Source organism: Saimiri boliviensis, chromosome 16 (genome assembly GCF_048565385.1).
Source record: "Saimiri boliviensis isolate mSaiBol1 chromosome 16, mSaiBol1.pri, whole genome shotgun sequence".
Lineage (NCBI taxonomy): Eukaryota > Metazoa > Chordata > Mammalia > Primates > Cebidae > Saimiri > Saimiri boliviensis.
Genome location: NC_133464.1, coordinates 81,926,942 through 81,997,224, shown reverse-complemented (window position 1 = coordinate 81,997,224; position 70,283 = coordinate 81,926,942). Strand labels below are relative to the sequence as shown.

General features: G+C 45.0%; 2 protein-coding genes across 2 annotated transcripts; one reads left to right on the top strand and one right to left on the bottom strand.

Annotated features, from left to right (window-relative positions):
• Positions 1-28,083: 28,083 nt before the first annotated feature.
• Positions 28,084-29,884, top strand: LOC120365597 (small ribosomal subunit protein eS10-like). The gene is made up of 2 exons (XM_039473129.2): positions 28,084-28,314; positions 29,328-29,884. Exons 1-2 carry the CDS (start codon positions 28,084-28,086, stop codon positions 29,844-29,846), a joined length of 750 nt encoding a protein of 249 aa, XP_039329063.2. The 3' UTR covers positions 29,847-29,884.
• Positions 29,885-31,320: 1,436 nt separating this feature from the next.
• On the bottom strand, positions 31,321-38,875 carry GPR12 (G protein-coupled receptor 12). Its single transcript, XM_003919729.3, has 2 exons — positions 38,458-38,875; positions 31,321-37,723 (listed from the first exon to the last, which is right to left on the bottom strand). Exon 2 carries the CDS (start codon positions 37,706-37,708, stop codon positions 36,704-36,706), a length of 1,005 nt encoding a protein of 334 aa, XP_003919778.1. The 5' UTR covers positions 37,709-37,723; positions 38,458-38,875; the 3' UTR covers positions 31,321-36,703.
• Between the last annotated feature and the right edge of the window lie 31,408 nt (positions 38,876-70,283).

Below are 70,283 nucleotides of genomic sequence, written 5' to 3'. Positions count from 1 at the left end.
TCTCAGCTCACTGCATCACTGCAATCTCCACTTCCCAGGTTCAAGCAATTCTCCTGCCTCGGCCTACTGAGTAGCTGGTTTTACAGGCATCCACCACCATGCCTGGCTGATTTTTGTATTTGCAGTACAAGTGAGGTGTCACCATATTGGCCAGGCTGGTCTCGAACTCCAACCTCAGGTGATCCGCCCAGGTCCGCCTCCCAAAGTGCTGGGAGTACAGGCATGAGCCACCGCATCTGGCCCATGTTTTTCATCTTTTTGACATTTAGCACGGGTGGCTCTAGTAACTCTGCATGCCCTAAGTAACCCTCTCTCACTGAAAGCTGCCTCCTGAGCCCCCACTTTCCCATGGCCCCCAGAGTGCAGCATGAAATGAAGAAGCGAGCATTTGACCCTGGGCTTAGTGGTCAGTGACAGACATTCCCGCTGACACGTTGGGTCAACCCAGTGTGGGCCAGTCCCTGTGACCTTGTTTGGGCACCCAAGAAGCAGGAGAGACCCCCCGACCCAAAGCTGAGCCCGGACGTGGAGACTGGGGATGCCACACACACACCAAGAGGGTCCAGGAGGTTTGTGACTCACCTACTGAGGCTTTCTGGGGACAGCAGGGCAGGCACCCAGCAGGTCCCACATGCTTTGAGAGAGCAGAGAAAGGAGACTGGCATCGGGTGTTAGCGGTGTTTAGGGAGCTGGGCAGAGTGAGTGAGGCTCCTGCAGGTAGGGGCTCACACGCCTTCAGTCTCCCCCAGAGACCAAAGGGGAGAGCTCTGGGCTTCCTGACCAGCTATAGAGCAGAGGGGTGAGGCTTAAAAGCAGTCCCAACTCAACTCTCAACAACTCGAGCATGACCCTTTGTTTCAGGGCTCTGCCCACTACTCTCTTCTCAGGAAAAGGCTCTGACAGATGGGATCTGCCCTCCCAGCACCTGAGCTTAGAGTTTTTTCTTTCCCACCGTGGCTGCCTGTGAATTGAGTTGGCATTGCCAAGTTGCTGTGAGGTACTGCTGAGGGTGTGCAGTGGGTCTCAGCTTCCCTTCATGAGATTCCAGGAACTGCTGCAGTGAGTACGGGAGAATAGTGACTTAGAGGTGTTGAGAGAACCTTCTTCTCCGGAAATGAGCTTCATCATGGTTGCTGTGGAAACCGTGAGAGATGTCTCAGCCAAGACATCCCTAAGGCAGGGGGCTTTCAGAAAAGCACCTGGAGAGGCATTACTGAAATTTCCATGAGAGCCCCGGAAGGTTTGATTAGAACATAGCCTTGGGTCTGTTTTAGCAAGCCGAAAAGCCTGTATTGCCTGGGGATTCCCATGCCTCTTTCTTACAATCTGTGAGCCAAAACAGCCCAATGTGGATCTTTCCAAGTTAGATGGTGGCCTCCTTTTCTTACACAGACACTCATGTGTCTGGATTATCCACCGGGATAAATGTAATCACAGGGGCACCGACAGATCTCACATGTCTCATTGCGCAACCCTGAATATTTCTGGGCACCCCTTATGGTGGGCCAGGTGACCACTTGTCCTTTGCAGAGGACGAGGAGGACTACCATTGACCCTCCTGGTGGATCAAATCTTCCTCTGCCCACACCTCGGGCTTGTCAGTGATGCGCTGCAGAGGGAAGAGAGACCACCTATTAGGTCCCCGCTAGTAGGTGGATCCACGTGGCTCCAGGTCACATACTCACCCAGGACCACACGTGGCCAAGGTGGACTTAGACAAAGCCAGCACCCTCTAGAATCTTGGCCTAGAGATGGTCTCTGACCCTTGTCCAGCACCTTCTTCTTCTTGGTGCATTTTTTTTTATGAGGGGCCTTGAACTCGCTCCTGAAATGTGTCTTCTGCCATTGCCTCATGAGTATCAGATCACGATGATGATCTGTGGATGTCTGGTTGCAAGTCGTAGATGAAGATTGAGTGCACTCACCAACGGAAATCATGGGTACAATAGATCCTTAAGAAAGTAGAGACTCCACCTGCTGGACAATTGGAGCCTCAGCTCTGGCCCAGCCAGGACACCTGGTTAAACACACTTAACAGTCCAGGGCTCTAGATAAAAAAAGGAACAGGAAACAGGCCACAGCAGGAGTCAGCAGATGAGCCAATTAATATCAGAGTTTCACACCTTTAGACTGCTATTCTAATCACTATGGTAACCACTAGATGAATATGAAAAACGTGCAATTTCTAAGCTAATAGAGATAGAAATGTAATAATAAAAATAATCTAAAATGTACTAATTCATTAACTATAAATGAAATGCTCTCATTAATACAAAGTTTGCCAGACTACATACTTTTTATGACAGCAACTAAAATACAAGCAAGACAGAAAGGTTGAGAAGAAGGAATTGAAAAAGACGCAGCATACGAACCCTAACCAGATGACAGCTCACATTGCTCTATTAATATTAGACATCTTTTTCTTTAGGATAAAAAGCATAATCAGAATTATCCTAGATAAAGAGAGACAATTCATAATGAGAAAAGGTTTAATTTTCCAGAAAGATACAATCATTCTTAGTTTATGTACACAGAATAATATAGCTTCAAAGTATATAAAGCAAAATGTTGTGGAATAAAAAAGAAAAAAATGAATTCACAAGCATTGTGAGACATTTTAATGTTTGTTCTCAGACGTTGATAAAATAAATGGGAAAAATTTAAGAATATGGAAGAATACAGAATGAGTCATATTCTGTAATCAGCAAACTTGAACTAATGAACATGGTGGAAGACCTCATTTAAGAGCTGCAGAACACATATCTTTTTAAGGACACCGTGACATGCTGACCATATGTTGAGCTATTAAACGAGTCTCAAAAATTTTCCAAGGATAAAAATTAGATTTTTTTTTTTGCACTTCAATGCAATTAAGCTAAAAATCAATAATAAAAAGATAACCAGAAAATTATTTTGTGTTTGGAAATTAAGCAGTACCTTTCTAAAGAACCTATGGGACAAAGAAGAAATCGTACTGGAAATTAGAAAATATTTTAAAATACATTATTATTAAATACTATGTATCAAAACTTGCGGGGTGTGGTTAAAGCCATGCGTGGCAGAAAATTATAGCCTTAAAGTTTATATTAGAAAAGAAGGAAGGCTAAAAATCTATGTACTCAGATTCTAACATAAGTTTGCAGGGGAAAGAACAGGAAAATAAAGCAAGGAAAGTAGAAGTAATGATACACAAGGATAGAAGCCAAAACTAACGACTTAGAACAATTAACATGCATAGGAGGACAAGGGAGCCAGAGACTGGTTCTTTCAGGAGGTGAATGAAACTCAGCTCCCTGGCAAGTCTGTTACAGGAAGAAAGGAACTAAGAAACTAAAATCATAATCAGTGGTCAGGCACTCTGAAGCAAATTTTTGCTAACGATCTCACCATCATTAAAAAGATGAGTAAATTATGCCAATAGCTTTGAAAATTTAGGGGAAGTGACAAAGTCCTAGATTCGTAGCAAGGGTTCTGCAATGTCGATTGTGATTGAGACCTGTGTTGCTCACCCCATGCTATCCTCTGGAACTCGGTCTTGGAAATGACAGACTGGCATGCATGAGCTCGGGAGGCATAGAGGGAGGAGGGGCATCATCCCTGCCCTCTGTGACGTTATGGCTGCATCCAGTGCTCCCTGGATGGGGCTCAGGGGTACCTGGGAGCATGCTCTGTCCTCACGCGCCTCTCACATCAATGTCTAAACTCAGTTTACAGAACAAGGGAAACTGCCTAGGAGGAGGCTTGTGTTCCTCAGGGCAAGGGCTTTTGCCCACCTTCAAGCGGTTTGGTGTCACCTGCCTCCAGATTGTGTTAACACACAGCCTCAGCACAGTCCCCTTCCAGGTGGCCTCAGACATTTCCGGAATTGGTCGTCAGAGCGTGGGCCCCCGCGCAATGCCAGCTTGCAGAGTGCAGAACTGGAAGCCACCAGGACACCGACTTTTTCCAAAGGGCGGCACAGGCCTAGGCAGCCATCTCTTGCTGCTCAGCAAAAAGCAAACATTCAAAGCAGTCCCTTCCGGCTCAGCGTGGCGACCGTGAGTACGTGTTTGTGCCCTGGCTGATTCCACCAGACTCCTGCTCTCACGGACGACCAGGGCGCATTGGTGGCTGTGGGAGGAGGCGCTCTGCAGAGCTGCTGGCCCCCAAGCTCCACATTCTGCCTCAAGTCACACTCTTTGTAATGGATGTTTTCAGAAAAACAGCAGACCATGCCTTAATAGCCTTAATGAGCCTTTTAACCGAGTCTGCTCTTAACAGTAGAAATTAGTGCTTAACAATGGGACTCTCACTCAATCGGGCTGCTGTGGTCTGGCAGTCAGGAAGGATGGGTGGTCCTTGCTGCCAGTCATTCACCTGAGGACGGGACTATTTTAGACTATGCTTCATTTCCCTTAAAAACAATATTTAATTCACTGTGGTCATAGTTGGTCTGCTTCTACAGCCCTCTACTTTTTATTTTCATCTCTATAGTGAGTAAGGGATATTGATTCTTTCCCAAATGCTCACTCTAGTATGGAACTTTCTCACCCCTGCCCCCCAGTTCATGTAAAACAATAATATGGGAACACCTGCTATGTGCAAGTCATAGCAAAGTACCTGATTTTTTTTATCTCCCTGTCCAGTGGCGCCTCCGCCATCAGTGGAGGCTGGTGGGTTCAGAGTGGTACATGATATAGATCTTTGCAGTAAGGGCTACACTGCAATCCAGCCTCTGTCACCTCCCCACTGTGGGGCCTTGGGCAAATCATCAAAGGCTCTCAGCTCCCCTTTGCTCGGCTGCAATGGATGGCTGTAACTGCTTTAGTGAGTTACAATCTCGGTTGAGCTCTAAACAAGAGGGTCTTGCTTTCCTTATTTCCCCTCTAACTGTGCTTTATGAACCTACATTTTCTGCTGCTTAGAGAAATGACAGCTTGGCCAGATTCCATATGACTTCACCAATGTTCTTTTTTTTTTTTTTTTTTTTTTTTTTGAGACGGAGTCTCACTCTGTCGCCCAGGCTGGAGTGCAGTGGCACGATCTTGGTTCACTGCAACCTCCCCACTCTGGGTTCAAGTGATTCTTCTGCCTCAGCCCCTCGAGTAGCTGGGATTACAGGCGCTGTGATTCTCTTTGAGTTAATTAGCTGCTGGGCCCAGCTAATTTCTCAATTTTTAGTAGAGACAGTGTTTCACCGTCTTGGCCAGACTGGTCTTGAACTCTCGACCTCATGATCCACCCGCCTTGGCCTCCCAAAGTGCTGGGATTACAGTCGTGAAGCACCATGCCTGGCCCACCAACTTTCTTTTTTTAAATTCCTAATAGAATTTTGAAAAGAGTATTTTTAGGTTTTCAGAAAAATTGCACAGAAAGTACAAAGAATTCCTGTATACACTCTGCACCCACACACAGTTTCTTCCCTATGATTAACATCTTGCAAGTGTGATACGTTTGTAACAATTGAGGAGCCAATATTGACAAATTATTATTAACTAGAGTTAAGAATTTTCCTAGGTTTCACTCTTGGGGTTGTACATTTTATGGGTTGTGGCAAACACACAATGACAAGTATCCACCATTATAGTATACAGAATAGTCTCACTGCCGTAAACATCCCCGTTCTCCACCTATTCATTCCTCCTTCCCACCAACCCCTGGTAACCACTGAAGTTTTACTTTCTACTGTCTCTTTAGTTTTGCCTTTTCCAGAATGTGTTATAGTTGAATCATTCAGGTTGGCTTCTTTCACTTAGCAATATGCTTTTCAGGTTCCTCCTGAAAAGAGGAAGCCACCATGTCTTTGGGTGGCTGGATTGCTCATGTCCTTTTATTGATGAATAATATTTCATTGTCTGGTTGTACCACCATTTGCTTATCACTCACCTACTGAAAAAAGATCTTGGTGGCTTCCAGTTTGGTGTAATTTTTTTTTTTTTTTTTTTTTTTTTTTTTTTTATAAAGACGTTGTTTCACCATGTTGGTCAGGCTGGTCTTGAACTCCTGACCTCAGTGATCCGCCCGCCTTGGCCTCCAAAGTGCTTGGATTACAGGCATGAGCCACCACGCCCAGGCTTCGTGTAATTATTAACAAAGCTGCTATATATGTTTGTGTGCAGGTTTCTGTGCAGACATGTTTTCAACTGAATTGGTAAATATCTAGGAGCACAACTGCCCGATCGCATGTTAAGATTGTGTTTAACATTTCGAGGAACTTTCATGCTGTCCTCTGCAGTGGTTTTCCCATTTGCATCCTCACCAGCTGTGAATGGTAATTCCTGTTGCTCCATATCCTCACCAGCATTTGGTGATGTCAGTGTTCTGCATTAAGATCATTCGAATACATGTGTAGTGGTATCTTGTTTTAATTTGCAGTTCTCTTATGGTGTGATGTCGAACAACTTTTCATATGCTTATTTGCCATCTGTGTGTCTTCATTGGAGAGATGTCTATTCATGTCCTTTGCCCATTTTTAAATTGAGTTGTTTCCTATTGTTAAGTTTCGATAGTTCCTCGTGTATTTTGGATGTATGTGGCTTGTCTTCTCAGTCACATACAGGGTCTCTTGCAGAACAGAAGTTTTTAATTTTTTTGTTGTTGTTGAGATAGAGTCTCACTCTGTCATCCAGCCTAGAGTGTGGTGGTGTGATCTCAACTCATTGCAACCTTTGCCTCTGCCTCCTGGGTTCAAGCAATTCTCCTGCCTCAGCCTCCCAAGTAGGTGGGACTATAGGCACTGCCACAACACCTGACTAATTTGTGTATTTTTAGTAGAGATGGTGCTCTCACCATGTTGGCCAGGCTGGTCTTGAACCCCTGACCTCAAGTGATCCACCTGCCTCAGCTTCCCAAAGTGCTGGGATTACAGGTATGAGCTGCTAAGCCCAGTCAGTAGTTTTTAATTTTAATGAAGTCCAACTTACCAATTTTTCTCTTTCATGGATTATGCTTTTGGTGGTGTATCTAAAAACTTACCACCAAGTCTAAGATTACCTAGATTTTCTGCTGTGTTATCCTGCATATATTTTGTGTTTTACATTTAGGTCTGTTATTCTCTTTTGAGTTAATTTTTGTGAGGTTCTGTGTTTAGATTCATTCTTTTGCATATGGGTGTCCAGTTGTTCCAGGGCCATTTGTTGAAAAGACTGTCTTTGCTCCATGGAACCGCCGTTGCTCCTTTGTCAAATGTCAGTTGACTCCGTTTGTGTGGACCTATTTCTGGGCTGCGTCGAATGCCCATTTCCTGACATGCATGGAAATGACCATTTGGATTCCACTTTGCTCTTTTTTTTTTTGAGACAGAATCTTGTTCTGTCGCCAGGCACCAGGCTGAAGTGTAGTGGCACAATCTCAGCTCACTGCAATCTCCACCTCCTGGGTTCAACCAATTCTCCTGCCTCAGCCTCCCAAGTAGCTGGGACTACAGGCGTGCCACCATGCCCAGCTAATTTTTGTATTTTTCAGTAGAGACGGGGTTTCACCATGTTGGCCAGGATGGTCTCAATCTCTTGACCTCATGATCCACCCGCCTTGGCCTCCCAAAGTGCTGGGATTACAGGCATGAGCCACCGTGCCCGGGCTCCACTTTGCTCTTTAAAACAGTCTCACTTTAGTAGATATTTAACCCTGCTCTTGTTTGTTTATTGGTTTTGAAGTCCCTCCCTTTTCCCCACACCATAGAGGCTACACTTGTGTAGTGATTTTGAGTATGGTGGGAGAAGGTGATCTGCTTTTTTGTTTTAAACCTTTTAACAAAGCCCAGTGAACATGCAGAAAATTGCAGAAATTGCAATTAAATGTTTTTCTCAAACATCACATTTGTGTAACTAGCACTTACATGAAGGAATGGCACAGTACCAAGGCCCCACAAACCCCTTCCAGCCACTGCCTCCTGCCCTCAGGGGAGCCACGATCCTAATTTCCAACAGCTGAGACTAGTTCTACCTGGGTTTGCAGTTTTTGTAAATACAATTATACGGTATGTATTCTTGTGTCTAGTTTTTCTCACTTAACATTATGCTTGTTGCTTATTTTTACAGCTGTGGAGCAGGGTGTCCAATCTTTTGGCTTCCCTGGGCCACATTGGAAGAAGAATTGTCTTGAGCCACACATAAAATACACTAACAATAGCTGATGAGCTAAAAAAAAATAGGAAAAAAAAAATCTCATAAGAAAAGAAAGTTGACGAATTTGTGTTGGGCCATGTTCAAAGCCATCCTGGGCTGCACGTGGCCTGGACAAGCTTGCTATAGCGTATTGTAGGAGTCAAAAAACTTTATAAAGGGTCAAATCATGAATATTTTAGGTTTTGCAAGCCACATGTGATCTTTGTCACATTTTCACCCTCCTCCTCCTCCTCCTCCTCTTGTTCTTTTTTGTGAGGTTCAGAGATTAGTTGCAACACTTTGAAAATACAAAAATGATTCTTAGCTGTCAAGCTGTACAAAAACAGGCAATGAGCTATAGCTTGCTCATCCCTGGAGTATTCCATTCTGTGAATATGATTTATTTATCCACTGTACTCTTGGTGTGAATTTGGGGAGCTTCCCCCTTGGGGCTACTGTGAGTCGAGTTGCTATAAACATTCTGTGGCATGTCTTTTGTGTGTATTAGCTGTATTACTTGGGATGGGATTGCTGGGTCACAGAATCTGCGTATTCCACCTTTAGTAGGTATTCCAAGCAGTTTCCCAAAACCGTAACCCTGTTGCACATGAACGTTCTGGTTGCTTCACACTCGCACCAGGATTTTCCATCCTTTTCAGTGGACCTGTTTTGGTGGGTGTATGGTGCTACTTTACCATGGCTTTCATTTCCGTTTCACTTTAATTTCCATTTTACTAGGTTGAACACTTTTAAAATATGCTTATTGTCCATTTGGATATCTATCCTTTATGCAAAGGCTTTTAGCCATTTTTTAATAACTTGCCTTTTTCTTATAATTCCAGACATTTTTTTTGTTTCCTCGAGAGCCTGAGGCCAGTAGGCATTCCTGGTGTCAATCTCTCTCTGTTAGGCAGAGTAGTTTGTCACAAGCAACAGAAACCTGTCTGGTTCATCCTGTATTGGTTCAGGGTGAGGGGGGAGATTTAGAATAAGGAATCAACTCATGAAATTATGGAGGCTGAGAAGTGCCAAGGTGTGTGGCTGGCAAGCTGGAGACCCAAGAGAGCCAAGGGTACCGTTCTAGTGTGAATGCCAACAGGTTTGAGATCCAGGAGAGCTGATGTTTCAATTCAAGTCCAAAGGCAGGAAAGAAACACGTGTTTTTCAAGGCCATCAGGCGGGAGGAAGTCCCTGCTTACTGATGGTGGGAGGGTTGGCCTTTTTGTTCTCTTCAGTCTTCAGTTGATTAGATGAGACCTGCCCAGAGACCCACCCACCCACACTGGGGAAAAAAAAAATCTGCTTTACTCTGTCTACTGGTTTAAGTGTCAACCTCACCAAAAAAAAAAAAAAATACTCTCACAGAAACAGCTAGAATAATGTTTGACCAGAGGTCTGGATATTCTGTGGCACAGACACATAAAAACCATCACAGAGCCCAATTCTGGGGCTTCAGGAAATAGAAGCAGGCAGATAAAGAGCCAGAGAGGCAGGCTCGGGGTTTGTGTAGCAGGAAAATGCCCATCATTGCTCTGCGGAACTCTATGCCTGAGCACAAGACGCTGCAGCAGCCCCAGGGTGTCTTGAGCCCTCCTGGTCCACCTGCTGCACCGGAAACTGAGTGAGGCTGTCCTGGCCCCTGCAACGTGTGCCAGATCCGGTTCAACAGGATCCCTGCTTCTCAGCACCATAGCAGGAGAGTGATTTTCTAGCATCCTTGGTTTTATACTGAGAGGTGGAAATTCATCCAAATAGTGAAGAGACATTCAGGAATTGATTGTCAAAAGGGGCAACATTGTCTGTTGCACATGACTTTCACCCCTTCTCCCACTCACATGGTGTTTTGGAGTCTGGCTACATCTTTGCCCTGAATTCCAGCCTACCTGTTTGGGGCTGTACCTTAGTGTATGTCCACACTTGATAACTGTGGATGAGTATGGAGCCAAGTCCAGTTCAAGTTTAGCTGTGATTCACACGTTTCAAAATTGGGGTGGGTGTGGTTTGATGTAGGAGGGCTGCTGTGTTTTGCAACTCTCAGGATTGTTCAGCCTTGGGAAGGAGGTCCCTCAGGGGGTTAGCCTCTGATTTTTCACTTGCCTCACTCTGCCCATTCTCAGCAACACTTCACATGGTTGTCTATTCTGTAAAGCACGCTTGTCATACTTATCCTTGACTCAAGGGAGAAGGATCTGGGTTTTCCGACAGTTCCCGGTGTGACGATTTCATGGCTAAGATGGGTGCTGTAGCTCCATATTACATGTATATTTCAGCTGGGTAGAATAAAGAAGAGGAAACAGGGCATGTTTCCAAGTAAACTACATTTCTAAGTAGCTCTGAAAACTATCTCTGCTTTTATTCCATTGGCCACCCTAAGTGCAAGGGATGTGAAAAAGTACTGTTTTTATTTTGAGTGCTCATGTACTCAGCTAAAATGTGAGGTTTAATACTAATGAAAAGGGAGAACTCATTAGGGGAATGAAAGCTTGTCATAGGATCTGGAGCAATTTTAATGGTCTTATAAAAACAAAGGTGTGGAGGACGTCAGGAGGCCCATTTCCTCTATGTTCACAAGGCTGACCCACAGTGCCCGGGAGACCAAGCAAAGTCACAGTGGTGGATGGGGAGGTTTGGTGATTATTCATCATTTTGGACACTTTGTGCAACGGATCACCTTGAAAGGCTGGTGCCTAAGAATTGAATGTCAAGAAAAGAAATATGGTTTAGAAAAGATGTGGCCTAAGGCTGATTTCAATTCCTTTATTTTCTAATCCCGCATTACCTCCAAAGAATGTTCTTTTCTATGGCCACTGTCTTACCAAAATGAAAATGGTTCTGAGAAGCTTTCCCAACTACCACTTTCTGTCTTACCTTTTTTTTTTTTTTTTTTTTTCCTGAGACAGAATGTCATTCTATTTCCCAGGCTGGAGTGCAGTGGCAAGATCTCAACTCACTGCAGCCTTCACCTCCTGGGCTCAGGTGATTCTCGTGCCTCAGCCTCCCAAGTAGCTGGGATTACAGACATGTGCCACCACACCCAGCTAGTTTTTTGTACTTTTAGTAGAGACAGGTTTTTGCTATGTTGACTCGGCTGGTCTCGAGCTCCTGACCTCAACTGATCCGCCTGCCTTACTCTTCTAAAGTGCCGGGACTACAGGCATCAGCCACCAGGCCCGGCTCTGCCTTGCTGTTGAATGAACAGTTCCTCACTACTCCCTCCCTTGGCTGTGTTATTACTGAACACCAGCGATATGACGCCCAGTCATGCTGTACTGAGCATGAACGCCTCCAGGGCAGAGCCACAGGATTCACAGCACATTTGCAGAATTGCATCCAAGGGGTTTATCATATCTAGCATGTTTGTGTGGCTGTGGGGTGGCCCATGGAGTATCTTTATACACACATTGATTTCTTTTCTTTTACTGAGAGACTAAATAAACAAGCAGATGATGGACAGACCATGTATAAAAATAGAACTCTGACCCACAACATGCAGAAACAAGCCTGGGAAACCAACCCATGATCCCCAGTAACCAAACCAGGAAGCCACCTGTCTACAAGTCAGACTTGTAGGAAGTCAGACCTCTGTCTCTAGCAAACAGCCCAGAAAGCCAAACAGTAAGTCCTGTAACCATGGGTCTCAAGTGGCCAGGATTTGATTAATGACTGGCAGCTTCCCTAATTTTTGTCCCTGCTTCCAACTTAGGACCCACCAGGGGAAGCCAACTATCGGCCCCCTTGACAAATCTCATAGGATGCCCCTTCTATTTATCTGCCTCCAGCTTCCACATCAACAGCCTCCAATCAGGACACACCCGAAGCCTTCCCTTTTTCACACTGTGAAGCTCTCCCACTCCTCTGCCCACCGTGGAGTCTTGGCTAATAAAAAATGATGGTGGCCGACCCCCTGCTGGAGCAAGCTATGCATAAACGGCCTTTGCCTGCCCTCCTTTGTGGATCTTCATTCATTTCCACATTTCTCGGTACTACAGGCTTTTGCGTATTCTACATCTTTCTGTAAAAGCTGCCTTTTTACACTCCGATGACTGCATTACAGCCCATCGGATGGAAAGAACATAATGCATTCAGCCCTAATTCTATTTGTGGGGATGCGGTTTATTGTCCCCTCGCCCCTTTTAAATAACCACAAACCATTCTGGAATAAGTATCATTGTACAACTCCACACACATATAGATCTGTCCACGGGACAGAGAGGGGGACTTGCTGGGTGGTGGAAGTGATCGTATTTATTCAAAGACATTCCCTGAATGCCTACCGGTCATGTTAGACTTCCAGCAAATGGACTTTAGATGAAAGTTTGCATGCAGGATGTTGCAGAAGAGCGCTTTGAGCCACAGTACCTGTGAGGAGAACGGCACAGAGCAGAGAGTTATCCTTTCCAAATCACCCTGAATTAAGGCAAGAGGCTGGGCCCTGGTCCCCACCCTTTCCCACCGACCAGTCATTAGATGTGGGCTACTCAGGGAGCAAGGCTAGCCCCCGGGGACTCAGCCGTCAGCAGCTAGAGGATGCTAGTTCAGTCTTCAGTGGGACGATCTGGGCAATATGGGGCACAACAGCCAGACATCAGACTGGGCACTCAGGACATTCTGCTCCCTGTCCTTGCAAAACTCACAGCCTTCTGGGAGATGGACATGTCACCAATCAAGGACAACCAAGTGTCATCTGGGCTGTGATGGGGGAATCCAGGGGCTGGAAGGGGCAAGACTCCAAACACGTATTAGGATACCGTGTGGTAAATGTCTTCCTTCACATGAGGGCAAAACTCGGGCTGCCTACAACATACCAGTCTATTCCCAGTGACCATTTGAGAAGGAAGTAATGGACTTCAACAGCAACACCAGGTTCTGCCCTGGAAGGGCTGACATCAGTTTGCCCCTAAATTGCTGTGTGACTGTTTCCCCTGTACCCAGAATAGTGTCGGGCACTTGGTGCTCAAAAGATACTTGATGAATAACTCTTAGGAGGTAGGTACATTTATCAGTCCCACTTTGCAGCAGCAAGTTTTTGGAGGGATATACATGGTGCAGAGTCTGAAAGGTTCGTTCAACATCACCTCACAGGCGTTAGCTGCAGCCACAGCCTGGATACAGGATGCAGGTTTCAAAGCAGTTCGATGGAAGGAGGCTGTGGTCAACGTGCCAAAAGTGGCAGTGATTTTGGCAACACGTGGACTCAAACATGCCCATTGGATTTAGCAACAGCAAAACCATCAGGGACCTCAGCAAGAGCTGTCGGAGCGCCATGGCGGCTTCTGTGGATTTGCTAACCACTACATCATAGAAAACCAAAATCGTGCTTAAAGCCCCATCCTGCTCCAATTCGAGCAATTTCAGTAATTGCTTGCTTCTTTAGAACATGAAAGCATATTCAATTCACAAACTTGCAGCGAGACTCTGGAAAAGACACACTACGTTCCCAGCTGCTATGGGGCCCCTTCACCCCTATGCCTCTCTCCAACCCCAAGCTCCTGCCTCCAGCTCACCAGGCGGCTCCATTTTTTTCTTCCCCTACTGCCAGCCTCCCCACTCCTCCAATCCTGTCCCTAAAAGATACTCTTCTGGGCTAGGAGTGGGGGAGAAGGAGGACTTGAGTGAGCCAAATTAAATTCTTTTTGTGGCTAGGGCAGGACGTGAGAAGAGGAACTGCATGAAGAAACGTTGTGTCCTGCACATGCGCAGCACAGATCGCATCTTCGGTGTGGAGTGTGGGATGGCGCCTGAAGAGCGCACTGCCAAGGTCAGCACCATGCCTTTCCCAAAATTCAGCACAGCCTCTTCCATTTCCTCCTGGGGTCTGATCCTGGGAGTAGCCACGATTGCTCTGCCTATGGAAGCTCTGGCTGTGAAAACAGTCTGGTTTTCACTAATGCTCTGATTCCATCCTTCCTTCTGTACCAGGAGTTTCAGAAGTAACTCATGTTTCGGTGCAACATGCCACCGTCTGTCTCGAGTAAGCTGTTACTGACAGTACGTGCTAAGGCTTGAATTATTCAAACCCGAGTAAAACAGGTTCAAGGTTATCTCCAGAGTGTCATACTCACTTGCTTTCTTGAGTGAAATTGAAATGGGAGAAGTTACATCCTCCCTGTCGGTAACTGAGCTCAGGACTGTGTTTCACTTGGGAATACCACCCACTGTGGATGTGAGCTGGGAGCTCAGGACTGTGTTTCACTTGGGAATACCATCCACTGTGGTGTGAGCTGGGGTTTGAAGTTTCTTTGACCTCAAAATGGGCCTCCTGTGGTACTCTCCCCATAGAAAACACTGCCTGTCAACCAGCCACCACAATGAAACTTTGGCTTTGTCAGAAAAGAATGTTTTTAAATGGCAAGTATAGACTTAGACCAGTCTAAGGCCCTGTACACTCTGTGTCTTACATGATGAGAAGCTGTCTCACATGCATCCTGTCACAAGGAGAACCTCAATGAGTGGCATTAGTAGACTGTTAGCGCAGCTCAGCTTTGAAATTTTATGAGGGCCTGACTGTGTGCAAAATTACACATACACTTTGGCCCACAAAATTTTGAAATCCACATTAACAACTGAATTTCAGTCAAAGAAGATGATTAGAAAATAAAACTGCCTATCCTCTCTGATGAAGAGACCAGTTTTATGATAATAGGCCCTTCCCCACATCCGCCAACTCATTTCCTCCTGACACTGTATGCTCCTCGCTGGCCATTTCCAACCCAGGAAAGAGGTTCCTAGGCTGGGTTTTGGTGGCTCCCCAAGCTCCAGGCAAGCAGCTTCCTATTCTTCCTAGAAGAACCCACTGGCCTTCAACATCTCAGAGGCTGGAGACCCTGGAAACCCACCCAGTGGCCATCAGGAGACCTGCTGGGCCCATGCTGTGCTGGTGGTTACAGGGGACGGGGTGGGAAGTGCAGAGCCCAGGGCAACCATGGAATGTGACAGAAGTGTGGTCAGGAGGCTTGTGTGGACTCAAGCTGAGGGAAATTCTTTTCTGTCTTCATAGCAGATGATACCTTCTATCAAACCAGATGGTTGGGACTCAGAGTCATTTTCTCAGCAACTGCTATAACACAGTTCCCTGATGAGACCTTTTGGAGAGTGAATGTTTCCATAAACTCCTTAAGATTAGGAACGGAGGCTGGGTCCAGGGCCTTTGGGTCAGCTGCTGCCTGCCAGAGACAGCTGATGGTGTTGAGATAAACAAAGAAAAAAGTGTATTTCAGAAAGATGTGTGACTGTTGATTGACTCACCTGGAGAGAAGGGCACGGGAAGCCCCCTTTGCTGGGACAGGGGTGGGCAGAGATGAGGTTTAGAGAAGCGGCTGCCCAAGGAGGATTTGGGAGTGAGGCGACTCATTGATTTGGGAGTGAGGTGAACCCTGAACTCTTCCCTTGACCTCACAAATGTTGGATAAGCCAAAGTGTGCCACAATATGATTGGAGTGACTAAGATTTCTGTCAGGTTTGCAAGAGCACAGCTGATAATCTGGGTTACACTGATGCTTTAAAACACCTCAATTTTAAATCACTACATCACCTTTAAAATGCCAATTGTACCTTGGGTTAAAGTTAGGGTACCTTGGGGACTATGTATCTCTGTGACTGCAGCATAAGTATGGGAGGCAAGCATATCTGGGCTCAAGTTCTAGTTCTACTGTCTTTAGTCCATGATGTGGTATGGCTGTGTCCCCACCCAAATCTCATCTTGAATTCCCATATGTTATGGGAGGGTCCTAGTGGGAGGTAATTGAATCATGGGAGCAGGTCTCTCCTATGCTGCTTTCTTGATAGTAAATAAGTCTCATCAGAGCCAATGGTTCTGTAAGGGTGAGTTTCCCTGCACAAGCTCTCTGTCTGCTGCCATCCATGTAAGACATGACTTGCTCCTCCTTGCCTTCCACCATGATTGTGAGGCCTCCCTTAGCTATGTGGAACTGTGAGTCCACTAAACCTTTTCCTGTACAAGTTACCCAGGCTTGGGCATGTCTTTATTAGCAGTGTGAAAATGAACTAATAGAGTAAATTGGTACCAGTAGAGTGGGGCACTGCTGAAAAGATACCAGAAAATGTGGAAGTGACTTTGGAAATGGGTAACAGGCAGAGGTTGGAACAGTTTGGAGGGCTCAGAAGAAGACAGGAAAATGTGGGACAGTTTGGATCTCCCTAGAGACTTACTGAATGGCTTTGACCAAAAGCTAATAATGATATGGACAATGAAATCCAGGCTGAGGTGATCTTAGATGGAGATGAGGAACTTGTTGGGAACTGGAGTAAAGGTGATTCTTGCTATGTTTTAGCAAAGAGACTGGCAGCATTTCGACCCTGCCCTAGATATTTGGGGAACTTTGAACTTGAGGGATATTATTTAAAGTATCTGGTGGAAGAAATTTCTAAGCAGCAAAGCATTCAAGAGATGACTTGGGGGCTGTTAAAGGCATTCAGTTTTAAAAGGAAAACAGAGCATAAAAGTTCAGAAAATTTGCAGTCTGAGGATGCCATAAAAAAGAAAAACCCATTTTCTAAAGAGAAATTCAAGCCTGCTGCAGAAATTTGCATAAGTAACAAGGAGCCAAATGTTAATCACTAAGACAATGGGAAAATGTCTCCAGGGCATGTTAGAGAACTTTAAGGCAGCCCCTCCTGTCACAGGTTGGGAGGCCTAGAAGAAAAAAATGGTTTTGTGGGGGTGGGCCAGGGTCTCTGTGCTGTATGCAGTCTAGGAACTTGGTGTCCTGCATCCCAGCCTCTCCAGCCGTGACTTAACAGGGCCAATGCAGAGCTCAGGCCATCGCTTCAGAGGGTGCAAGCCCCATGCCTTAGCAGTTTCCTTGGTGTTGAGCCTGTGAGCACAAAGAAGTCAAGAATTGGGATTTGGGACCTCTATGTTGGTTTCAGAGGATATATGGAAATACCCAGATACCCAGGCAGAAGTTTGCTGCAGGAGCGTAGCCCTCATGGAGAGCCTCTGCTAGGGCAGTGCAGAAGGAAATGAGATCAGAGCCCCTACAAAGGGTCCCTAGTGGCGCACTGCCTAGTGGAGCTGTGAGAAGAGGGCCACAGTCCTCCAGACCCCAGAGTGGTAGATCCACTGACAGCTTGCACCCTGTACCTGGAAAAGCCACAGACACTCAATGCCAGCCCATGAAAGCAGCTGAGAGGCAGGCTGTACCCTTCATAGCCACAGGGTCAGAGATGCCCAAGACCATGGGAACCTACTTGCATCAGCGTGACCTGGATGTGAGACCTGGAGTTAAAGGAGATCATTTTAGAGCTTTAAGATTTGACTGCCTTGCTGGATTTCGGACTTGAATGGGGCCTGTAGCCCCTTTGTTTTGGCCAATTTCTCCCATTTGGAATGGCTTTGTTTGCCTAATGCCTGTATCTTCATTGTATCTAGAAAGTAACTAACTTGTTTCTGATTTTACAGACTCATAAGTGGAAGGGACTTGCCTTGTCTCAGATGAGACTTTGGTCTGTGAACTTTTGAGTTAATGCTGAAATGAGTTAAGACTTTTAGCAACTGTTGGGAAGGCATGATTAGTTTTGAAATGTGAGGACAGGAGATTTGGGAGGGCCGGGGGCAGAATGATATGGTTTGGCTCTGTGTCCCCACCAAATCCCATCTTGAATTCCCACATGTTGTGAAAGAGACCCAGTGGGAGGTAATTGAACCATGGGGGCAGGTCTTTCCTGTGCTGTTCTTATGACAGTGAATAAGTCTTATGCGATCTGATGGTTTTATAAACAGGAGTTTCCCTGCACAAGCTCTCTTCTCTTGTCTGCCTCCATGTGAGATGTGCTTTTCACCTCCCGCCATGATTGTGAGGCCTCCTGGTCATGTGGAACTGAGTCCAATAAACCTCTTGCTTTTAAAATTGCCCAGTCTCAGGTATGTCTTTATCAGCAGCATGAAAACAGACTAATAGAGTCCACAGATTATTTTTACTGAACACAGACTATTTGTTAGGCATAGTGATAGGTGCTCAGGTATAAAATGATGAGTAGAATACTAGCTGTGGGGACCTTAATAAGTTAAATAATCTCTTTAAGAGTCCTGTCTGCAAATTGCAGATGATCCCTGAATCAGAATATTGTCATCAGTGTTAAATGAGATAATATGTTAAAGCATTTTCATTGTACCCAGCTGGAAAAGTCCTGTTTTCATATTACCTATTCTTCTTATTCAACACTTGATTAATTTTGAGAAAAAATGCTTTCTTTAAAGTTCTCTATAACTTTAAGACAGTTATTAGATCACTAATTGGCTTCCATTTCTTCAGGAAAAATAATCCTGTATTTTTTCTTCTTTCTTCATTGATTGTATTTCCTATAACTTTAATCATTTTTTTTAGATGGAATTTTGCTCTTGTTGCCCAGGCTGGAATGGTAAGATTGTGGGTCACTTCAACCTCTGCCTCCCAGGTTCAAGCAATTCTCCTGCTTCAGCCTCCCGAGTAGCTGGGATTACAGGTGCCCACCACCATACCTGGATAATTTATTTTTGTATTTTTAGTAGAGATGGGGTTTCACCATCTTGGCCAGGCTGGTCTCAAACTCCTGGCCTCAGGTTATCCACCCATCTTGGCCTTCCAAAGTGCTGGGATTATGGCGTGAGCTACCATGCCTGGGCAACTTTAATCACTTTTTAAACTGAAGTAATTCAAGTTTGTCTGTAACCATTTTCCAATACAGTGCTCCCAAATGGACTCGGAGAAATCTCACGGGCATGGAAGTGGGAGAGAAGGTAGTTCTCAGCTCTCCTTCCCAAGTCTGCTTGGAGTATTTCTACCTCAGTCTCTCTTCTCCCTATAGGGTCAGACTGAGCCCCCAAAAGCCACCACGGGGGTATGACCTGCAAGTGAAACCACTCACCCAACATAATCATCAAAATCGTTCTGCCTTTTGCCTTATCTGTGCCATGGACAACAGAGTGGAAAGGAATCAAGTCTACAGAGGACATTTACATGTGTGGTAGGTGTGGTTGTAAAGACTTGAGTAGGGGGCAATTTGAAATTCTGATGCAATTAGTCCTTTTCTGGGATTTTTTTACAGCAAAATCATAGGCATGGGCAAACATATGTGGGGATATTACTCGAAGCATGTTTCCAGTAGCAAAATTGGAAATGGTCTGGATAGTCGATAAAAAGATAATTGGTGAAATAAGCAATGGTATTCTCATTTTATGTCATTCTATGGAATCATTCAAATGACGTGGTAGAAGACTGTGTCATGCTAACAGAAATGTGTTCACTGTACATTAAGGGGAAGAAACAGCAAGTCTTAAAAGTTACGTGATACAACAGAACTCTGGTGAAGCACTTAGCACTTTGCCTGGCTCTGGAAGCGTTAGCTATCCTCATTTTTAAAAGCATAATCTCGGGTTTGAGAGAAGCAGTTGTAAATAATGAAAGACAAGAATGTATTCTTTTCTTACAATTTCATGTGGTTATCAGTAAGCAGAAGAATCGTGGATGTGTGTGTTCTTCTTTGTGCTTTTTGAATTTTGTGACTTTTCTTTCATAAACTAGCACTTTTGGCGGAACAGACGCATCTTGCTGAAAGCTGCTAACTTGCCCAAAGTCTTCAGCAAAGCCCTGCACCGGGAAGCGGGAGAAACACCAACCCTGCTCGGTGCCTCTGAGCTATGATTTTAGATATTTCCCTTCAGCTCTCTAGGCTTTGTTTATTCTTTGGAGAACAATAGTGGACTTTTTAGGTTAGGGGATACTTGCTTATGCAGACATATGGGAGAATTTTTATTCGCAATAGTAAAAATAGTTAAATAGTTCCACGTCATGAGCCCCTAGTAGACGCCACTGTATACCCACGATATCCTCAGCAGCATCTGATGGATGAGGAGACATAGGTTTAGAGACATGAAAGGACTTACCCAGGGTGACAGAGATAGAAAATGACAGCCCCAGGACTTGGACAGGCCTATCCAAGCCCAGGGCCAGTCACCTAGCTTAGCATAGGACACCTGACCCCAGGGGAATTTTCTTGTAATCAGGCTCAAGCATGTGACTTCTATGCAAGATGGGCTAAAAAGAAAAGTGTGTGACAGTGTAGGATAGGAGGTTGGGGTTATGGCTTTCGAGAGCCTGAGCAAGTTAGGCACCAAGTGGATCTAGTGTCCCCAGTCAAACCAGGTCTCAGTATCCACATGTGGGATGGAGGAGGCAGCTGAGGGCTGGTCCTGCGTGAGCTTTCTGTCCCAGAGCGAGAGGTCCTCATTGCTGGCCTGCGGTGAGGATGTGTTCTCATGAAAGCCACTTGACCCTGAGGGCTGGGAAGCTGAGGGCACTGTGTCGGTGTCTGGTGAGGGCGTGGCATACACCTGGGCTCTCTCCATGGGCTCTGTGAGTTGCTGCCAACCCTAGGGACAGGCTCATGCAGATGTGTTCTAGGTAAAGCTGACCCATGCCCCCGAAAGCCTCATCCCAGAAAATTTTCTAAATCCAACCAGTATCACCCCACCTTGCTTAATTCTAGACCGTAGTACACAATGGGAGCCGCTGCCCCTGCTGTGGGGTCCGTTTAGAGGAAAATCCTCATGCCTGTGTCCAGCTGGACAGGAGCATGGGAGCCCCATCTAGCTCTCAGTTCTGGCAGCCTTCCTTGGGATGACAAGCTTACGACAACCCAATGCTGCCACCCTAAGCTTGTGCGAGAGTTTTCAAAACAGAGAGAAATGGGTCTCTGTGCTGTTTCTTTTCCCTCTGGCACTCCTCCAGTGGGAGACAGTTGATGTCTTTTTGAGGTGGGGCTGAGTGGGCCCTCCCTGCTTCTCAGCAGCCCCAGCGGCCACCCTAGAGGTGCTGGGAAGACGACACCCCAGGCCCTGCTCAGAAAGGGCCACTTGCCAGTAGGTCCTGACCAACAGGAGAGAGAGCCTTTGCCCAGACCACACCTGGGTGACTCCCCTAAATTCACAGAGAGAAAAGGACACACTGTCGCTTAGCCATTACTGAGCCCAGACTCAGGAGAGGGGATCCTAGCCCTGCTCCTTCCCTAATCCTTCGCAGTCTCTCCTTGTCTGCAGGAAGGAGGTATGGCCTGGCCTCTCTCAATCTGACTCTAAAACTCACAGGTCAAGGAAAAACTCTGTGATATGTGGTGGGGCAGTGTGCTGGCAGCTGGTGGCATCCCCGCCTTGGGCCCGCTTAGAACACGATGCTGGCCTTCTTCAATTTGGCATCTGTCCCACCCAGGAGAGCCAGCGGGGTCACAAGGGAGCTCTTGGCTCAGACTGCTCTATACAGCACAGACCCAGGGAGGGGAGGAGTAGCAAATTCTCACCTACAGGAGAGGTGCCATTGCTGGGTTTGGTCTTTCTCCACCCTCACCCTTTCTGGGCCATGCTCCAGTTAAAATCACATGTCCCTAGCACAGGCTGCGATAGCCTGGCAGGGAGATGAGGAAGGGGACCTCCCTCCCAGAGTCCATGGGCAGGCCACAGGTTCACCTGCTGGATCAAACTTCACCAGCTATCTCCAGCCCAGAAGAAAAGAGTGCGATACAAATCTGCCATAGAAATATTCTGAAAAAAAAAGTAAGTCCTCAACGCAAAATCAGAATTCATTATTTTGGGTACATGTAAATATGTATTATGTGGCTTAACCTATGGCTCAACCCACATAGTCTTGGCACTTTTATGCATTATAAAATGGTTTATGCAAAAATCAGTGTAATCAGGATCTTGCAGAAATGTGTTACGTTTTATTACGTCTATAAGGTTTTGTTTTTCTCAGACCTAAACTTCCTGAGTCACCTTCTGCGTTTGAGACCTAGGTAATCCCCTGTTTCTAAATGACATATTTAGGTAAATTGAAAACAATGAAAATGTAACTATTCAACATTAAGAAGTGCACACTCTTTTCATAAAGGAAAATTTGTCATATATACCACCTATGAAATTCGTGAACCTCATAGACAACTGTTTTGCTTCTAACTAAGCTATTACAATGTAAGCTAGAAAATTCTGTATTTTCAATCCAGCACGTGTTACAACACAGTGCAGTTGTGATATCTGACAAATAATTACTCACTCCATTTTAAAAATTAAAGTGCGTTACCTATCATACAAATCACAGTAATCTGATTTTAATCCAAAATTGAAATCTTGACATCGAGGAAAGAATTTAATATGTTTTCAGTCTTCAACTTTTTAAAGACCAGATTTCTAAGTGTCACAACGGTTTTTTAAGAGGCTGTATGAAAATTAATTACAGAATCTTCACTTAATCAGCCAGTTGTTGACATTACTGTGAACAGCTCACCCACAGTCACACCGAGGAGTTAATGTGGTCTGCCTTCATTAGAGGCATCGGGGCTCGCATTGTGAACATCTCATGCTGAAGTCACCTGCTAAGATTAAAGCAAATTAACTTCCCTGGGGAAAGTGATTTTTGAAAAGTTATATAGAAGGAAGACTACTGTAAACTGGTGTGCATGTCCCCCCTTCTCTCATTCAAAAGTTCATGGGGGGCTGGGTGTGATGGCTCACACCTGTGATCCCAGCACTTTGGGGCTGAGGCGGACAGATCACCTGAGGTCAGGAATTTAAGGCCAGCTTTGCCAACATGGTGAAACGTCACCTCTACTAAAAATGCAAAAATTAGCCAGGCGTGGTGGTGCACATCTATGATTTCAGCTACTTGGGAGGCTGATGCAGGAGAATCACTTGAATCTCAGAGGCAGAGGTTTCAGTGAGCCGAGATCACACTACTACACTCCACCTTGGGTAACAGAGCCACACTCCATCTCAAAAAAAAAAAAAGTTCACGAGGGAGGGAAATGTGGAACATTGGAACATGCACAATTTCAAAGATAAAAGTGCTTTATTAGAATCAAGAAAATGTTGTCCTCATTGCAGGCGATCTGGCAGTAAGCCCGAAGGCAGCTGTGTTTGTGGTGGCCGTCACCCTTTCATCTACTTCCATGTCCACTGCTCCCCGAGGCAGAAACCTGACTTCCCACTTTTATTGCATTCCTGTCTGTCTGGTGCCAGCTCGCCCACCAGTCCTGGACACTGATGTTTTGTGACAGATGACACCATTTCTAATTCTAACCTCCTTCAGTTTCCACCTGCCCTGCCTCACGAGCTCTCACCTGTCACCTGATCTGAGCCCTGGGCCACCGCTGTCTCCTGGAACTTGCTTGGTGGATGAGAAGCAAGTCTGCCTGGCACACCGGGACCAGGAGACAGAGGCTTCGTCAACACAAGAATGTGGACAGAGCCAATGATGGAGTCTTTTTGTGGCAAATATTGACAAGAGCTTTTAAAAATTTTGGAAAAGGTGGAATGAAAATCAAAAGCTCAAACTAAAACTGTCTTTCGGAGAGAGATTGATATGGGAAGGAAGTCCTTCAGCGTGTGTCTGGAGAGACACCCACCCTACACACCTGGACTAGCATCTCCTCGGCCCGTGCTACTGTGAGGAGCAGTGCACAGACGTGGAGTCCCAGCCTAGACCCCTGACCCAGGCGAAAACAGGCACATGCCAGCCAGGAGTGCCACACAGCCTGGTTTTCATCACTGGAACTCTCCATTGGGGTTCTGTTGAGTTGTTACATTTTGCATCACTTTCTGAAAATGACTTTTATTTGAAAGGCAGAAGAAAAAAAAAAAGCACATTATTTTAAAAGGGCAGTGGTGAATCTTCTCAAGTAATAATTATTGCCCAAAGTGATAATTGCTCCTGACTTTTTAGTTTTATCGGGTTGAAATCTCTAGTATTAGATTTTCTTAAATCGTGATGTGGTGACTAATTTCAAGCCAGTGGATCAGTAAGAAGGACCAAGAGGAGGGAAGCTGAGCTCTGAAAATAGGACCTGTAGTTAAAGTAGTCTCTATGAGAAAATGAGTTTATACCTGCATCTTTACTGCCTGATAAGGTGTTTACCAGCCATGTGTGACTTCTTAAATTTCATTTGCTTAAAACTAAATAATATTCAAAATTCAGTTCCTCATTTGCACTAGGCACAGTTCAAATGCTCACTTGCCACAGTGATCAAATAATAATAAATAATAATAGATTTGATAGAGCTTTTTAAATAAGTTACCGTCTTAATTGACTAGTTCTATTCTAAATATTTGCCAACTAACATTATATATTCCAAAACATGTATAGTAACAATGAAATTTTAAAAACTCCCTACTTCCTGAATTGTGTACTTTTGAAAGTATATAAAAACAAAAGTTTGGAATGACTCAGTATGGATTTGTTTGGCTTTATTCTCATTATTTTGTTTCATATCCCTTAACAGAAAAAAAGCAAACTTGATTTTACATAGCTTCAATAGTTTCTCATTGCCAAAATCTAAATGTGAATGCATAGCTTAGGTGTCCGCACTAATGTGTGTACACACACACACAACTACACACACGTTCCTGAAATACACTTTACTTGCTGTTGCTTGCCCTAAGGATTATTATTCTTGGGCTTCAAGGTCAATGAGTCAGCTGATTGCTCTATTTAAATGGACTCTCCAAATCCATCCCTTTCAGTGAAATCCGTCACCAGATATAAAGTGTAGGTCACCTTCCTAAAAATCTTACAAACTTGGCAGACCAGAAAACAGCCAAATGTCTTTTCTAATTTTGTAATTTCAGATGTCCTCTATGCTTTCTTTGAAAAAATATTGTTTGAGACTCATGAAATAATCTCGTATCAATGAGGCCCAGTGCCTCGCTGGCCCAGTGGAAGGGGAGGGAGATGGAAGTGGGGGTGGAACCATCCTCTGTTCACACCCTTAATGCAGTTGACTTAAGTTGTTTTCAGGCGTTTAAGCAGAAGCAGGGAATCTGGCTCCAATGTTAGTGGAAAATAGTCTTCCATTTAGAGGTGACACAGCAAAGAAATTCTGAGCATCCTATATGCTGTGAATATTATATAGTTGGGCCTCAGAGACAAACGTGTGAGTCTCATAGTGAAACAAGTGTGTCTAGTAGTAAAGAGGGCAGTTGTGGGCTTGGATGGACCTGCCACTTAACAGGTGGGAGATCTTGGCATGTTACATAGTCTCTTATTCCCCCATCTGTAAAAGGGAGGTAACAAAATTACCTACATGTCACTGTGTCACTGTAAAGACGAAAAGAGCTCACTTATGTAAAATGCCCGCTGCAGTGCCTGGAGCAGCAAATACTCTATACATTGTGCTGTTTGCTGTGACTTTTAATAATAGTGTCATTCTTTTCGTCATTCTTTTTATTTTTTAATTCTTTATTGATAAAAATACATGTACATATTTTAGCAGTGCCTGTGATAATTTCATACATTCATATAATCAAATCATGGTAACTGGCGTATCCATCACCTAAACATTTATGTTTTCTGTATGCTAGGAACACATGAGTTATTCTTTTCTGGTTATTTTGAAATGTACAACTGATTAACATAAACTTTCCTCTAACTGTATATTTGCACACATTAATCTAGTTGTGTCATTATTACTTCTGCAAACTCTTCACCCTGTCCTGTGTGGGGTTTCCCTGCCCCTTCTCAAAAATGTGAGAAAGGTGCACTGGTGATGTCTGACGTGGGCTACACACTCTGGCAGGAGAGAGATGAGGATAGAGATGGGTTCTGGACTTTTGCCTACCCCTCTTCATAGCTTGCCAGCTCTGATATGACAAAGAATCATAATGACTACTGTGTCTGTCAAATTTTGTACTGGTATGTTAGGCACATAAACATCATACATCTGTATTAAAATGCAATGGCTTCTGAAATGCAACCTTGATTATTAAGCCAGTAAATTGTTGAAGAGTTCTGGCCCAGACATAGTGAAAGTGTGTTAAGCTCCAGTGATGTGTACAACACAGGATTGGGAGACACAGAGGAGGAGTTATAAGAATCGCTCTCAATTTGCATATGTGAACGCTCACCTTCTAAATACTAGAATTAATGCTACCAAATATCACCTTTGTAGATGTGAAGAATAAATAAGGAAATATATGTAAAGCATGGCCTCGTTAGCATGGCCTCTGGAACAAAGTGAGTTCAGAGAGTGTTAGCCCTTACAATGATAGTGATTATTATTCTGCTATAACTAGGATTTCTTATAGCAAGTAGTAATTACAAATTATTCAAACCTATGGCTGGGTGTGGTGGCATGGACCTGTAGCCCCAGCTACTCGGGAGGCTGAGGCAGGAAAATCACTTGAATCCAGGAGGCAGAGGTTGCAGTGAGCCAAGATCGCACCGCTGCACTCCAGCCTGGGCAACAGAGGGAGACTCTGTCTTAAAAAAAAAAAGCAAGAAAGAAAAGAAAAAATTATTCAAACCTAGAAAGCAAACACTAGACAAAGCCTTTCACATTTCAAGCTTTTTCTTATCAACGAAAATCTGCCCGAGAACAATGTTCTGGACAAGAAATCATGACTCCAGGTTCATGTTCTGGGTCTGCCACTCCCTGGCTAATGACCTTGCCAGGTCAGAGCTTGTCCGGGACCTGGGCTTTCTGGTCAGTGAAGTGAGTACTTGCAAAGTCCTTTCCAGCTTGAGAATGTGGACTCTACCTGTACATCTAACAGGTTTATTAAAAATGAAAAATTCTGAGCACATTATGTTTTCTGTTAAAGTACATATAAAATAGCTAACTTTTTAAAATAAATACTTTTTTATTTATGTAAATCCATGTCTATACAATTTAAACCTTTGATCACTAAGCTCTTTTTTGGAACACACACTTTGATGGATTTCAATAAACATGAATAATTTTTTTTTAATCTTACATTTATAAAGTTTACAAAGCACCTAAATGTGAGCTTTTAGTGATTATACTGAAATTCACGTAAACGTATTTGGCAGGATTTTTTATTTTGAGAATTGGTCCAAATTAAAATGTCATTTAAAAAAAAGTCAATCTCGCCCCATTTCAAATAAGCTAAAGTCACTTTCACGTCCCTCCTTTGAACCTCGTCATCGTTGCTCCTCCCAGAAAACTCTTTGGTCTTCTTCACACTTACCTAGGTCCAGCCTGCCCTTTGAGATCCATCAGCATCCCAGTTGTCTCCAGGAAGCCTGCCTTCCAGAACCCACGAGGCAGGTCCCCGAGTGCCTGGGTGCATCTGGGCCACTCTGGAGCTGAGCGTGGCTGACTTTGAAGAGTCCTCTTACCTTCTCACGCACAGGCTGGTTTAACTGGGCATTTCTCAGGAGGCATTGCTCATTTCTGAGTGTTCGTGGTGACCTACACAAAGGCTGTGTGGTTTTAGGCAAGTCACTCAACCTCCCTGTGTGTGAGTTTTCTTATTTGTAGTGGAGAATATCAATGCAGACCTCAGAGCATGGTTGGAAAGATTACATGAGATTATGGATGGGTTTCTTTTATCTGGGTTTCTACCTCACTAACTACTGGAAGCAATATTAGTAATTGACAGGTCTTGGGTGGCAGTAATAATAATACCAATGCAGCCACAGTGGTGATACTACTACTGGAAAGTGACATCCAGGTAGATATGTGCCAAGTACTAAATGAAACCGTCCACGTGTCTTATCTCAACCAATACCATGAGGAAGGTTCTTGTAGCATGCTCGTTTTAACAAACCAGGACATGGAGGCTCAGAGACGCTAAGTAACTTGCCCAAGACCAGTCAGGTAGAAAGTGACAGAGATGGGAAATGAACCCAGGCAGCCTAAGCCTAGAGCAAGTGTTCTTAATCTTTTTATTAATGAAGACTAAAAATGGAATATGGTGGCTCATGTCTCTAATTCCAGCACTTTGGGTGACCAAGATGGGAGGATAGCTTGAGACCAGGAGTTCAAGAACAGACTGGGCAACATAGCAAGACCCCATCTCTACAAAAAAAATATAGCCAGGCATGGTGTGTGCCTGTAGTCTTAGCTGCTTGGGAGGCTAAGGCAGGAGGATTGCTTGAGCCTGGGATGGGAGCATGAAGCTGCAGTGAGCTATGATCATATTAATCGACTTCAGCCTGGGTGACAGAGCAAGACCCTGTCTCTAAAAATATTAAATAAGTAAATAAATAAAAAGACTATGGAACTGTCAGTTTACGTCACATCTGTCATCAACATTGCTTATTCAAGCCATATCACTCCATCCGAGTCTGCAGGTGGAGGCAGGCACCTGAAGCCACCAGGCTTTCTTTTCCAAACCTCTTCAACCTCTCCAGGCTTCCCGGAACGAGTCCCTGAGAGCCAGCTAGTAACCAGAGGGGGAAAAATGCCTAAAAGTGGAAGAAACGGTCTTCACATGAACAGTAAGCTGGTGAGAGTGGATAAGCTTCAAAGCACACTACCTAGGAAGTACTGTCAGGATTTGTCAAGCGTTTCTGGACTGAAACAACAACCTTGTGCGGAGTGAAGTCTTTTGCATAAAGAACAGCTTGAATCAGGGTGCTCACAGCCCTGGGCCGCTCAGCTTTTTCACCCTCTGGGCACAGTTTGCGATCAGTTCTCTGGAGTGCGAGGATGGGGAGGAAACCCTCATTCCTATGACAAACTTCAGGAGGAATGCAAGCAGGAAGGGACACGAGGCCCACTGGGCACGTCTCACAGCTTTTAGCTCCTGGGTCAGGGCTTGGGAGAGCAAAACCTGTCTTTTTAGTTACTTTAGTTATCAGCGTCTCTGGATTTAGGTGTTTCAGAAACAGCTAGATCCTCACTTGAGGCATCTCAAAAGTCTCCAGTGAAAATGCATCCACATCTGAAAAATATTGGGTCACTGGGCTGGTAGAGTAGCCACCTCTGTCTCAAAGCCCATTCAGGGGTGAAATACCGCTTGTAGCCTGTATTGTGGGATTTTCTGCTTCTTAAACTGGATCTTGAGCTAGAAAAAGAGAGTATGCTTACTAAGAAACATTTTTGGGTACTTAAACTGTGTTCTCTTAGCTTCAAATATTCCTAAAGAGAATCGAGGTAATCGGTTTAGTAATTTGAATGGTTAAAGAGCACTCATGGAAATGACATCCCAGGCTGGGCGTGGTGGTTCACGCTTGTAATCCCAGCACTTTGGGAGATCAAGGCAGGAGGATCATTTGAGGTCAGGAGTTTGCGACCTCCTGGCCAACATGGCAAAACCCTGTCTCTACTAAAAATACAAAAAAAAAAAAAAAAAAAAAAAAAAAAAAAAAAAAAAATTAGCTGGTTGTCTCAGCTACCTGTGAAGCTGAGACAAGAGAATTGTGTGAACCTGGGAGGTGGAGGTTGCAGTGAGCCAAGCTCACAGCACTGCACTCCAGCCTGGGTGACAGAGCAAGACTCTGTTTAAAAAAAAAACAGTTAAGCCCTACAGCCGCCGCGGTGTTGATGCCTAAGAAGAACTGGATTGCCATTTATGAGCTCCTTTTTAAGGAGGGAGTCATGGTGGCCAAGAAGGATGTCCACATGCCTAAGCACCCGGAGCTGGCAGACAAGAACGTGCCCAACCTTCACATCATGAAGGCCATGCAGTCTCTCAAGTCCCGAGGCTACATGAAGGAACAGTTTGCCTGGAGACATTTCTACTGGTGCCTTACCAATGAGGGTATCCAGTATCTCCGTGATGACCTCCATCTGCCCCCAGAGATCGTGCCTGCCACCCTACGCCACAGCCGTCCAGAGACAGGCAGGCCTCGGCCTAAAGGTCTGGAAGGTGAGCGACCTGCAAGACTCACCAGAGGGGAAGCTGACAGAGATACCTACAGACGGAGTGCTGTGCCACCTGGTGCCAACAAGAAAGCCAAGGCGGGGGCTGGGTCAGCAACCGAATTCCAGTTTAGAGGCGGATTTGGTCGTGGACGTGGTCAGCCACCTCAGTAAAATTGGAGAGGATTCTTTTGCATTGAATAAACTTACAGCTAAAAAAAAAAAGAAAGAAAGAAAAAGAAAATGACATCCTTCTGTGCTGTGTCAGTAGATGCAACTATTGCATCGTTCCGACCTCAAGTCAATACCTAGAATTAAGAAAACTACTTAAAATATGTTTTCTGCTCTTATTTATTGAACTGTCTGGACTGTGAGCCACAGCATCATGAGGTTAGTAGAGGAGTGGGCTGGAATGGAAACCGACCTGTGTCGTAGACACTGTCCTGCGCTTGGAATCCCGGAAGTGTTTGTATCCTGACCTAGGCTTGCCAAAGCTGTGCCTATTGACGCCAGAAAACTAGCCTGAAAGTCAGACCCTCAATCAACTGCCCTAGTTCTCGGCACTTCCTCATTGAAGAGTTCTGGTCTGGGATTGTAGAAGGACGATGGAAGGGCGTGGAAGTATGAGGGAGGGAGGCAAAGGGTGCGGCTGTACGCACGCAAGTGTGTGTGTTTGTGTGCGTGCGTTACCGCATTGACCAGAGATGAGAAGAATGACGGACAGTCGATGCACCGCTGGACGGTGCGGGATGCCACAAAACAAACAGACAAACAAAAACAAAAAAGAATTTATCTTCTGAGCCAGTTTTCCTCTGGGCACTGTAGAAAGGGACAGATCTGAGGGCAGGGAACAGATGCTCAACAGTTGCAGCTGAGGCTGCAAGTGTGGAATATTCTGGCCAATTGACAGATAGTAACAAACAGAGACAGGAAGACTTATCTCCATGATGCCAAGAAAGAGGGCAGGTTGGTTTTTTTCTTCTCACTGAATTGTCTTTCTATCTGAGGCACATGACACATGGTGGATGACGGTGACATGGCTTTAAGGGAAGGGGCAGAAGTTTAGCTGAACTTGATGCATTAGAAAATAACCTTGAAAACAGCAACAAGTTCCAGTGAAATCAGTGCAAGGTAGCACATCTACAGACCAAAATCACCTGAAACTTGCTTCAGTACAGTGTGAGGACAGCCTGGTATAGACAGAGCAGAAAAAGGTGAGAGGTCCTAGTACTGCTGAGATAGTAACGGCCTTAGTAATGTCAGGAACACTTGAGGATTCAGTCAAAGCTACATGGCATGGTTCTCAAACTCTAGCGTGCATCAGAATGCTTGGAGGGCTTACTAAAACTCACATTGCTGGGCCTCATACCCTGAGCTTTACACAGTAAAGCTAGGGTGACTGCATTTTTAACATGTTCCCAAGAGACGCTGGTGCTGCTGGTGGGGGCCCATCCTTAAAGAACCACTGCTATCCAGTAATCCGAAGCAGAGCGTCATTCTGCTCCATTTAGTAGATTATTGTATCCTCAATCTGATGACTAGATTTGAAAAGGTATGCGGAGAAATGGGAAATGATATGGAAATGATACGGAAAAAGGGATCGAGAAATGGTCAAAAGGATATAAAATAAAATCAGAAACATAAGACATAAATAATTGAGAGTTTTATTTTAAGAAGAGAACAATATTGTTTAATGGATATTTTCAATATATCAATGTTGACTGAAATTGGGAGGTTCTCTGTACCTCCAGGGGTTTGGCCAAGACAAAAATAGAATTACAATATAATAAGAAAGATCAAGATTTGGAATTTCAAAACACTGCAAGGCATTGAGAGAAAGTATTCGGTTTCCAAAGAGATCTTGACTTAGGTGATTTTGATTTGATATAGAATACTCTACTCCATATGTTTTCTTCAAATTATTAGGTTCTATAGAATCCCAGAACAAACTTGTTCATGTTTCAAAAGGATCTGGGAAGGAGTAAGGATAGTTGGATCAGAACCACTTTTCCATTAGGTTTTATCCCAGTAACCACATATATCTGTAAAAGACAGGCCTTCATCTCTCCTTATGTGAAAGGTTTGTATTTTCACCAACTCAGATAAAAATTCTGTAGATTCAAAATGTGATTTTTAGTGAGAAATGCAAATCCAAGCCATACAGAGAATTCCGTAAGATGCTATTTTGCCTTTTAAAATATTCCATTTGTAACTGTGTGTTCAAATACTCGCTACCAAGGGAATCTGTGCCCTAGCAGCTAAGTATGTCCCAAACTTATTTTCAGTTGAAATTTGTTCACTTGTGCTTGATGCTAGTATTTGAATTTTTTATGATTAAAAAATTCATAGCTGTTTTCTGTAAATATGTTATACAGTGGACATATATAAGTTACATATTAAAATCCACTTTATGTGCTTTAACATGTTTCTGTTGGATTAAAAAAAGTTCTCACCTCCTTAGGCAGAAAGGAAGCACAGTACCTGGGACCAGGGTAACTATTAACATTAATAGTATTTTTGATGCTGAAAAAAAAAAAGGTTACAGATAAGTGTCAAAGGAAGGTGAGCTATTTTAAAATTTCTCTGATGTACCTGTCTAGAAAGGTTGCTTTGGAGTAAGTTAAGTCGAATTTGAGAACTCAGAGAACAAAGGTTTTCATCTCAATCATCTCAAGATGAATTCACGAAGACACGTGCAGCTCCCAAACCCAAACCACTCATGTCCCAAAGATAACTGTCCTTGGAGAAAGGGAGGTGAAAGCCTTCATTGCCAGGTATGCACACACACACCTATAGAAACACATTGCATCTACATAAAGCTTCTGAAAGAACTAACTTAATATAATCATCATTAGGATTTTTAAAAGTTAGATCATTAACAAGGGAAAAATACATTTATGCATCTTTATCAGACACTGAGAAGCTGTAGGAACAGTTCAAAGTTCATCTCCTTTGAATACAGACGAGTAATTAACCTCTAACAAAAATAAACACTTTAAATATATATTATTTATATGGTACATTTACATTTAAAGAATGCTGAAAGTGTGACACTTATCCTTGCAAATCAGCATTGTCTATAGACAGTCAGCATCAACATCCCCGGAGCTTGTTGGAAATTTAGCCATGCCCCAGACTGACTGAAGCCGAGTTTGCATTTTAACAATATTCTCAGGTGATCTGTATACGCTTCAGATATTTAAAGTTTAAGGAGCCCTAGCCAAAATTACCGATACCTTTCTCTGTAATTTTTTTAGAAGACAGATTTGTGAATTCAAGCCGTGGTGTATAAAACGATTAGTTCATGATTCTTAAAATTCTAAACAGACTTAGAGGTACTAACCATATATGAAGACACTCAATAATTATGACAAATTTTAAAGGGGACAATAAGGCAATCTTTTCCTTTATTATACTAGGCATACAATCAACATAGAAACTTAAACATTATTCAAAATCACAACATAGTAGTCACTTAAGTAATATGAATTTTAAATCTGAAATGGCAAGTCATCCTAACTTCATATTATCATATATTAGTATAAAATAAATTATTATTTTAATAATGGATTAAGCATTTTTTCAAAAAAAAAAAAAAGCCTAAGAAATCTCCACAATATTTTTATTGGCACTAAGTATATCTCTATTCCTCATCTGTTCTTTTCAACTTCTTGTTTCAATCCTATTTTAAATCCTGGGGGAATCTAAGACTATTTCTGCATGGCCAAGTCAACCAAAGAGTCCACCCCTCCTGAACCTGGCTCCTTAATTTAGGCTCCCAGGCAAGGAAGTGCTCTACCTCCCTTCTTCCCACCCGCCAGGTACTAGGAGGGAGGTGGTCCCCTTAACCTTTAAAAACAAACTTCACTAATACAAAGAAATAAAGAGGTAAGGGAATAAAAGGAAACCAAACCCTAGCTAGTTATGACCTAGATGACTAGTTTTGACTGATTCAGGATTCTGGTAAAGTAATGAAACTGTCCTAGTTACAAGGATAACTCTTTCTGCTGGAAAAACATCAATTCCTTGGTAGCTAGAAATTTTAATGATGTGGAGAAAAAGATTACCTGCTACCTCAGGACTGTTGGAAATGTGTCAGTTTTCCATGAGGTCTTTGGTCCTGTTGCAACGTTAACATTATTGGGTATATGTATGAACAAATACATACATAGACACAGGTACACTGAGATATGTGCACGCTTAAAAATAATTAGCTCCATAGGAAAGAGAAACCTTGGAGAAAACCACATAAATATCCGTCTTATTTTCACAATTTAAACAGTAAGGGCATGTTATTAGTTGAGTTGAAAAATCTCTTAGCTGAAACTAGATGTTTTAAAAACATGGGTCAAAAGCAACCACTTAACTAGTGTAATTTGAAACAGGAAGTTTTGTGTCTTTCTTTTTTCTGAGATGGAGTCTTGCTCTGTCACCCACGCTGGAGTGCAGTGGTGCGATCTCGGGTCACTGCTACTTCCGCCTCCTGGCTTCAAACAATTCTCCTGCCTCAGCCTCCCAAGTAGCTGGGATTACAGGTGTCTGCCACCATGCCTGTCTAATTTTATTTTTAGTAGAGACAGGGTTTCATCCTATTGGTCAGCCTGGTTTCTAACTCCTGACCGGAGGTGATCCACCTGCCTTGGCCTCCCAAAGTGCTGGGATTACAGGTGTGAGCCACCTCACCAGGCCAAGTTTTATTTCTTAAATGTAGAGCCAAACTCTGTGACAGGAACATGTTACAATTCAGTTTCTTCAGCCCTGGTATCCACTGACGGATGAAAGCTTGCAAGGTCCAGGGAAGGAGAAAGACTTAGATTTTGGCAAACGTGGCTTCAGATTCTGACTCTTCCCTTGTGCTTTGTGGCCTTGGACAAATTTTTTATCCTCTCCTCTCTTAGTCTTAGTTTTCTCACCTAGAGACATAGAATTTTTGTGATTATAGTAAAACACCGAGCATGGGGCCTGGCACACATGTGGTCAAAACAAGTACATATTATTCTCATTGTAACTCTTACTATTGGAAATCTGCAAATGGAGCCACTCTTTCTATAAAATCATCATTTATTCCTCTAAAACCTCACCATGGATGTTTTCCAGCCCCTGTCAAAACCAACTTACCTTTGTCAAGTCTCCCATGGTGATGCTATTCAATTTTAATTAATTAAAAATAAACAGACTCATCATATTCAATCTACCAACTCCATCAGATGTTCAAAAGAAATATTTTAAAGGCATCAGTTTTATTACATTGATCATACAGTGATATGTATTGAAAATTCTTTCCCACTTCTTAAGTATTTCAGTCCCTCTCCTGCTTCCATAAGTAACCTCAGGGAGGAGACACAGATTCAAGTAGAGGATTTATTCACACATGTGCGACATTAGAAGAGGCTCTGGAGAGAAGGCATCAGCATGCAGTCTCCCAGAGTGGTCCCGAGACCACCCTAGGCATCACATCTGGGACAAACCAATAAGGTTAACTTATTACAAATGATTCCCCAATGACCCTGAAATACTGCTTTTGCTGCCATCTGAATGGGCTAAGTTGATGTGCTGCCAAGAATTTTTTCCACTGATTATGTAGACATAACTATAAATCCATTGCAAATGGAGGGAAGGTATTTGTGTCTACATTTGTCTGCATGAACAAAAATGAAAACTGAGACACATTGATTTTTACAATGTGTTTAAAGTGAATTCTTCTTTGCAATTTCCTGATCACATTCTTGCTCTCTGAAAACAGGCAATATGACTTTTCTTTTGTATAAATTGGTTTTTGGTGAAAAGAAGTTAAAAGATTTCAAACTTAACTTTTCATCAACAGCTGATGGTCATTCTGTTTAGGACCTTATAGGATATAGCTGGTATATATCACAGTCATAGATGGACACTGTGCAATCACAAACAAATCTAATCATTAAAATAGGGGACTGCCTGTTTCAAATGCATTATGTACCACAGACAGTATGAAACCAGAAAAACTTGGTCTATGATATTTATTCTTTTTGTCTCAATCAAGAATAACTATCAATATATTCTTAGAGGAAAGGTGAGGCTTTCTTGTTTCATGATAATGTCACATTAGTTTATTTTTTCAGAATATATTAAAATAAATTTAATCTACTTTTAATAGCTATTATTAATATTTTTTCCTTTTGTTTTCTGAAAACAATCAGACAATAGCTTAAGAAACAACAATGTGGATCTAATGAATCCCACTTCATATGAAAACCAAAACCTATTTCAGGATTCATTTTAGAAAGTACATATTGAAAAACTATATTGAAAAATGACCTCTTGGAATCTAGATTTACATGGCAACATTTGAAACTAGTGGCCTAGCTAACACAGTCAACCATGCAGAAGGAGCTGCAACATTTATAGAAATACCAAAGGAATTCTTGTGAACAGTAACTGCCAAAAGGAAAGAAACAATGAATAACAATGGGTTCATGGTTTCAATGCCAGTGACATTACTGAGTTCATGTTAGCAAAATCAGGTCCCTTCCAGACACAATTATGTAAAATATTTGTATTGGATTGAAAGGGGTTGTATTCTGTTACATACATGCAACATTAAAAAATCTACCATCAGGTAAAAAAAGAACGGTCTGGAAAAAAGTAACTCTTTCTCAATTTTCCTCAATCACTCAGATTTATCTTAAAGTCCAGGCAAAAACTCCGAAACTCATTTACTTCTTATAACATTGTGGCCATATCATATCCCTTCCTTCCTTTCCTACCCCCAATCAGCCCTTTAAACAAAATATAAAAGGAAAGCCCTGTCCCCAAGCAAAACAAAAGAAGATTGCGTGAAGAGCTCGACAATTTTTTTTGATGGTGAAAACACTGGTAACGTTATTTTCACTTCCATCACTAACTCATCTAAACGATGTCATTGCTTCACCAATGCTAAGTGCTCCTGTGGCTTGACAGGGAATCCAGTGCAAGGAATCCAAGGGAAACAGCTCAAGCCTTGGCCAGGCAGTGGAAGTGCTTGGTAAATGCAGAGTCCTCTGGGTGCAAGCGTGCTACACATCGCTGGGCGAGCGCGCTCTTTGGGCGAGACTGGATGGGATGCAGCCGCAGCAAATGAGACAGAGCGCTTTCTGGATCTCTTGGTTTCTGAAAGCATATATGACAGGGTTGATGATGGAATTGTAGGTGGCGGGCAGGAGGGTGGCGTAGGTGTAGATGGAGGGGTAGGTGTAATCTGCTATCAAGGAATAGAGGGTGAAAGGCATCCAGCAAGCAGCAAAGGTCCCCAGGATGATAGCCAGGGTGGAGACCCCTTTCCGGGTGGTCACGTAGTGCGACGTGGCCAGGAAGTGGTGCTGCAGGGCTATCTGATGGGCGTGCCTCATCACAATCTTACAGATCTGGATGTAGAGCTGAAGCATGAGCGCGAACATGAAGAGGAAGGACACCGATAGGATGGCCGCGTTGTTCTTGGTGAGCGGTCTGACCACGCTGCAGGTGGACTCGTCTCGGAGGCAGTTCCAGCCCATGACGGGCAGCAGCCCCAGGCAGATGGAGGTCCCCCAGAGCATGATGAGCATGACATAGGTAAACGTGACCGTCCTCTCCGAATGGTACGTCAGAGCGTAGTATAGTGAGAGGTAGCGGTCAACAGTGATAGCCAGCAAGCTGCAGACAGAGGCAGAGAAAGAGGCGACAATGAGGCCGATCGTGACCAGCTTGGTGGCTTCTGACTGAAGCAAGTAGGCAAAAACAAAATTGATGATGAGTCCAATGCCGGCCAGCAGGTCTGCAAGAGCCAGGCTGCCTATCAGCAGGAACATGGGCGCTCGCAGGCTGGGGTTGTGGAAGATGATAAGGACCACAATGGCATTTTCACAGGAGATGAGGGTTCCTGAGGTACACAAGACAATGTCCCAGGGGTTGACTACGAGCTCAGGCTCTGGCTCTACGACAGGAACCCGGGAGGAGACAGCAGCCGAGATGTTCTCCGCAGCAGCGGCATCTAAATAATCCCGAGGCAGCCCGCTTAAATTGACCTTCAGGTCTTCATTCATTTTAACCCCTGTCCTCTTCAACGAAAAGACAGGCTTTTTAATGTTTAGATACAGCAGGGTGACAATCCAAGATCATGCAAAAAACACACAGACAAACAGAAAGCCAGCCACTACTCAGATGCCAGTACCGAATGCCACAAGCTTCGGGAATGAGGAACTGCTGTGAAATGAAACAAAAGCCAAAGTCTCGGTGGTTTAAACCCCACAACAAAAACGCCGTTTGGCATCGGAGAAAACACAGGGTAGGACTTCAAAACACCAGCGTGAGCGAGGCAGGCACACACGGACTAGCGGCGGTCTGTTTGCAAAAGCGCCGGGAATGCACATTGGAAAATCACATCTCGCATGCTGAAAACGAACAACTGTTTGACATCTGGGCTGCTGCTGAGAAAACCACGCGGCAGCGGCAGGTCGCGAGCCGGGGGCCGCCATCCTCGATGGAATATTTAAATCACCAATTTCCATCGTACTCCCACCCTCCAAACACGTCCCACGCGCGCGTGCACACCCTCAAAGACACCCCGACCCGAACAAAGAGGGGTTCCCAGACTCCACCGTGCGCACGGGGCAGTCGGGAGGGCCACAAAAGAGAGGTCTGTGAAATGGAAGTGCCGAGACAGACAGACAGACAGATGCCCATGCACTGCTGCCACTCCCCTGGCGGCGGAAACGGGAGTCGGAGGCGAGGGGCACAGACAGGGTGCGGGGACTGGGGGCCCGCGGGGGCGGGGGGTCATCGAGGGGGTCACCTTGGCGCGCCCAGGCCGAGGGGGTCTCCTCCGGTGCTTCCGAAGCGCGCGGGCTACTCGTGTCGCATGTCGGCGCCGGTGCCCGCGGTGGGAAGGGGCGGCGGCCGGGCTCGGGAGCGGGCCGGGAGGGCGCTGAACGCCCGCTCCGCGGCAGGTAAGCGGCGCGGCTGCAGGTGAGCAGCAGGCTCCGCTCGCGCGCCCGGCTCTCCCCGCCGCGCCCGCCCGGCCCACACGCTCCCTGCGCGCGCGCCTCCCCCGCCCCGCGCGCGCCCGCCCGCAGGAGCCCCGGGAGGCTGCGCGCGCCCCCACAGGTCGGGGCTGCGCTAGGGCGAGGGCAGGCGAGGGCAGGCGAGGGCAGCCCCGGGGCGGGCGCGGGCGAGAGAGCCCAGAGGCTGAGAACTGCACGGTCGCCGTGCCTGCGTGCGCCGCCGCGCGCCCCACCCCAGCCGGCAGCCCCGGGCTTGCACCGGGCGGGGCAGGGGAGCGCTGCCTGGGAGCCCCGTGACCTATTTCGTTCCTGTGGTTTCCCTGGGGAGTTCCAGTCTTCAGGGTCCTGGCTGCTCCACACCTTCACCTAAACCGCTACATTCAGGGCCAAAAGAATTGCTTAGAGTAGTATTCACGATCAGCAGCAGCGATGCGGGGTGGGCAGGTTAGGGGAGCAGATCTTTAAAAGAACAAAATGCCCCGCACACTTTTTTAGGATTGCCCATGATCCTGGACCTGGTTCATGATCACTGTTCCCCGGGAATCTCTGCTTAACTGGATAGATGCTGCTGCTAGGTGGACCATCACTATTATCACCAAACTGCACTTACTAAGTGCTCTTTGAGCTGTGTTTTCAAATGGAAATCATTTACTGAGTTCTTGTAGATGCTTCCTGCAGACGCTGGCCAAACCCCAATTCATTTAGATACTGAAGTGACACTATTAATTTATTTTTTTCATTTTGCCACTTCGGTGGGATTCTAAGATGAAGAACCTGATAGCTGTCTGCTCTTATGAGTCCATGTCTTCTCTGGATATAAAATCCAGAGCTCCTCGTAGAACTTAAGTTCAAAGATGATCCCCCAGTTTAAAGATGGGAGAAGGAAAAAGTGTGATAGTCTTGTCTTGCTCTGTCAGAGGTGAAGGTTTTCCCACAGCCTTTCTTCCACTTGCCCAGGCGCTTCTGTATGAATGGAGATGGCCAGCAGGCAAGGGACCCTACAGGGGCATCATCAGCTGACCAGCCTGTCTCCCCCGGTGCTCACATCATCTCTATCCCAGCCCAATGGATTCGAAGCGTCAATCGCGTTTGACTTTCTTCCTGCTTTTCCTCCCCTTTTTCCATCATTCAGTTTCTGGCTCTGCAAGGTCACTCCACCTCTCCCTGCATGCCACTTCTCACCATCCTCAGCTCTCTGGCTGAGGCCCTCATCCCCTCTCACCTGCATTTCTGGTGCCCACCTGCCTCTCCTTTTCCCAGCTTCCTTTATTTGGCACATCTATTCCATGATGTCCAAGACCTCCTGCTGCCTCCAGACTAGTCTGAACTTTTTACCTGGACAGATTCTGCTCAGTAGTCTGGGGTGGGGCCCAGCTTTTGCATTTGTAAGCCTCTTCCCCAGTCCTACTGCTGCTGCTACTGCTGCTGCGGGTTCACAGATCATACTTGGAGAAGTAAGGTTCCATGGAGTTTTCAGAGTGAATTGTTCATGGTGCGGAGACATCAGACTCCTGTGTGTCCCAAGAACCTGGCTAAGGGCTGGACATACAAATTCAGTGAGACACGGTCTCTGCTCACAAGTGTGCACAGTCTGGTAGTGACACACACAAACATGAACAATAATGGCAGGCAGCAAATGCTTTCATGAGGGTATGTCATCTCAATTTCTGTGTGATGAATCAAAGAGTTTTAGAACGAAGCAATGAGAAATGAATAGTCTTTTCCCAAACATGTAGTAGTTTTGGCAAATATAGCTTGACCCATGTGGTAAAATTTTAGGCATCTCACTCTGGCAATGCAGTTTAGGGGAAGCGAATGCATGGGGCTGGCCAGACACTATACTAGCCAATAATACTGACATGGCCCTGATCTCACAGAGCTTAAAGGGGTGGGGTTCTTTTATTCAGTCGTTAATGTGTTTGAGAAGTTTTTTTAAAAAGATACTGGGGTCCGTTGGGGAGAAATGGGAGAGGGACGGGGGGGTGGGGAGGTGGGAAGAGACAGCATGGGGAGAAATGACAGATACAGGTGAGGGGAAGGAAGGCAGCAAACCCCACTGCCATGTGTGTACCTATGCAACAATCTTGCATGTTCTTCACATGTACCCCAAAACCTAAAATGCAATTAAAAAAAAAAAGAAGAAGAAGTGAGTATTGGAGGAGAGAAAAAGATATTGAGATGAATGGCAGAATATACAAATTTTTGTGAAAACAAAATTGTAAAACCTGGGAAGAGTCAAAGGAGGAAATTGAGGCAAATTACATCTGGGGCTTGGATACTGTCTCTGGGGAAAGCCTGGGAGTCAACGGCTAATAGCGATGTGGATGCCCAGCTCCTCTGATGGGAAGATCAACTCTACGTTCACACTTCTGTCCTCACTGTCCCTTGGAATGATTACATGTAACTTCCCTGTACTCCTGATTCTGTTTATTGGTTTATTTCTTAGGACTTTTGTTGCCAGGGAGCAGAAATCCAATTCAAACTAGTTTAAGAAAAAAGAGGCATTTTGTTGTCTGGCATGACTAGGAAAGATCTGGAGTGGTTCACATAAAAGAAGGAGAAGCTGCAGGAAGCAGGTGCCTGGCAGTCAGCCCTGCCCTGATTTATTTCTGCTTGTCTTTGCTTCTCTGTGTCTCTGCCTCAAACTTCCCTATCCCAGACAAGTTTCTTGCAGGCAGCCATGGAAAGTGGCCTCAGGCAGTCCTGAGCTCGCATCCTGAGACTGTATTCTTGTGAATGGAATTCCCATTGAGAACCCGGGCCCAGCCTGGGCTGTGCACCCTGTCCCCAACCGACCATGGCAGCTAAAGGAAGAGTTGGCCAGGCCTGGATCTCGTGTGGAGTCCTGTGATAGGTGTCCCCTCTGAACTTCACCAAATGGGCATTTCTGAGAGGAAACGTGAGTCGGGACACCAGGCAGACCAGCTCCAGGTCTGGAGGTCAGGATTCACTACAGCTTGGAATTGGGTGGGCCTATGGGGAGGTTTTGCACAGCCTCAGTAACAAGGGCCATAAAGTAGCTGTCTGCAAAGCTGTCTTCTTGATGTATTCACCGTCCATGACAGGACACTGCCACAGATGCCCTCAGGGTGTGACGTTTATTGCCTTTTCATCACTTACCTGTTTTGTCACTTTTTTTTACAACTTCGGCAAGAAGTTGTAAACCTTCCAGCCTGATCCGGCATTTTCACAGCCTATACTAATGATGACTGTTTTATGTGAGAAGGGTTTGGTGCCTGTCTTAATCATGCATGGCATCTTTGCCAACTTAAACCCTGAGGGCACATATATTAGCCCCTTCTTGTAACTGAATTTGTAAATCATGAGACTGTCCCAGACTGCTGGCTGGAGCAAGTCATAAACTGAGCCAGTACTGCACAGTACAAGGTGTCTGTATGGAAATTTTGCTAGTCAATTTCTTTCTTGCTTATATTAATGATTATTAGCCAAGTTCCATAGATCTGATTCACTGGCACACTAATCTGAACCATAGATTGATCATGCTTCAGTCTGTTCAGCCAAGGGTCTATATCACACCTAAGAATAAAATATAATCCCACATTAAAGTTTGCTTTTATTGATTTCTTCATCTAATAGTAAATTTTATGACTGTATAACCTAAATATAGCCAAGTGCTTATTTCACAAGTGCGCTACAGTATGATGAAGATATATCAGATAGATATATCTATATACCCACTATCCCTCTTGAGAAATAAAACATTACCAGTACCCCAAAGCCTTCCTCTTGGCCACTCCCAATAATTGTCCTCTGAAAAGAAACCACTATTCTGAATTCTAATACCACAGATTAGGTTTGTCTGGTTTTGAACGCTATATGAATGGAATCACATAGTATGCACAGTTTTGTTTCTGGCTTCTTTCACTCCACAAGTCTGTGAGACATACTCATTTGTTGCAAGGAGCAGTAGTTTAATCTTTTTAATTGCTGTATAGAACTTCTATTGTAAGATTATTGTCTTAGTTCACTCAGGTTGCTATAACAAATTACATCAGACTGGGTAATTTATAAGCCATAGAAATTTACTGCTCAAAGTTCTGGAAACCGGGAAGTTCAAGATTATGGTGCCAGCAGATTCAGTGTCTGGTGAGGGTCCATTCCTTCTAGATGGTACCTTCTTCCTGTGTCTTCGCTGGCGGAAGGAGCAAACAAGCTCCCACGGCACTCAATTCTGTTCAAGAGGACAGAGTTCTCAAGACTGAATCACTTCCCCCAACCCCGGTTCTCAATACTATTGCACTGGGGATTAAGTTTCAACATAGACAGTTTGGGGGGATACATTCAGACCACAGCAGGCAGGGATGGTTCTGCTCCCTCTCAGATGTTCATCCACCCTTTTCTCTTCTCCCAGCATCTTTCACCCCATCCTTTCACCAACTCCACCAACTGCCTCTTGGTCATTATGGCGGGCTGGATAATGACCCCCCAAAATATCCAGGGCCTACATCCAGGAACCCGGGACTATTACCTTTGTTCAAATGCACTTTGCAAAAGTGATTAGATGTCTTGAGATGGGAGGACATTCTGGATTATCCACAAAGGTCCTTTTAAGAGAGGGGCAGGAGGATTAGGATCAGTAGTAAGAGAGGTGAAGACAGAAGCGGAGGGAGAAAGTCAGAGAGAAGGGAAGATGCTGTATCGCCTGCTGTGAAGACACAGCAGGGACTGGGAGCCACAGGATGTTGGCAGCCTCCAGAAACTGGGAAGATCAAGGGGATTCCTCCCTGGATTTCAAGAAGTAATGCTGGTCTGTGGGCGCGCCATAGACTTCTGACCTCCAGAACAAATGTGTGGGTTTTTTTAAATTGACACATGACTATTAAATGAAGTCCGTAGTTTTCATAAGGGTTCACCCTGGTCTTGTCTATTCTATGGGTTTTGACATCTCTGTAATGACATGTATCCACCATCATACTATCACACAGAGTGGCTTCCCTGCCCTAAAATCCTCTGTGCTCTGCCTGTTCATCCCTCCCTCCTCAATCCCCAGCAACAGCTAAGTTTTTTTTTTTTTTTTTTTTTTTTTTGAGACGGAGTTTCGCTCTTGTTGCCCAGGCTGGAGTGCAATGGCGCGATCTCGGCTCACCGCAACCTCCGCCTCCTGGGTTCAGGCAATTCTCCTGCCTCAGCCTCCTGAGTAGCTGGGATTACAGGCACGCGCCACCATGCCCAGCTAATTTTTTGTATTTTTAGTAGAGACGGGGTTTCACTATGTTGACCGGGATGGTCTCGATCTCTCGACCTCGTGATCCACCCGCCTCGGCCTCCCAAAGTGCTGGGATTACAGGCTTGAGCCACCGCGCCCGGCCAACAGCTAAGTTTTTACCATCTCCCTAGGTTTGCCTTCTCCAGAATGTCATAGAATTGGGATGATACAGTATGGAGCCTTTTCAGATTGGCTTCTTGAACATAGCAACATGTATTTGAGGGTCTTCCGTGTCTTTTCACAGCTTGATAGCTCATGTTTTTTTTTGTTTGTTTGTTTGTTTTTTTGGGGGACAGAGTCTCGCCCTGTCACCAGGCACCAGGCTGGAGTGCAGTGGTGTGATCGCGGCTCACTGCAACATCCGCCTCCTGGGTTCAACCAGTTCTCCTGCCTCGGCCTCCTGAGTAGCTGGGACTACAGGTGCATGCCACCACATCCAGCTAATTTTTTATATTTTTAGTAGAGACAGGGTTTCACCATGTTGGCTAGGATGGTCTCGATCTCTTGACCTTGTGATCCACCCGCCTCGGCCTCCCAGAATGCTGGGATTACAGGCCTGAGCCACCATGCCCGGCCAGCTCATGTATTTTTATTGCTGAGTAATATTCCAATGTCTGGATTTCTTTATCCATTCACCTACTGAAGGACACCTCGGTTGTTCCCAAGTTTGGATAATTACGAATAAAGTGCTATCCATATCGATGGGCAGGTTTTGTGTGGATATAAGTTTTCAACTCATTTGGGTGAATACAAAGGAAAATTGTCGCTGGATAATCTGTGTTGTTTTCAGCCACACAGTTTGAGGTCATGTGTGACCAGCAATGGGAAAGGAATGCAGGCCTCCACCATAAGCCCGGGAGACCTGGGCTGCCCACAGCTCCTTACAAACTCTAACCGCCTCACTCAGGCCCCGCAGGGCTGGGCCTCTAGTTGCCAACAACAGGACATCCAGTATTTATTAAGTGCTTGCTGTGTGCCAGGCACTGTGCTAGGAGCCTTCCAAGAACATTCTAACTTAATGCTCCCAACAACCCTGCAAGGTGGAGCAGCTCTATGACCCCGTGTGTGGCTGAGGGAGGTGACACACAGTGGGGTTCTAGGCCTGCTCTCAAAGCCAGGCAGTCGGGTGCCAGGATCTGCTTCCTGAGCCACTGCACAAAACCACCTAGACAGCAAGTGTCACTTATAGTAAGCTTTAAAATGGACTTACAGAAGTCCTACATCCATCCAACGTCACTTCTCAGATAAGAGTTTGAAGACCCAGGTTTGCATCTGTTTAGAAAGACGGGAGCTTGTCCTGCACAAGTCTACCCTTGGACTCCATCATCATTTCAATTTTGAAACCTGTTTATAATCCAATAGGGCCTCAGCAAAACCTCAGAAATCTGCTTCTGGAGTTCTTTCCTGTTGATGTCATTGCAAATATTCTCAAAGGCCCCTTGCTGGCTGTGTTAGGCCTGGGGCCCTACATCCAAAAGAGAGGGTGACTGATCCCCTGATGATTCCTTCACCAACTTTGACTGTCATGGCAGATTTGTTGAGGTCATGGGCAAAGGATGATGGGTGAAAGCTGGCCGGACCATTCAGGGATGCTCATGTGAGTCTGGATACAGGCATTTCCAACAGTGTGGGGAGAAGCTGTTGTCTGTGCCTCTTGGTGGAATCCTGAGACCCTCTCTTAGTGAGAATATCAGATGCATCAGAGCACCAGGAGACGGGCACCAGTACCCTGAAGGGCAAGGCCAGCAAGGAGGTGTCGACCAGCATTTCCAAAGCTGCAATGAGAAGAGAAGCTGAGCTCACAGGCTGGTTTTTGGGCATCTGGAGCACTTTAAAGGCATCTAATTTTTAACGATCCAGACAGTGGAGTTTCTTTATCCTTTCGCCTACTGAAGGATACCTTGATTGTTTCCAAGTTTGGACAAGTATGAATAATTAGCTAATATAATGAAAGAAAACTTAGAAGCAAAGTAGCAATGCATCAGCAAAAGACTTTGCTTCCCTGCTTCTAGCCACCCTCAGATTATCCTTCCATTTTCTCTTTTCAAGAAGGCACATCCAGCAGGTGGACACCAGAATTTAAAAATCTCATCAGAAGAAAAGGCTGGAGCTTTGCTCACAGTACACATTTCCTCCAACAAAAGCAGCCTGGGCCACTCTTGTTTGGGAGTAAAAGGGAGTGTTCACCTGGAGTTTCAACCAGTTGTAAAAAGAAGAGATTGTTCTTCCCTGGCCTTGTGATAAAGACTGTTACCATGATTCAGGCAGTGTGGCTCGGAACAGTAGCGCACCGCCAGCTCAGGGTTGGAAGGCCCTGTGGCCAAGGATGCTGAGAAGTTACCTTCTGAGGCCTTGACACCTTCGCTGTGTTTGGGCAAGAACTAAAGGAGAGAAGCCAGTTATCAGGCATGGTATTGATTTTGTGAATCACTAATGACTTAGGAGCAGTGTTTACACAACCAAAATGCTTCATATTTGAGATGAAGAGTTAAACGTCTGCAGGCCAGCTTGAGGACACATGCTTTCTCTGCAAAGGAGCAGTCCTGGGGGATCTATCACTTAATGCACTGTGAATCATGCGTTTGCAATCCCTCTCTTTCCTTGTGACCTATATTTAATTGTACCTGATGCACCATGCTGTACTGCGAGCAAAGCCAAGGCCTTTTCTTCTGATGGAATCTTTAAATTCTGGTGCCCTCCTGCTGGACATGCCTTCTTGAAATGAGAAGATGGAAGGATAGTCCGAGGGTGGCTAGAAGCAGGGAAGTGGAGTATTTTGCTGATGTGCTACTTTGCTTCTAAATTTTCTTTTACTATATTAGGAGACTTAGGCAGCCAGTTACAATCAATAAATTTTAACCAAAACATGACGGTTCAGCATGTCGACATTCTGTAGCTCTTGAAGTACTGGCTTGAAATGTTGCTGGATGAATGGGAGAGGAAGGACTAGTAAGGTCCCAGGGTGCGGGTGGAAGGCCCTGCCCTGGCTTGTGAAGGACGTACCTCCTCTTCACTTCTACTCAACTCCTTCGGCCTCACACAGAGGTTGGGGACACTAAATTTCCACTCAAAGTTCTGCAGGATATGTGCCCAGAGTGTGGTAACATGTGGCGAGGAGAGCTCCGCACGGTCTCGTTCACAGTGAAGAATTGTGAGTTCTCTGTTTTGTCTCTAGATGTTGCCTCCCCAGGCCAGGGTCATATGCGGTTGGGCGATTAGCATATCTTTTAGTTGGTAATAAAGATGACCCATCAGTCCTAACTCGTCATCATTCTACATTTGATTCTACATGCTACAATTGAGGCTTGCACATAACTGAATTTACAATGACCATGTAAGACCAGTGGTACCTCGACATTTGGATTCCATGCCTTGGTAAATTTCACCACCAACAGCGACAAGTACAAAAAGGAGAGACCAACATGGAGTTGCCCATCTTTTACTTTGGTCAACAGACTCACTTTAGTGAGAACACTTCTACCTACTTTCATTATCATTTCACGGTAAAGAAGACCTTTTCAGCACACACACGCAAACGCACGCAGACACAGGGATGTGTCGCACATAAAAGGAGAGGGCTTTATGTTAAATTCAACTGGTTTTATGAAAACTCGCTGTGTTGGTCATTACCCCCAAATGGGTGGAAACTGCCACGGCTCAGATTAGTCCCAGGATGGCTCTTGAGAATCACTGACGGATGTGATGATGCGCCTTTTGTATCCACTCAACGGGGTCATAGAAAAGATTTAACACTTTCTGTCAAATCAATAGGGAAAATGCACAGGGAAAATTGCAGATTATCAGCAGTTGTTTTCTTATGAAGCCACGAGCATCCCTCACCTCTCTGAATTGATAGCCAGTGTTTACCGAGCACCTAACGTGTGCTGAGCCCTGTGCGACAAACTCGATCCTTTATGGGAATTAGAAAATACTCATGCTGCAAAAGCATGTTGGGATGTTGTTACTGGGGAAAATGGCTGGCCGACTGCCTCCCAAGAAGCCTCAGGAGGTGACATTCATTGCTCTGTGAATTAACCTTGGTTTAGGCCCTCACCTTCAGCATTACACACTCAAAGACATCATTTATGTCAGCACGTTATGAGTGGTTTATGTTTGAGGGGAGACCACATTAACCCAATTATTATATAATAAATATTTATTGTCTCAGGAGCCAGATATGAGCAGACCTATGTTGCCTTGAGCAAGTAAACAATTCGCTTCAGTTCTCTCATTTGTAAAATGAGAATATTAACAGCATTTACTGCCTAGGGCTAGTATTGCATTATATGGGCTAGGGCACACAGTATACTCATCCAGCCTGGCACAAAGCTAAGGCAGTAAACAATTGTGGTGACTGTTGCTGTCACTATCTCTACTGCATTATCTCCTGTCCGGCTGTGCAGGTGGAGACCCACGTGAATCCCTTTCTTTCTGGTGTACTGGTCAACTTGTTGGCATCCTCCTTGGAGTCACTGCTCACAAAACATCCAGGCTGTCAGGAAATCCTGTCCACTCTCCCCTCAAAATACATCCAGAATCCAAATCTGCCAAAACGTGGGAGCAACCAAGATGTCCTTCAGTAGACGACTGGATAAACGAACTGTGGTCCATCCAGACAGTGGAATATTATGCAACATTAAAAAGAAATAAGCTATCAGGCCGTGAAAAGACATGGGAGAAACTGCAATTCACATTGCTGAGTAAAAGAAACCAACCTGAACAGACTATATACTGTACAATTCCAACCCTGTGAACATTTTGGAAAAGGCAGTGGAGACAGATCAGTGGCTGCCTGGGGTTAGGGTGGAGAGAGGGATGAATAGGTGGAGCACGGAGGATTTCAGGGCAGTGAAACTATTCTGTATGGTACTACAACGGTAAGTCCATGTGATTATACATTAGTCCAAACCCACAGAATGTACAAAACCAAGAGTAAATCCTAATGCCAACTGCGGACTTCAGGTAATGACGATGAATCAACATAGGTTCAGCCGTTGTAACAAACACACTGCTCTGTGGAGTACGTGGATAACAGGGGAGGCTGTGCGGGGGAGGAAAGCTGGGAGCTTCATGGGAACTCTGTACTTTCTGCTCAATTTTTCTATGAACGTAAAACTGGTCTAAACAAATAAAGTCAATTTTTAAAATAGCTCATAGAGGAACACTGTAGAAAATAAATTCAAATAATGAATCAACCATAAAGTGATCAAATAAAAAATATTACAAATGAAAAAAATAGCTCCAGAATCCCCCCACATCTCACCTCATCCACTTCAATCACCTTAGTCCAAATGAGTGTCACTGCTCACCTGGATTATCCCAAGCTCCCAGGCCCCTGGAAAGACCCTCCCTGCCACCAGGCTCGTGCTACAGCTGGCTCAGGCCAACCTCTCAACAGCCGATTCTCCTGGCTTCCTATTCCAACTCCATTGACCCATTCATCAAAAATAAGGCTCTTCTACGTGCCAGACAGTGTTCTAGGGCCCTGGAGTTACCGTCCCATACCAAATGGACAAACATCCGGGCCTTTGCCAAGCTTGTAACCTGGTGGAAAAGTGGCAAGGAGAGAGAGAACAAGAGAAAGAAAGAAAATAGCATGTGCATCAGCGCTCTGGGGAGCTCTTGGGGTCATCCAGGTGAGCAGTGACGCTCGTTTGGACTAAGGTGCTCCTGAGTCAGATCATGATTTTCCTTGGCCAGAACTCCCCAATGAGATATCATCTCCCCGAAAGTGAGGCTGAAGTTCCCTGCCATTCTTAGCTTCCTGGGCCTCCTGCTCTTCCACCTCTACCCTCCTGTCCCCTCTTCTCTCGACACTGGTTGTTGCTCCACAGGGAGGGCTCTTCCCTCGTGTTTCACGACTGCCTTCTGCTTCCCCCGGATCTTTCCTCAAATATCCCATTTCAGCAGGTCCTGCCTCAGCCACCTTGTCTAACCTGCATACCCCAACACACACGAGTCCTCTTTCCAGCTTTATTTTTCTCCTTAGCACTTATCACCATTGATGATATTTCTTTCTTTCTTTCTATCACGTGCTATTTTCTTTCTTTCTCTTGTTCTCTCTCTCCTTGCCACTTTTCCACCAGGTTACAAGCTTGACAAAGGCCCAGATGTTTGTCCATTTGGTATGGGATGGTAACTCCAGGGCCCTAGAACACTGCCTGGCACATAGAAGAGCCTTATTTTTGATGAATGGGTCAATGGAGTTGGAATAGGAAGCCAGGAGAATCGGCTGTTGAGAGGTTGGCCTGAGCCAGCTGCGGCACGAGCCTGGTGGCAGGGTGGGCCTTTCCAGGGGCCTGGATGTTTGGCATCTGGTGGCCCCAAAAGCCTCTCCCTGGACCAGCTGGGTGGGCCTCTGCCGGGGCATCCGTCGTACCTGGGGGAGTCATGTCAGAGTTGGACATGCTAATCTACAGGATCAGGTTGGAGTCAAGTCCTGCTTGCGTTTTTTGTCTTTTTCAAATGACTTGCCTTAGTGCCAGCAAAGGCACAGATCATGTTAAGGGCTAAATCATGTCCCCCGAAAATTTACATGCTGCAATCCTAACCCCCAGTACCTCAGAATGGGACTGTATTTGGAGACAGTTTCCTCAAAGAGATGATTAAGTTAAAATGAGGCCATCAGGGCTGGGCCTTAATCCAGTATGACTGGTGTCCTTGTAAGGTAAGTTCAGGTCATTGACACACACAGGGAAGATGAGGTGAGCACTCAGAGAGGAGACGGTCACCCACAAGCCGAAGAGAGTGGCCTCAGAGGGAACCCACCCTGCTGCCATCTCGATCTTAGACTTCCAGGTTTCACAACTGTGAGAAGATAACCCTCTGCTGTCTTGGGGCCCCCAGGCGGAGGGTATTTTGCTGTAAGTGGACAGATAGAATTGTGACAGGAAGTCAAGTTCTAGACTTGGATCTACAGCAAACCTCCCCAAATTGTGTTTCAAGGGGTTCTGCTTCCCCACGGGATGCCGGCACATGTGAGGAAAGTGCCCCTGCTTGGCATTGATGCCCAGCACGTCCCTTCCCTCCCAGGGCATAGCGGCCGATTCCTATAGCAGCCAGCCCCTGAATCTCTTTGCCTGAAGACTCTCTGATCCAGAGCTGTCTTTGCCACCTGCACTGCAGGTTGGAAGTGCCAGGAAAGTTACACCCCTGGGAGCAGTAGAATTGGTGGATAAGCATACCAGCTCCCGCTCTCCTTTCTGGGTCTCAGTGACGTGGGCTAATGAGCTGCCATCATCTTTTCAGAGTGAAGAAGCCACTGCAGGCTGGAGAACATGTCAATTGCCATGGATGTGCTGCCCACACAGTTAGAGCCAAGCATCCTAGCACATTACAGAATTTGCTTTATAGCCGATTATTGTCTGAAGGTTCAAACTCAAGGCCTCCAGTTTATTTCCTGGTGGTTTAACCAAGTCCCTGGTACATGCCTTACTCTGACTCCTGGCAGGCTTCAGCCCAGTTACCCATAGAGGGAATATACTAGGGAGCTTAGGCCGCCGTAACAAAACACCACAAACTGGGTTGCTTAAAGAACAGAAATTTGGCCGGGCACAGTGGCTCACGCCTGTAATCTCAGCACTTTGGGAGGCCGAGGCGGGTGGATCACGAGGTCAAGAGATCGAGACCACCCTGGTCAACATGGTGAAACCCCGTCTCTACTAAAAATACAAAAAATTAGCTGGGCATGGTGGTGCGTACCTGTAATCCCAGCTACTCAGGAGGCTGAGGCAGGAGAATTGCCTGAACCCAGGAGGCGGAGGTTGTGGTGAGCCGAGATCATGCCATTGCACTCCAGCCTGGGTAATAAGAGCGAAACTCTGTCTCAAAAAAAAAAAAAAAGAAGAAGAAGAAGAACAGAAATTTATTATCTCTGAGTTCTGGAGGCTGGAAGTCCAATGCTAAGGTCCTGGCAGGGTTCAGTTTATGGTGAGGACTCTTTTCCTGGCTTGCAGGTAGCTGTCTTCTCCCTAAATCCTCACATGGCCTTACATCAGTGCCTGAGTGCAGAGAGTGAGCTCTCTGTGTCTCATGTCTCGTAAGGACACTAATCCTATGGGACCAGGACCTCACTCATATGACCTCATTTAATTACTGCCGTAAAGGGCCTATCTCCAAATATAGCCATACTGAGGATTAGGGCTTCAACATGAATTTCAAGGGCACATAACAGGTAACTGGCTTTACAAACCCTTGCTAATTGCTGCTTTCTTGTTCCTCTCTCACTTCACTCTCTACAAATGTTTCCTGGGATAACCTCCAAAGTAAACTACTTATATCAGATTTTTGTTGCTCAGGGTCTGCTTCTCGGAGAACCCAAAGAAAGGCTGAATACTGCATGTCCTCCTAGGAAAAGGATAGCACATTCTAGCATACTCTAATAAGTTCCAAGAAGTCCTCCAGAAAGAAGCATTTCACTGAATTTAATCCAGACCTTCATAAATCTTCCTAGCCATGGAGACCTTTCTTACTCTACCTTTGGGATATTCTCTAACATCTCCCAGAATTTATTTCAGAATGCTGATAAAAGGGCTGACGAAATTCAGCAATACATATAGTTGAGTTGTCTTACGATTATTGCTGGGTGAGGCTGGTGAACCTGGAGGCTGCTGAATTCTTAGGCTGGAGGAATGTGTGTAAGAACAGAGGTTCCAGGGCTGTCGGGATCTGCACTTTGCCATCCTAGGCTCCAGCATTTGTCATTCATCCAAGCACACTGGGCTAGATGCTACTGACACAAAGCCTCAAAGGACTTGATTCCTGCCCTCTTGGGGCTCTTGGGATAGTGGGAGAGAAAAGGAAATAGCAGAAATTCTAATGAGTAGCCCAGGCTATGACCAGTGTCCCACGTGACCCTCCACTGGCTCCTGGGACATTAATGATGGAAAAGAGAAGGGGTCATATCCTACCGTGGGCTGAGCCTCCAGATGCTGCAGAGATGCTGAAGCTGGGACTGGGGATGCTGCTTTATTCTTGTGTTTTCAGATGTGTTCGTATTTCAGTCAACCACCTCTGTGGCCCCTGAAAACGTCTCCTTCATTTCCCCTGAGACAAATCAGATTAAATGATGTTGAAATAATATCTTCGGTTCAACACTGAATTGCACACATTCACATTCCAACTATTTTAAAGGGTTATTTATGAGCCAATATTCTTCCTATTAAAATTAAGTGGCATGAAATTTGAATTAGCTCAATTGAATTCATATCCTTCGCTAATGTATTTATTCATTACTCGGAGGAGTCTGGGGAAAGGCCATCTTGGCTTCATTCAGTAAGACACACTCAGCTTTGTACTCCCTGTTGCGGACTTTTAAAGTAGTCCAGGCTTGGAGGAAGTAAAAACTCCCTATCTCCCACCTTTAGTCTACTTAAGCATAAAAATGGGACTAGTTAGGGTTTGCTTTTTGTGATTGAATTAATCAATGCATGTGAAACTTTTGGAGCAAAGCCTGGCACAGAATAGGTGCCCGTGAAGTGCACAGTAGTAAGACATTATTAGTTATATCACTCCTAAAAGTCTCTGTCTATTCAGGCACAAGGAATAAATACGAGAAAACTGGATGGGGAACCAGGAGACCCAGCTTGGATTTAGGTCCTAGCTTTGCCTCTCCTTAACGGTGACTTAGGCCATGATCTTCTCTCTGGGTCTCAAGTTTCTGATCCATAGAGGCAGCCATATCTTTCCAGGCTGGAAGAAGCACCATGTGTGGCTGACAGCAAATGGATGTGGTTGTGCTGCCTACTGTGATGTGAGCCAGGCTGAGCTCCTTGGTTTTCCAACCCCTGTATATTCAAGCTTGTTTGATATAGATTAGACTCCAAATATATGAGAAAAATGAGTTGGCAGATTTGCATATTGCTGAATAGCTCGAATGTCTCAAAGACCAGGGCACTGTATTGTCTTTCAGAGGCTCAGCCACCAGTTCCTGGGCCGCCCTGTACCAACACAAGGATTAATCTGAGGTGTGGGTGGTACTTAAAAGCCACCTGATGAGTGTCTTCAAACTGCTGTTGGGACCCCCATTTGTAGCTCATAAAATCAGAGAGCAAATTTCTCAGAAAAATAAATTAAATTAAAAACGAAAGAATGCATCACAAAGCGGCAAGCGTTTTTTATGCAACTTTTGTTTCAATTCTACATAAACATACAACTATATGTAAGAATGCTCTGAGTAGCGAGCAACTCAACTTTGGGAGTGTAGTCAAAATTGTTCATACACACAACAATGTTTGGTCAATAATGGACTGCTTATAGAAGGTAGTTCCATAAGATTATAATAAAACTCACAAATTCCTACAGACTGGTGACATAGCCATTGTAACCAGTAAATTACCTTTTCTATGCTTAGATAGGTTTAGATGCACAAATACTTACCATTATAGTTGCCTGAAGTACTCAGTATAGTACCATGCTGGATGGGTTCATGATCTAGAAGTAGTAGGCTGCCTTCTTCTTGCCTTCTCCTGCCCTTCTGCCTCCCACCGCGGGATGATGCAGCAAGAAGAGCCTCACTAGATGCTGACCCCTTGATCTTGGATCTCCCAGCCTCCCAAACTGTGGAAAATAAATTTCCGTTCTTTACAAATTACCCAGTCTGTGGTATCATGTTATAGCACCATGAAATGGACTAAGACACCATTTTAGAAAAATGTATTGTGAGGGTTGAAATCAAAGGAGTTTTCTACTGAATCCTTCATCAGTTTAAAAAAACTCACTGAGTAACCTCATTGGTGAATTTTAGATGACTACAGATCCTCATGGCCTCTTGCCCTCATTTCTCACCCCATCCCACCACCATTGTGCTGGGTACACATGGCAACTTGAATCTATTTTTAAATTGCCTAAGTGGGAGAAAAATTATTCCCCCACAGGAACCAATGAAAAGACAGTGTCTTACAGGAACCTGTGGGATTCTAATCCACTTTTGAGGTTACATTCTTGAGCTCTGGTGCATTTTGGCTTAGTGCAAATATTATTGACCACTTGCATGGGGCAGCCCATTCAACTACAGTCAGGAAACTGATGTGTTTTGACTTTTAAATTCAAACAGAGCTGGGTTCACATCCCAGCTCTACAACAAACTGACTTGCAATCTAGAGAAAATTCTATAGTTTCATTAAGTCTCAATAGTTCCATCACTCATTTGATAAATATTTCTTGAGTACCTATGGTGTGCCAGGCTCTGTGCTAGGGGCTACAGCAGAATAAGGTAGTGCCTGCTTCCATGGAGCTTAAAAGACTCCAGGGAACTGATTTATCACACAGTCATTTAGTTACAATTTTAGTAAGCCAATAAAAAATTCTATAGGATTAATCAAAAACCAAATACATATTAAATATAATAAGGTTATTTAATAAAGGAATATTGTAGAGTGTTGTGAGACCAGTAGAACCTAATCTAATTAACCTTAGTAGGACAAGAGAAGCCACTTTGAGAAAGGTGTTTCAGAGGTGATACACAAAGAAGGTGATAGCCAGAAAAAGAGTGGTGGTGGGGCTGGAGGTGAGGAAGGGTCCTTCAGGCAGAGGAGAGCATATGCCAAGGGCCTGAGGTCACAGGGTGTTTACTGCATGCAGATAAGGGAGAGAAGGCCAATGTAGCCTATTTGACCAGGTCCAGAGGAAGAGAATGGTGAGCGATGAGGAGACTGAAGGATCTCAGGAACGGGGAAAATAATACTGATCCTATAGGCTCATTGTAAAAAATAAATGAGTTAAGATATCTAATGCACCAACAGTGCTTAAAACACACAAAAACTAACAGCTATCATTAGGAGGGTATTTAATAATTTATAAGCTATTGCTGGAAGGTATTATCTTGGGACAGACCAAAATTTCTGTGGCCAGTGGTTCTCCCTACAGAATCTCAGAAAACAGCTTTATCAGCCACCCATTTCTCAGGCCTTCTACCTTTGAAGACAGCGTTTTTCTTTCTTTTCCCTCGCAGCTCGTTTGTAATCCATCAGTGGGTTCTATATGCTGTGCCTCCAACATATATCTTGAATTTTCCACCTGTCCCATCTCCACTAAAGCACTCTAGTGTATGTCACAGTCTTGGGGCAAGTTCCCTGGGAAACTGTCTAAGATGAGGATTTGTGCTTTTGAAGTTCACTGAGGTCAACATATGTGAGGGTGCAAGGAGGCAGGACTGAGCAGAGGGAGAAGGAGAACCAAACCTTAGTTGTAACAGAAGCCTCTGCCAATCCCATGGGGAGGTCTGAATAGCTCTACATTGCCCCCAAATCAAGATGAAAAGACCAGTTTGCACCCACTCCCCAGCTCCCCAAGAAGGGCTCAGAAATTAAGTCATTGGCAGCCAACAGTCCCAGCGGCTGGAACGATGAGGGCCCCAAAGGGCATCTGTCTGCCTCCTCTGGTGGGCTTCCAGGAGGCTGGGACTTTGGCTTCTTTACCATCTGTCCCCAGCATCTAGAAGAGTAGGTGCTTAATCAATATGTGTTCACTAGAAGTCAATTATTAGGTTATGATTCAACCAATTATTTTGAGAAGAGAGGAAAGATGTGAGTGGGATATGAAATTCTCATAGGATTATTGGTGGAATCTTCAAAATAAACAACACAAGAGAGAACAGAAAATAGAGTATATTGGGCCTTTTTTTTTTTTCATTGCTATTAAGGAATAGCTGAAACTGGATGATTTATTTTTTTAAAAAAAGGAAGTTTATTTGGCTCATGGTTCTGCAGGCTGTACAGGAAGCGTGGTGCTGGCATCTCCTTCTGGGAGGGCCTCGGGGAGCTTCCAATAGTGGCAGAAGGGGAAGAGGGATGCCAGCACACCACAAGGCAAGAGTGGGAGCAAGAGAGCGATGGGGGAGGTGCCACACACTTTTAAACAACCACAGCTCAGGAGACTCCCTCACTCTCACAGAGACAGCACCAAGCCATTCATGAGGGATCCACCCCTGTGATCCAAACACCTTTTACCCGGCCCCATCTCCAACACTGGGCTCGTATTTTAGCATGAGATGTTGAGGAGACAAATATCCAAAACATATAACAGAGGATATATTTTTGAGGACAACATTTATATAGCTTTTGTTACTCTTGCAGAGATCGTATAGGAGATTACAGCATTACCTTAAAACCATGATTCCCAACCATGGGTCCCAGACTCACAGATGTTGATTTTGTGGGGCTGAGGCTCAAACTGGGCATTGGGATTTTTAGAAATCTCTCGGGAGACTCCACGTGTGGCCAAGGTTTAGAACCAGTTCTGTAAAAGGTGAGAAGGGTGTGACATTTGAGTTGGACTCGGCAGACATGCACCTGGAAAATGGCTGAGCAGGCTGTGACGGACGTGTCACCCCTGGGCTCAGGACGGCAGAGCATGTGGACATTTGAGGTAAACTCAATCTTCATGGAATTTAGCAATTTGCCAACAGCTGTGAGCAAAGTTCTCCGGTTCATTTGACATAGCGTCTGCTTTTATTTATCAATAAGACAGTTGAGAAAAAAGTCCAAATAAAACCAGTTGCACCTGTTTCTCTAAACGATGCAGTGCCCTAGTTTTCTCTGCGCTGAGACTCACTCGGTTCCCCTTTTTCAAAGTCATTACTGCTACAAATTTAAAATGTGCACAGACAAAAACAAATTGCACAAGGCCAAATTGAAGGTTTTCTTAGCTGAGGTCATTGATTTCGTTATTTTCTCTTGCTTTTTAGTCTTGGGTATATGTTAATGACTTCTTCTATTATTTTTGGCTTATGTTAGTACTTGAAGTGGAAAGTGTTTTTTGCAAAACAAGGGCTACCTTTGTTAGCATTAGCAGGGTTTGTTTTTTTTTGTACTGTGGAAAAATATACATAGCATAAAATTAGCCATGTCAACACTTGTTAAAGGTGCAGCTCAGTGGCATAACTCTGCTCATATTGTTGTACAGCCATCACCACCATCCATCCCCAGAACTCTTCATCCCTATACAACAACTCCCCATTCCCCCTCCCACCAGCCCCTGGCAACCACCATTCTATTTAACACTTTCGGTCTCTAGGAATTTGACTAAGTACTTCATGTGAGTGGAATCATGATGTATTTGCCTTTTTCTGTGTGACTGACTTATTTTACTCAGCGTAATGCCCTTGAGGTTCATCCACGTTGTAGCATGTGCCAAAATTTCCTTCCTTTTCCTCTCTTTTTTGTAGCAGTTCTTTTTTAGCTTTTATTTTCAGTTGTGAAATGCATGTAACATTTACCACTGCAACCATATTTAAATGAATGAATTGGACTCAGTAGAGATGCATGTGGAAAATAACTTGGTGTACTGTGATGTGTCACCACTTGGTTTGCACATTCACGTTCTATGTTAAGTACATTCATGTTGTTTTGCAACCATCATTGCCACCCATTTTCAGAACTCTTTCCATCTTACAAAACTAAAACTCTACCCGTTAAACAACTCCCTGTTCCTCCTAGCCCCAGTCCCTGGCAAACACCCTGCTACTTTCTATCTCTATGGATTTGACTACTCTAGGCACCTCGTGTAAGTAGAATCATACAGTATTTGCTTTCTTGTGACTGGTTTATTTCACTTGGCATAATGTCCCCAAGGGTCATCCATGTTGTTGCACGTGTCAGAATTTCTTTTCTTACCTCATTTTGCTTATCCATTCCTTTGTCGATGGATACTGGGGTCGCTTCCCCCTTTTGGCTCTTTTGAATAATGCCATTATGATCATGGGTGTATAAATAACTGGCAATTCTTGAGCGAATTGCATGAGACACAGAGCATCGACCCACAGCGGAGGCCACCCGACAGACGTGAAGGCAGCATATATGGGATGGGTAAAATGACTTCATACCCCAGTCTGAAATGTCTGATTACATGCTGCTGGACTGTGTTTTGAATATTTTATTTCCTGGCATAAACAGTCATATATAACTCTGGGCTACTTCAGAAACTCATGTGCAGCTAGAAAGCATTTCTTGTGAAGTCTCGTGAGATTGGTTGCTTGGGAACCATTTGATCATCCTCAGTCATTGAACCAACAGATAAAGGAAGCAGGAGCTGCTCACTGTTTGGAATGCCCTTTTCAGTGTTCCTCCATCAGATGCTGGAGGCTCTGTATTTTTTGTAAATTTCTCAGGTTGTGGAGTCCACAAAGCTGTGTAAGACACAGGACTGTTTTAAGAAGCCCAAACACCATCTAGACAGCTTTTCTCTGTGCCTGCATGCTCCTGTGAAGGAAAGAGATTGCCGCTACAGGTCTGAGAGTGAAAACTAGTGTGTTAGTTATACCTGCGAGGGGGCTCACGCCTAAATTCCAGCACTTTGGGAGGCCAACACAGGCAGATCACTTGAGGTCAAGAGTTCAAGACTAGCCTGGCCAACATGGCAAAACCCCAACTCTACTGAAAATACAAAAATTAGCCAGGCGTGGTGGTGCGCACCTGTGGTTCCAGAGACTCAGGAGGCTGAGGCAGGAGAACAGTTTGAGCCTGGGAGGTGGAGTTGCAGCGAACTGAGATCGTGCCACTGCACTCCAGCCTGGGCAACAGGGTGACTGTCTCTCAAAAAAAAGAATGGTAAGATCAGGGAAGAACAGAGATAAGTCTCTCGTGTCAGACCAATACTGTGAAAAAAGGAAGGAAGATACACACAGAAGGAAGAAAGATGTAATAACTGATTTGTAGTGTGTAAGTAAGCTAAAGATACTGGAAATACACTCCCACAATCCATTGTTTACAATTCCAGTGTTCAAAACTTGAAAGGTTTTTTTTTTTTTCTTTCTCATTTGGTAGAAAAACCTGATCTAAAATCATGTGAGGTAAATTAAAATCTTAATTCATTACACTCTTCACACCCCTTGCTGCAGAAATTCTAATGAGTTTAATTATGGGGTATTGTCTCAGTCTGGCCCCAAAGGGAGTTACATAAAATATGAAGTTCATATTATATTACCTTCCTGCAATCTGAAAATTTCTGAAATCAGGAACATATCTGGCCTCAAAGGTTTTGGATAAGGAATTGTGGATCTGCTAAGCATACCTGGGAGGCAAAGAAAAGAGCCTCCCAAAATGACGAGTACAGGAGGAAACCTGGTTGCTTTCAGCAGGCTGCTTTATCTGCCTGGTTCCCTCCTTGGGAAATGAAACAACATCGCGATAATTAGATACACTTCTGTGTTTGTTTTTTGGGTGAAAGGCTTCGGATGTGTATTATTTTCCTATGGCTCCCAGTTCTGAGCAAAGTGCTGGATGAGGTAAATAATCAAGGCAACTGAGCTGGCCTGGAGTTCTGGGTGTGGCCAACACAGACAAGATGTGCCCCCCATCAGTCACAACATACGTGTGTGTGTGCACACACCTGCAGACAGTGCTGACGACTCAAGACCAGCAGAGTCTTTTCCTTGGGGTGGAGAGAGGAAGTGGGAGTGTGGAATTAGAGGGTGTCAGGGAGAAGGGAAGACAGGGAACGTGCATCATTCATTTTGTGGGATACAAAGAAATGAAGACCAATCTATAAAAAGTAAATACAGAGTAAGAGTGTGTAAGTGTGTAACTGTGTGTGTGTCAGTGTGTGTGTGCAAGTTGGTTGCTTTTTATCCTCAGCCTGCAAGCACAGAATCAGTATCCCAAGTAAAACTAGAGAGCTGTCCTATATACGCTTCCCACATGGGGATTTTAAGAGCAGCCCTCTTGACGTCTTCATCACTCTCCAACAACAAAACAGATGCATCTGTTCTCTCAGAACCTTGGCTAAAGTCTCAAAGCTGAGTGACAAGAACTCTTTAGTCTAAAAGAAGGTTCTGGACTCATTCATGCAGAAGTTTGTTAAAATATAGCTAGGTTAGCCCAATAACTTCTCCCTAAGGCTTGCTGAGAAGGCTAGAATTTTACTCAGGAGTCTTTCACTGGGATTTGTGGACAGAGTGCAGTGGCAGTTCTGCCCCATGGCATGGCAGAGAAGGTGCATCTACCTGCTGACTTCGAGCTGGGTGGGGGAGCCCCAGGAGAGCACTCCACAGAGATGGATTTGTTATAAGTGCCTCACTTCACTGCCAGCTTGCTAAGCTGTGAGAACAACTCACAGGGCTGGCCCATGCTGGAGAGAGAATGCTGTGCATCCCTTGGAGTTTGGAGGCACACAAGAGGAAAGTGTCTGGTATCTGTCTCTCTGCTACATCTTTCTGATGGAGGGGGTGGCTGTGGCTAGTGATGGCAGAATGAAGAGATGTCACTATGGGACAGGCTACTCTCACAGGTGTCCCATGGAGGGAAATCAGGCTCACATCCTCCTGAAGGACCCCACCCAAGAGCACTGTCTGCTGAGACAAGGGACTTTAGCCCAAAGAGGCGAAAGGTATGTTGCTGAGGTGTAGGTACTACAGGAATGGTCACAATGGAGAAGCCCAAGAGTGTAGCTCACAAAAGAGCCCCAGAAGAAAAGGAAGAAGGAATGGGTTTGAAAGTCTATCAGTGCAGAAGGCAATGGCAGACAATGGGGAGTATAAACAGCACCAGCTAAGAATGAAGGCCCTTTGTCACTATCATCTCCATACTCCTCCCCCATCTCATCTCAACTGTGAAGGAGACAGAAGTTATAGGAAGTGGGTGAAGGTGGATCAAGGAATGTTGTAAGTCAAACCAATCATACCCCTCATTTTCCTAACTCCTGTTCTCCTTAACTGTAGTTGGGTCTGAACAGGAAGGAGAAGAGGTTGCTGTTTATTTCCCTTGTTGAGTAGTTGGCTATGAACCTAACTGTCTTTCTTGATTGGGATACATTGTGCTTCCTAGATCCACAGATGCACACTGTTCATCCATTCTGGAAAATTATCTCTTTTTACACTGCCTCTCCTCCATTGCCTCAATTCCTTCCTCCTGGAACTCTGATTAGATGCGTCTTAGATGAGCTCATTCAATATTCCATATCTGTTATCATCTCTTTAATAGTTTCCACATCTTTAACTCCTTACTATATTCTAGGTAATTTCTTTGATTATAATTCCTAGTTCACAATTCTCTCTTCAGCTGTATCTATTCTGCCATTTGATCCATTCACCCAGTTTTTATTTCAACTAAGATAACTTTGGTTTTGCTTCTAGAATCTAGATTTTTTAAAATCCATCTGATTATTTCTAATAATTTCTTGCTGTTTGATAACCTTTGTGGTTGCATTTCTTATTTATTTTATCTCTAATATATGGGTATTCTATATCTTACATCTGATGATTCCAATGTCTATAGCATTTTTCTGTCTAAATCTGTTGTCTGTTGTTTTTGCTAACTCTCTCAGTTACAGTACCTTGTTCTTTTGGATTGTAAGCACATTGATCTTAATCTGTGTGAATATTGTGGGTCTAAACTGGGGTTTCCAGAAGCTCTCCTGCAGAGTATGTGCCTTGACTTTTGTCACAGCCAGGGTGTAATCATCAGCTAAAGACTTGTTTAGCCTCTGTTGTGAATTTAGGCTCAGTTTGAGAGTCCCTGACTCCCCTTCCCAACCTTTTTCTGACTTATCTCCCATAGGAATTCTGCTATCAGTGATTGCTGAGAGGCAATCCTTCTCCTTCCTCCCAGATTCTTGCTACCCTGGCCTGATCTCTTGCCCAGCAAGTAGGTGTTTGCAGGGCAGGGTCCGGAGCCAGGATCAAGAGCAGACAGAGCCTGGGAAACAGGGAGGTCCCTGGCATAAGGGGAGACACTGGTTTTCATTTTTGGAGTCAGGTAGACTTGAAGAACCAGGAATGCCAAAAGTCAAGATGGCAAAGTTCATAGCCTAAATGGCCAAAGATCAGGAGTCCAGGGCAGAGATCCCAGAGCATCTGATTTTCAGTTCCATGTTCTCTTCACTTCATGCGTGTCCTGTGATGGGGCTGGCCCTACAACCATAACCACAAAGATGCAGAATTCTACAGACACAGCTCCTGCCAGAGCAACGGTGCAGGAAGGCTGGACACATGCTTACTGCCTCTCCAGGACCAGCCCTACACAACCTGCCTCACCCTGGAAGCCCCCAGTATGCTGGCCTCACAGGTGTGTGCAACCCTGTAAAATGTGCTGTGGGGCTGAGAAGAGCTTCTGTGCCATGTCAGACGGAGCTCCTCTGACATTCGGCAAAACTTGTGCTGGGAAAAGAGTCTCAGGTTGCCCCAGAGGGCTCCAAGGCCTTCAATTCAATGTCAAGGTGTAGTCTTCCCACCTGGAATTCATTTAATTAATTCCTTGGGGGAAGCCAAGGATCCCCTCCAGTGTCGGGGTTCCCATAGCTATGTGTTGAACAGGGATCCCACAGGAGCCCATACAAAACTTGGACTGAGCTGACAGGTGACCTCAGTGGTCTTCAGTTAACTGTGACTCAATCTTACTGTGGAACATGCATTTCCATAGAACTAGGGCAGAAGTTGTTGCTGGAGTCACACGGGTGCCTTGCGGGAGGAGACAGGACTTGAGACCCTAGGGCTGATGGATTCTCCTTGCTACCTGAAGCACGTACGCACCAAGTATGGGCATGCGTGGCTATGGAATTAAACCTGAATGTTGATGATGAAAGTGAGAATGAAAGCATAATGTGAATTTTATGGATTGCTAGTGAATTTTTTCCCCATAAGGAAGAAAATTTGAGCATATTTGTAAATACAGATTTCTAACATTGGGACAGATAGATGTGACCATGAATAAGGTCTGCAACCCTGGCTCTTACAGCAGGGAATCAACTTTCTGCCTTTAACAAACTTAGATATGCAGAGGCCAGAAAAGTAAGATTACGAGTATTAAAAACATGAGTGAGCCACTGAAAAGCATTTCTCTAAGCAGTTGGATTTCAGCTGATTTTGTAAATATTAATATAGCCCTGTGTTTCATCATTTACTCTTGGTTACATAAGGCAACAAGTCTTCTTTTGCTTATGAATGCTCTAAATGAATTTTCTGTAGACAGTTCTAGAAGTCTTGTTTCAAAATGTTTTGGGAAAAACGTCTGCCAAGGTGATTATTCTGCAGAGAGCTATACTCCTTTTGATGTGTATCAACAAGTTTAACTTGATTCAGTAAGTAAATACTGAGCACTCTGGTCATAAGAAATTCGACAATGAGCACGATGAAAAGGCCTCTGCCCCTGAAAGCGCATTACCTCATAGGCAAGGTAGACAAAAAGCAGGTCAAAAAACACAATTGTGATTGCACGAAGTTCTGTGAAGGCAATTTTTGTTAGACAAGAAATTCTGTTAGAACAGGAGCTTGAGGAAGATTTGTGTCTCCTCTGTGGGTGTCACATGCCCACTGTCTGTCCCAGGGAGAGGGGGTGACGTGGTGGCGGAACAGGCTGGTGAGTGCAGTGGAGCCAGGACGCCGCAGTTGAGAAGTTGTGCACTGACAGGAAACAGAAGCCCATCCACCCCTAGTCATGGACCTGCCTCCAGTCATGTCACCGTAGAAGCTCCCAGAACACACTGTGCTTCTCACCCATTAGCTCCTACACTTTGCACTGGCTATTGTCCTTTTAGGTTCCAGAACCCAGAAAACCCTTAGTTTACCCACCGTGATAACTTTCATCATTAAAATACAGGAAAGGATAAACAAAATGGCAACCGCTATGCAGTGGTCTTGAGATGTCAGTATCCTGGTCATGCTGCAGCTCAGGGATATGCAAGCACTCCTGTCATAGCCCCCAAGCAGGACGTCCCCGCTGTCCCTGGCCCAGGCTCTACCTCCAGTGTGATTCAGCTGTACCACTGCTGCTGCGACCTCAGGCACCCACTCACTGCAGCATCCTTTGTGCCCTGTCCCTTGATCAACCTTAGTCTCCCCACATCTTGTGTTCTCACTCTGAGATCTTCTGCCTGGCTGGGCTGGTTCTTGTTTTATATAGATTTGTACTGGACAGAGCTTTGGAGCAACCATTCAATCCTTTGGGTGGGGTGCCCAGGACCCCTGTTACCACCTGCAGTGCCAGTGAAAAGGGAGGTTACCTTGTTCCCCTTGCAGGGCGTGCGATGAGGGAATGGCTCACTTCCCCAGCAGCTCAAGCCTCCAGGGGAGCATAGATGGGCAAACTGTGGGGCTCTGACCCCACAGCAATGTCTAAGGGTGAATGTTTGCAGCTCCTAAATCCCCAGTGGAACAGAGGGTTTTCTGTATTCCAGGTCGTTGCCTTGGTATACTAGAAGAATCGGATCACACCTGGGCTTCGAGAATGAGTGCAAGGTTTTATCGAGTGGAGGTAGCTCTCAGCAGATGGGGGAAGTCAGAAAGAGATGGAGTGGGAAGACTTCCCCTGGAGTTGAGCCACTGAGTGGCTCAGCAGCCTGGGCTTTTCTCAGACTACCTCAGCCAAACTCTGTGTCGTTCGGCTTCAGCCGGTGGCCCGCCAGGGTACAGGCACTCAAGGGCCAGCTGTCTGTCTGTCTGTCTGCCTGCTAGGGCATCAGGGTTTTTTATAGGCACAGGATGGGGCATGGCATTTGGGCAGGAAATGCCTGTCCTCACCCTGGTCCGTGGGGGTGGAGCCCTAGCCAGGGACCACGCCCTCCTCTATCCAGCACTTCCCCTCTCCACTTCCATGTCATTTAAAGGGACCAGCTCTTCCCTTCCCAGCACTTCCATATCATCTGCAGGCAAACTGGAGCAGAGGCTCTCCTCCAGAGTGTTGATTCTAAAAGGGCTCATCTCTGGATGGACGACTTCCAAAAGAATTCCTTCCCCAGGCTGTGACACCCCCAGCCAGTTCACGTTTTTTTGGCAGCTGAACATAGCCAGAATTTTAGAATTCACTACCCTCTGGGCCAAGTGTTTTCTTCAAGGCACAACCTGCACATGTAGTTGCCCTGCAGGCATGAATTCTGGATCCCAACAGCTTACTCATGGAGGTGGGGTCGGGTGCTACAAACATACCCTCTGGGTAAGAAGCCATTCAGAAGAAAGCTTGGGCTGGGGTGGACACCAAAGGCTTCCCTGACTTGTCTGTGGGTGCTGTGAGTACAGGAATTGCCTGACAAATGGAAAAAGGTATTCTTTCATCTTCTCCTGGTGGCATGAAGAGTCAGGCCTTTGGGTTCTAAAGCTGTGGGCTCCCTTGTCCCAGGAGTGATGGAGAGTTGGTCCAAGAAGTAGAGATGTCCACTTTTAAATAGTTGATGAAAGGCAAGGCAAAAAGCCCAGCTCTCCTTGAACTTCTGACCAGTAGACCCCGTAACAGAAAAGAGACTGCATACACATTTGAGGGAGGTTGTTTGGACGTTGTTTTAAATAGATAAGAGAATGCCCTCTTTTGGCGGCAGTTGTAAAATTGTATAGCAACTGAAAAGCTAGAATCTTCGAAAGGTGTGTCTTACAAGCAATCTGTCTTTTGTGGTCAAGAAGAGTTCAAATAAGTGTTTCCAGGTGTCAGCACCTGATGTTATCGCTTTGACTTTTAGACAAGAGCAGATGGCTGGTATTTTGGGTTATGCAGATCCAAATTCATTTTGGAATCAGGCAGAAGACACAGTTCGTACTAAATCTTCTCTAGATGAAAATAGCCCGAAAGCAGAGGAAAAATTCTCTGACATCACTCCCTAATTATTCTGACTGGGTAAGCACTGGGGTGACCCAAGGGATAGGGGAGGGCTGGGGAGCCATGACTGTCAAATAAAATCGGGCTCCAAGTCGTCACTTGCTCCCGACAGTGTGTGGCCACTTGGAACCAAATCTGGTTGGGTTTGGAATGAAAGGAAATGGCTCACTTCCTGCCCTGTGTGTTGGGAGCCACATGGCAATGCCAACCTGTTCCAGCCGCCCCTCCACCACTAGCTCCTGAGTCCAAGGCACTTTGTGTCTTCCCTGAACCACTTCCCATAGCGGCCTCTTGGGGCCTGCATTCACGCAGTGCCCTCCAGAATATTCTCCGTTCTGCAGCCAGGGAGAGCTCCTGAAGGCAAGCATGCTCATCTTGCCAGCCCGGTGCTCCTTCCTGTTCAAACCCTCTCCATGGCTGCCGTTGCTCTGAGCTTAGATACTGGAATCTAGAATGGGGTTCACAGGACACACTCGCCGCATTTTGCTCCACACCCCGCCTTGCTCTCGGAGCTCTGTCTCACTAGCTTCTTTCTCCACAAACTCCCAAATCCCTCCCATCTTGAGCATTTGCATGCACCTTCCCTCCCCTGGACTGCCTTCCCTTTCCATCTAATGCACACAGGTCCTTAGGCCTCTTGTCAGCCCCCACTCCCCAGAGCCGTTTTTCCAGAACTTTCTGATGGGTCAGATCCTGTATTTATTTTACATGCTTAAATAAATATAGCAATATAGCTCTTTGTCATGCAAGTGTCACAGTTGTGAGCTTACATTTGTGATATGATTTCTACCAGTGCCCTTCCCCAAAGTCTGTAGGTGCCATGTGGGCAGGGACTTCTGTGAGCATTCACTCCTCCATTATTTTGCTCACTGTCATATCTTCAGTGTCTCATGCTGTGGCCAGCATAAGTAGATCTTCCATACTGTTATCACATGAGTGAATGAATGACTATAGAACCATCGAGCATTTATCAGCAGATGGCCCATAAGGACTGCCGAGGAACTTTAGGCAGGCTGAAAACTCTAGGATCCAAACAGTCTGAAAGCATCAAGGCTGTGTGATCTCAAAGGGTCTCTTAGGTCATACAATGGTCTAATTGTATGGCAATGAGGGAGGATTTTTGGGGAAATGATGGCTGGAAAGGAACAGACTGGAAATGAAAGAAAGAAAGAAAAGAAAGAAAGAGAGAGAAAAAGAAGGAAAGAGGGAAGGAAAGAAGAGAAAGAAAGAAAACAGAAAACATGGCTAAATGACTTTTTTTCCTTCCCATGCTTTTATAGTGATTTCTGCCTTATTCATTGCCTCTCACATAGTGACTTCTGCTCATTCATTTCTGCCTTACTCAGGGGCTGTGTTTTATTTCCCTGTGTATGCCAAACGTTCAGGCACATGTGCAGCAAATAGTAGGTACTCAACAAATGCTTGCTGAATAGAAAGATCAATATCATCACTTAAAAAGACATGAACACAATGGCGTTGTTCTACAATATTAAATCAGATTATATAGTAATAATTGATTGTGGTCATAGGATTATTTCATTGTGATTTCATTCACTGCTTGGGAATCTGTGTCCTGTATTAACCTCCTGGCCTGTTTCATGTAACTCAGTGGGATGGCTTGAAAGGATTTGTAGTAACAGGGCTGGGAAGGCTTCGTGCCCTTGATCCAAGTGTCTTCTGCTCTGGCAGGTGGCATGGTCGGCACACTCCTGGGCAGTTGATCTCTTGCACCACCTGCCGCGTGTGCTCCTCCTAGTCCCTCCCTCACCTCTGCTCCTGGCTTGCCTTTGGTAACCGATGCAGCAATCACTGTAGGATAGAAACACATCGCTTTGGAAGCTACCAACTCTGTTTCTGTAAAAATGTATTTCTTTAACCTGAGAGTTTTCCCCAACTCAGTTCGATCCATGTTCAGAAACGTCTGTTACTACTTTCTGGATGGTTCTTCAAAAGAGTTTCAGAAACGCTTATGCAACCAACTTGTTACCTTGAGACCCAAAGCGAGGGGTCTGAAATTACAAACACGTAGAGTGGATATTTGATTGAACTTGGGCAGTTGCCAGGGATCCTGTGCTAATTTTCCCTTCCCTAAGGGAGCTGTGTCTCCAGGCCTTTGCTCGTGCTGTTCCTTCTGCTTAGAACACCCTGCCTAGCCCTCCTTGCTTCACAAAATTCAGCTCATCCTTGAGTTCTCAGCTTAGACTGCACTTGCCTCTGGAAACCTCCCTGGGCCCTGTAGCCCTGGGCAAGGAGCTGCTCCTCAGAGCTCCTGACACCATGCAGGTTCCCCGGAATAGCTTCCAACACATCATATTTACTTATTTCTGCTTCCCATTACACCTAAATTTGAGTGAGTCTGTGTTTTGGCTCCTGCCAAGTTCCAAGGACCTAAAATAATGCCCGGGGCATATAGTAGAGACTTAAATATTTGTTGGCTGCCAGATGAACAGGCCCAGGAGCCCTCTCATTCCACTGTGCCTGGGAATAAGACTTTCTGAGACACAGGGGAACAGACAGAGCTGGGCTTTTTCCTTGGGACCAGAGGTTTAGGACTAACTTGAGGTTGAGGGCTGGCCTGGAGCTCTCTCTGGATATGCACTGTGAGTTAGGTTACAAGTGAGCTTTTGATGTATCATTTGCTTGTTCATTTGTTTGAGATGGAGTCTCACTCTGTTACCCAGGATGGAGTGCGCTGGCACCATCTTGCCTCACTGCAATCTTCGCCTCTTGTATTCAAGCAATTCTCCTGCCTCAGCCTCCTGAGTAGCTGAGATTACAGGACCATGCCACCACACCAGGCTAATTTTTGCATTTTTAGTAGAGATGAGGTTTCACCACGTTGGCCAGGCTGGTCTTGAACTCCTGACCTCAGATGATTCACCCACCTTGGCCTCCCAAAGTTCTGGAATTACAGAGCCAACATGCCCGGCTTGTTTATTATTTCATTAGAAATCTCTTTTATAACAGTTTTTTAATTTTGCTATATACCTTAATGACGGTCTAAGTGCTTATTCTCGTTAATCATGACAAAAATAACAAAAAAGTTAATGATGAAAAGATAAAAACCATTTAGCTATAAAATGTCATATCAATTTGAGTCATATAGCCATATATTAAAATAGCATTTTTTTTGACCAGGTGCGGTGGCTCACACCTTTAATCAGAGCACTTTGGGAGGCTGAGGCAGGTGAATCATAAGCCTGGGTGACAGTGTATGACTCCATCTCACCAAAAAAAAAAAAAAAAAGAAAAGCATTTTTATTAAGGGTAACTAGATTCTTCTGAGAAGAAGAATCTTTCTCACAGTTGCCATTTAATTAGTGTGAGGTTTTTTTTTTTTTTCTTTTAAAGAAAAACACATGCTATGCACATTTAATGTTTAAGGCAAACTTTTTAACATTATTACCTCCTTTTTTGGGTTCATCACAGTCTGCTAATATTTTACAATTCAAATAAATGGGCTGGAGGCCAGATAAGAACATTTTCATGATCTTAAAGGCAAAGAAATTTCTGTTCTTCTTGTATTTCTTTTCTTTTTTTTTTTTTTGAGACGGAGTTTTGCTCTTGTTACCCAGACTAGAGTGCAATGGCGCGATCTCGGCTCACTGCAACCTCCGCTTCCTGGGTTCAGGCAATTCTCCTGCCTCAGCCTCCTGAGTAGCTGGGATTACAGGCACGCGCCACCATGCTCAGCTAATTTTTTTTATTTTTAGTAGAGACGGGGTTTCATTATGTTGACCAGGATGGTCTCGATCTCTTGACCTCGTGATCCACCCGCCTCGGCCTCCCAAAGTGCTGGGATTACAGGCTTGAGCCACCGCGCCCGGTCTCTCTTCTTGTATTTCTAATCAGGCACTCATCTTTCAGAGGACGCCAT

Coding starts and splice junctions, on each gene's coding strand:
- LOC120365597 (XM_039473129.2), top strand. CDS start 28,084: ATGGAACTGTCAGTTTACGTCACATCTGTCATCAACATTGCTTATTCA. Junction 28,315..29,327: donor TTCACATGAACAGTAAGCTG/GTGAGAGTGGAT, acceptor AAAAAAAAACAG/TTAAGCCCTACAGCCGCCGC.
- GPR12 (XM_003919729.3), bottom strand. CDS start 37,708: ATGAATGAAGACCTGAAGGTCAATTTAAGCGGGCTGCCTCGGGATTAT.